Raw genomic sequence first — 72,089 nt, forward strand, 5'->3', positions numbered from 1 at the left:
TTTACAGTATCCTTCCCCTGCCATGCCCACCAAGCCATGCCCACAGAACTGTGGTAGTAATTTTTTTTGAATCTCTCCACTGCTTTACAGCTCTTTCTAAGTGGTTTACAGAGTCAGCCTCTTACCCCCAACAATCTGGGTCCTCATTTGACCCACCTTGGAAGGATGGAAGGCCGAGTCAACCTTGAGCCTGGTGAGATTCGAACTGCCAAATTGCAGGCAGCCGGCAGGCAGCAGAAGTAGCCTGCAGTACTGCACTCTAACCACTGTGCCACTGTGGCTCAGTGATAAATAGAGAAATACAGTTATGTAACTAAATGAACAGCAATCTTTAGAACATTGACAACTTTCAAAGTCATAAGAGATCGCAAAGATAATAAATGCAACTCTCCTTTTCTGGAAGCATGTGTTGTATCCAAGGTTGTCTTTAGCCATGGCCCTTTGAGTATCTTCAGTCCCAACCATACTACCTGTTTCCCAAAATAAATTTAAAATAGCTTTAAAAAGGTAAAAGGTAACTAATGTCAGAATTTTCATAGGATTGCCAGAATACATGAGATTTCAATGTTCTTGATTAAAATATTGAGGCTGGGGGGTGTTTGGGGTAGTTTTTCCAACTCCAGAAGTAAAGCTCTATTGGATTGGAGTTTAAGAACATACAGAAGTGGCCAAAATTGTGGAAACCTTTTGGGGGAAAAATGCATTTTTGAGTTTTGATGGCTAAAAAACCACTACTTTGTTTTGGAGTAGTACCATAAAATTATATATCAATGGAAAGATAATTTAAGCAAGAATGTAATGCAGTAACTTTTATGAAGGATTTGCTATTAGAATAGCAGTTACAAAGAAGAAAAGTGAAACACATAGAAAAAACGAGATATAAAAAAATTATATCTGGCAAATGTCCTCCTCTCAGCTTCAATACACCAATAACTGAATCCTACTGTGATCTGATTGGCTCATTGCCAAAACAAGATGATAGTTTCATAGAATACAGATAATTGAACAAACTTGGTTGCATTACATTCTTGATTAAATTATCTTTATATGTATGTATGTATGTATAATCTGTGTGTGTGTGTGTGTTACAACCCATGGTATGCCCAAATATGGGAGGGAACTCACTACTCCCCCTTTTTGTCTATCAGCTCACTGCAGGAGACCATCCAGGCAGAAAACCATATTTTTAATGTTGCCTTTTTATATTTGTGTTGTATTTGTGCTGATAAATAAAATAAAAATATGTACGTACATACATACATACATACATACATACATACATACATACATACATACATGTGTGTGTGTTGTATTTGTGCTGATAAATAAATAAAGAAAGACTAGTATAGATCTATTTCAAGCTATTTAGCTCTCATCAGCTAGCCATACCCTTACTGGGATTTGTAATATATATAAAAGGGGGTGTTATTAGCCATCAAACCTCAAAAATACTGTACACTTTTCCCAAAAGGTTTCCACAATTTTTGACCACTACTGTACGGTGGTCCTTGAACTTAATCAATGATGTTATTAATCAGTTGGAAACCTTTCAGGCTTTGAATCTGACTCATGTACCCTAGCATATGAGCTACAAATCTCCAAAATGCCCTGCTTCTCAATAGCCAATTCTAGTTCTCTAGGCTGAATGATTTCTAAGTGATTAACGATTCCACTGAATCATTTCTTTGTTGTAGGAAGAGGATTCATCCCCGGAGGAAACAGATCCCAAACTCAAGCTCCACAGGTCCCTGACCGGTAAGTTGGAATACCTCATTCTCATTTGAATCCCACTTTTAAAAAATGGGGAATATATCAAATGGGCATCAATGCTGCCTTTTTGCTTCTTTCCCCCTCCCCCAATGGCCAAGAATGGCTTGTTGTGGGGGAGAAACTCAGACAATGCTTTTTACCAGACAGAGGTGCTGAAATCCTGCTCTGCTTTCTTTTGCTCATGTTCTTTTACTGATATTAGCACAACTTTCTCACTGGATGCTTATCTTTCCTTTATTTCTACAGCCAAACATTCCAGAAAAGTATCGTTACCGAAATTGGAACGCTCAAAGTCAACTGGTTTTATTTCACTTGGGTGGTCAGATGCAATTCAGCCTGTGGGAGGAGAAACTGACCAACTAGTGATTTCTAAGGAGAAGTAGCACACAGTTGTACATTTTTCTTTTCATTCATTCTAATCAATCCCTTCTCTTCCCTATCATTTCCTAATTTCCTTCCTTCCTCTCACTTTTCTCCCTTCCCTTCCCATGTTCAAGGTAGTTGAAGAAGCTTTGTTTTCCATGAAGTCCAGTGTGTGTGAAAACTGCTTTGCAGTCAACTTAAATCCAATTGTTGATGAGGAGAAATGGCTGATCTTGGGGGGGGAGAGTACATTTCCAGTGTAGGGTTATCCAAGAATCTTCTTGTGTTAGATCAATAATTACACCTTGCTTGAGTGATTGTAAACAAGAAGCAAGCTTTAGAGCATTGTTTCTAAACTGTGGCAACTTGAAGATGTGTGGACTTCAACTCCCAGAATTCCCCAGCCTGCCATGCTCTTCTTGGCACACTCTAGACCAGGGGTCCCCAAACATGGCAAATTTAAGACTTGTGGACTTCAACTCCCAGAAGTCTCCAGCCAGCTGGCTGGAGAATTCTGCGAGTTGAAATCCACAAGTCTTAAAGTTGCCAGGTTTGAAGACCTTTGCTCTAGACAATGAACATCTCCAACGAGCATCATGCTATTCAAAAGACTTACCTTTCTTGACATAATATAGTAGGTTAAAGGTAAAGATTCCCCTCACAAATATGTGCTAGTCGGTCCCAATTCTAGGGAGCGGTGCTCATCTCCTTTTAAAGTCGAAGAGCCAGCGCTGTCCGAAGACATCTCCGTAGTCATGTGGCCGGCCTGACTAAACACCGAAGGCACATGAAATGCTGTTACCTTCCCACCAAAGGTGGTCCTTATTTTTCTACTTGCATTTTTTACCTGCTTTCGAACTTCTAGGTTGGCAGAAGCTGGGACAAGTCACGGGAGCTCACTCCGTGACACGGCGCTAGGGATTCGAACCTCTGAACTGCCGAGCGTTCTGATCAACTAGCTCAGCATCTTAGCCACTGAGCCACCACGTCCCTAGTGGGTTAGACTTCAACTTTCCTGATGCTGGATGTTAATTCTTGAGTTATCCATATTAGTCAGAACTGGGGAATCTCAGATTCACATTTGCCCTATGAGATTGTTCTAAGGGGCCCTGGAAAGTGTTGTTTATCTTAAGAGGTTGCTCCTTCTATCTTCATTGTGTCTCTTTGTGAATAAACGGGTCTCTTGTTGAAGCATATTATATCTTTCGTCATCTTTCTCTTTCAAGGGAAGCCAGCCCAGGTAAATGTTGTGATGCATCAGAATGTAGTTTGGAATTGCAGGAGGGAGGTGAGCTTTCCCAGAGAGCAAAGAAACAGTGTTGCTGGGAATGCCTGGTAGACAGAAAGAGGACAAAGATAGACCCTCCCTAGCAGTTCATAGAGGATATCTATAGTTATGCAGATAGTTCCTTTAATCTGGCAAGATTCTGTCTACAAGTGATTCTGACCTAGGTTTCCGAGAGCATGAAGGAAACTCCTTGTCCTGAAAAAATCCCCTTTTATTAATTGACTGTGAATTCTGCTCATTCACATCCAGCAAAGTCTTTCAAGGGAGGATTTACGGTCACAGACCTTATCTGGCTTGGAGAGCTGCCAGGCCGATATCTGCAAAACTTGGCAGGGAGTCTCGGAGAGTCACGAACCAATGAAGCAAACGAATTGTCTCCTGCAAACCCCACTCTCCTTTCATTCCTCCTTTATTTCCTCAGGGAGGGGCCATTCATCATCCACCTGTGACCTTATCCTCAAGTCGACCCCTGTTCTTTAGCTCTTCCCTTCATCTGGCAGCTCTGCGCATGTACACACTGGGAACAGGCTCCAGCTGTTTCTCTGCCTCACTGATGTCTGACTCTTGTTGAAGGCCATCTTGATATTGTGTTTGTGAAGAATTTTGCTGATTTTATCTGTGGTGCCTTTGATGTAAGGGAGATGTAAGGGAGGAGGACACAAGAACGCAATAAGAAAAAAAGAAAAAAACTTCCTCCCTTTTCCAGCACCTTAAAGCTACAGGACATGAAATTAATTTTGAAGGAACCAGTTAATCTCCAAAACTGAACACTTTAACAAGAGAATAATTATGGAAGCTATTGAAATAGAGAAACACCCCCACAACATTAATAAACGTGATGATACCTCCCGCCTACCAGACATCTGGAAACCAGCCCTAGTCAACAAACGAGCCGCACCCACCACCCAGGCCGTTACAACACGAAACAACAACAGACACACAGCCAGCACCAAACAATGGCCAAAACATCTTAGGGAGATATTTATGCGAGCGAGATTTGAATGAGTTGACACATTGGTCAGATATGGGATATTCCATTCTATATCCTACAATGAGCATCTCTGCATTTGCAGAGCAGCAGAGGTAGAAGACCTGGCTCACATCCTATTGGATTGTTGCTTGTATAAGGGGGTGAGAGACAGATACCTTGGTCCACATACCAAACGAAGGACCCATTGGGACCCCCATATCAAAACAACTTACCTTATGTGCAGCCAGAACCAGAAAATAACATTTAACACAGCACAGTACATAAACAAAAATGGTTCGGTTGAGATCTGCATACGTGGGACTGATTGGGGTAGATTGTAATATAATTTTATGTCATTTTATTCTATTTTATATATTTATGTATTAAATTATATTGTATCTTATCCTATAACTATTGTATTTTCCCTTACCCTTATTTTAACTTTGTATAAGATCTTATCGGTGATATGTGTTTGAACTTTTTTTGCCTTAGGTGCCAAAAGCACACTCGTGCGTGCCCACCCCATAATTTAATGCTCCATGGCACTGTGCCCCCTGTGCATGTGCGCATGGCTTTCTTGGAGCCTGGGAGGGCGAAAATGGCCTCTCCTGCCCCACCGGAGACCAGAAATGGCCTGTTTTCCAGCTTCCAGCTTGCCCGTTAGGGCGTTTTTCTCCTTCCGGAGGCTTCAGGAGGCTTCCTTGAAGCCTCCAGAGGGCCAAAAATGGGCCAGCATGCTGACAAGGAAACGCCTCACATGCCCTCAGAAATGGCACACATGCCATACGTTCGTCATCCTGAGCCTATAGGCTAATGTGTGTGTGTGTACATATATCTTCCAGGTGACAAACTAAACTAGACACATTTGCAAACACGGGAGGAGCCAAACTCAATGGATTCACCCATCCTAGGTGTCAACTTGCCAACCTCTCTGCATTTGGCAAAAGGGCCTTTGCATGCATGCCCATCCTAACCTGCTGGGCAGCAAGTAGCAGTGGTATCTGTCTATCCAGGCCAGTTGTGTTGTAACCTGAAATAGATTGTCTAGCTGGAGGCATGAAGCAGAAAACATGTTCTCTCTATGCGTTCTCTGGACTGGAGTGAAGCATTCTCGTTCCAGCCTTCACTCCTAATCCTGCTTGAAATGCCTCAGCTGTCTGGAAACTCAACCCAGAGCTCTCTCCTTGCTGCCTCGTGAAATGCATACACTCGTGAAACGCTGCCAGTCTCCATTCTTAAAATAGGTCTCCTTTCAGCTCCTACCACACTCAGCCCTTGCATGTTTTCTTTCTTAATTTTTTTTAAAAAAAGCCTCACCCTTCTAGGCTCCTTGGCTCAAGCCCCTCTTTCCCCTTCCTTTCCCCACCATGAAGATCAAAATAGCAGCTCTTTTAGCTGCAATTTTGGGTGTCCTCGGCGTCTTTCTTTTTCTAGTAGCCTTCGGGACAGATTACTGGCTGCTGGTGACGGAAAAGTGTGGAGGATTTGAAGCGGAGAACAACAATCACTCCTCCGAAGAGGTAAAGGGGGAAAAAAAAGTACCCCAAACTTTTGTAACTCCAGAATATCATTATTGGGAGTTTGGGGTCATGGTGGCGTGATTTGAAGGATATTGCTTAAAACAAGAGGAAAAGACAGAAGTTGGGAATATTATTCTCAGATCATTGGGGGACTGGAGGCTAAAACATGCAAACAACAGTTGCTGGAGTTGGGTATGGTTAGTTTGATGAAAAGAAGGACTAGGGGTGAGATGGTAGCAGTGTTTCAATGTCTCGGGGGCTGCCCCAAAGAAGAGGGGGTCAACCTATTCTCCAAAGCACCTAAAGGCAGGACAAGAAGCACTGGAGGGAAACTCATCAAGGAGAGAAGCAACCTAAAACTAAGGAGAAATTTCTTGAACAATTAATCAGTGGAATAACTTGCCTCCAGAAGTTGTAAATGCTCCAACACTGGAAGTTTTGTTTTTTTTTAAAGAAGGGATTGGACAGGCATTTGTCTGAAAGGTTATAGGGCTTCCTGCCTGAGCAGGGGGTTGGACTAGAAGACCTTCAAGGTCCCTTCCAACTCTGTTAATCTGTATTCTGTAAATAGAAAGTACATTCCACATACCCTTGAGATAGAATGCTTTCTTAAGCAGTTGGATCGCATTGTGTATCATCGGTAAATCTTACCTAGGAAATATTGCAGATTTAATCAATTGATCCTGGAAGGGTCAGTGGGTGATTCATCCATTGCTTTACTTAAAAAACTAGGAACATTCCTGTAGAAAACAAATGGCTAAATCGCTATTTGCCCTTTCAAACCTATACCTCTTCTTTGACTTCTTAACTATTTCCCCAGCGAAAGAGGAAGAGGGGGAACATTTTCGGTATACAATATTTCTGCCTAATAGGTTGGGAGGAAGAAACCATTTTATTCGCCTTCCGGGCTAATGAATCCAATCTTCCCCAAAAGAGAATGAAGCTTGATAGAAAATGTACGTTTACAATTTTACACGCTGAGATGCAAATTCAGAAGGGGTGACAATCATTTAAAGAGAAAGAGCAGAAGTGGAAACAATGTGATGGCTGCAGAGCTTGTGGTGGGGTGGCGGGGGATTTCAGTTCTCTGTTAAAATACTAAGGCAGGGCAGATGTGGTGTGGGCAACCGTAGGAAACTCTTTACCTAATCTCAAAACCTGACTGTAAGTGAACAGTTCAGATCTATTGAGGTGGTGAAGTGGTTAGAGTGCAGTACTGCAGGCTACTTCTACGGACTGCCGGCCACCTGCAATTTGACAGTTCAAATCTCACCTGCTCAAGGTTGACTCAGCCTTCCAGGTGGGTCAAATGAGGACCCAGATTGTTGGGGGCCATAGGCTGACTCTGTAAACTGCTCAGAGAGGGCTGTTAAAGCGCTGTGAAGCAGTATATAAGTCTAAGTGCTTATTGCTATTGTAAAACTCATCTGGAAAGAGGATCAGAGAAAATAGTAGAAAATAAGGTGATATCTAAAAAATCCCATCTCTCACGTGGTAAATAAGGTGATATCTAAAAAATCCCATCTCTCACGTGGTAACTTTAGGAGAATGGGCCCTCTTAGAGGACAAAATGTTAGGTGCAAAAACTGGACCACGCTTTAAGTTTCAACTAAGATAATTTATTATTCATACCTGTTCACAAGAATCTAGTCAACTAATGGTCAGCAGTAAATTGACACTGGATAACTATACTGTACAGCCTATTATTTAATCTGTTTTATGGGTATCTAAACATATTTAAATTTTTGTATACTGTTTTTATTTGTGGTCTGTACACCGCCCCGAGTCCCTTCGGGGAGAGGGGGCGGTCTATAAATTGAATAAAATTAAAATTAATAAGAATCAACAGACTCAAACTGGCAGTAGATAAGAATCTTTTGAAGACAGCAAAGTCCACATTTATCGTCATCTATGTCAAAATTGAACAGCCCTCTCTCAACAGAGGGGGAAGGATACGATGTCCTCTATCTCCAATCTACAACAGTCCTTTCAGCAGTTCCAAGAAGGCTCCACAAGCATCAGAACAGAACAGAATAGAACTAGACTAGAAAAAATAGAATAGAATAGAATAGCACAGCACAGCATAGCATAGAATAATAGAATAGAATATAATTCTTTATTGGCTAAGTGTGTGTCAGCGTTCCAAATATCATGCAGAATTAAATCAGAGTCCAAGGCAGAGCTATCCTTAAAGTTCCAATTTAATAAGACAGACATGTTGGCAACAAACTGTGGAAATCCCAAATCTAAAAGCTTCCTGGGATTCCACCCAGTTGAAAGTTCATGGTCTTATCCCCACCACGCCCATAAATCCATCACATGGTCCAATCTTCTTTGGCCACGCTGGCATCTCCACCCAGCTGGTTCCGGTCAGGTGCAGAGGTGCGGAGACAAAAGATGACCTTGGGCTTCTAGAAAGGAATGACAACAACACACTCCACAATTCTACTCCTTTCTATTCCTCCTCCCAATTACTACACTAATGAAACAGCATAATGAAATAATAGAGAGTGTGGCACGCCAAAGATCCTAAAAAGGAATATAACTGCGGGCCTGACAGTGTGATTAGATACACAAGGAATTTGTCTCCGGTGCATAAGCTCTCAGCATACATACAACAATAGTGATAGATCACTATCATAGTCATTATAAAAATACATTCCTCATAAACCATTAGATACAACACTTAATGATAGTTATGGATCCCAAATAAACAACCAGCGTAAATCATACTAAGTAAATTTGCATCACTTGGGTGACCCTGAGGACACAGGCAAACATCCAGGTGGCCTCAACGGCTCTCTAAAAGGATGCAAAGTACCAGCTGTCTGCAAGGAGTATAAATCCTTCCATTCCCCACCATCCAGTCAGAGCTGAAGAAGCTTCTGGGATGAGAAGCGAAACATCTTCAAAGAAAAACCAGAAAGTCCACCTGCCTCCTGAAAAAACCTGGTTGATTGAGAATCTCCATAAACATAAGAATTGACAGAATTCAGGAGGGGCTGGACTTAAGACTGTTTGTGAGAATGTAATTTCTCTAAGCCGAGTGAAACTCAACGGTTTGCACCATATTTCTAAATGGTTCTGGTTTGTTTTGAAAACAGGATGGGAAGCAAGACTGGAAAGAAAGTGGCAAAGGGATCCTGACTTTCCACCATGAGGGTTTCTTTTGGAGATGCTGGTTCTTTGGTGAAGGTTACGGAGAGACGATATGGAACTTCTGGTTTAGTGAGTACGAGAGGAAGCAACGTCAGAATGATCGTATATTCTCTCAAATGGAGGTCTTCTGTTTTGAGATTCTCGCTCATCTGTCCGGGTTTTGTCTTGTTTTAGGACTCCAAGTGTATGCCTTTTTTTCCCCTCAGTAGGTCATCTCGAAAATTTCCACCCATCCCACACTTCCCCAATTGGCATCCTGGGAAGACCAATGAAGTAAATTTCACTATACAGGTAGACCTTGTGTCAGGGTTCCAAGTAATACCCCCAGCGAGAGAATACTCCGAGGCCTGAGTTTCCTCTAAGTTCCATTTTATTAGAGATATCATATTGGCACATCTGGGAAACCCCAAATCTGAAAGTTTCCAGGGTTTTCCCACCCAAACGAAAGTTCAAGTCCCTGCCCAACAGCCATATGGTTGAATCAGGCACCACCCAAAATTGGAGACACCTCCCAGTCACCTCATGACAGCTGCAGGTCAAGGTGGCCTTGACTTTCTGAGAAAGAATGTTATTATGGCTACATATCACCCACACTCTGAATAATTCCCCCCCCCTTTTTTCCCACAGTAGAAAATGTGGCAGGACTGAAGGCCCAAAGCAAAAGATGGCTTCCAGGTCTGACACCCCGACTTACAACAGTTCATTTAGCGTCTGTTCAAAGTTACAACAGCACTGACCAAAGTGACTTAACGACCATTTTTCACACTTTTTGCAGCATCCTCAAGTGATCAAAATTCAGACGCTTGGCCACTGACTCATGTTTATGACGGTTGCAGTGTCCCAGGGTCATGCAATCACTTTTTGCCATGAGAAAAGGCAACGGGGAAGCCAGATTCACTTAAGAACTGCAGTGATTCACTTAAGAACTATGGCAATACAGGTTGCAAAAGGGGGCAAAATTCACCTAACAAATGTTTCGCTTGGCAACCAAAAACCTAGCGATGATTGCGGGTCGTAAGCCGAGGAGTTCCCCTACAAGCAGGAAAGGGTGGAATTTGCATTGTAATTGTAGCCAATTTCATTGTATTTAAGTACAATGACAATAAAGATTACACTTATAATGTCCCATGGTACTTTGCCATCATTTTGCCATCACTGTGGTTGAGAAGATGCCCATCTCCTCACCTTACTACTTTTAAAGTTCTTTAACATCTAAACACCTAAGACTTGAGGGAATGAAATCACTTTGACACCCCTGTCATAGACCCTCCCGACATAACTACCGTATTTTTCGGAGTATAAGACGCACCTTTTCCCCCACCTAAAAGAGCGTGGAAATGTTAGTGCGTCTTATACACCGGATACAGCCATTATTGGCCTCCCAAAGCCCCCACACACAAATCCCATTTTTGCAAAAAACAGGTAAAAAATGGAGCGTTTTTCACAAAAACAGAAGTGTTTTAGCCTTCACCCAGCACCCAGGAGCACTCTGCAGGCTTAAGCAGGATTGGGGGAAGGCAAAAATGCCTCCATTTTTGCAAAAAAAAAATAAAAAAAAATGGCCCATTTTCTGCCCGGGGAAGACAAAACCCTTTTTTTCTTACTTACCTCTTCGAAATCTTGGTGCGTCTTATACACCGGTGCATCTTATAGTCCAAAAAATATGGGTAAATGTGCAAAGCATAGCAACGGAGCCCAAGACGATCCCTTGCCTTGAACTTCCAGAGAGCGTTGATAAAGTGCAGATAAGTCTCGATTGCGCATTAATGTCACCCTTCTAAGCCTAATTATGAGAATGCATTGTTTAACAGGATATTACCTTAAGTCAAATGATCAAATTAAGCCTCACTTGAGACGCATTCCCATGGCTTGAGATAGACGAGATAACTAGGAGATCTTTTATTACTCTTGGTGTCTGTGTTAATGAGACCGATCAGAGCAAAATTCATTTGGCTGGACTTTTTTTCTGCCGTTGCAATAATTAATGCAGTAGAAATTTCATTAGTCACTTTGCACGAATGAATGTCCATTTATTATGAAGGGCTCTCGTTCGGTGGGAAACATTTTAAAGCAAAGTGGATAATCATTAATTTGTTCAACATTCATCCTATTACTCTTCGTCACGATAAGCTTTGGGGTCATTAATACCTGTGGGAAATCCTGTTCCTGGAAGGTTGTAGTAACTCTGAAGAAAACCCAATCCGTTTAATTTTAGTCCTCGATTTACGACACTTCACTTAGTGACCATTCAAAGTTATGGCGGCACTGAAAAAAGTGACTTGTGACAATTTTTCAGACTGATGACTGTTGCAGCATCCCCTGTGGTCCTGTGATCAAAATTTGGATGCTTGGCAACTGACTCACACTTATGACGGTTGCTGTGTCCTGTTGACTTTGCTTGTCAGAAGGTGGCAAAAGGGAGTTCCATGACCCTGAGACGCGGCAACCATCATAAATGCGAGTCAGTTGGCAAGCGTCTGAATTCGAGCCCCACCCACCACCCAGGCCGTTACAACACAAAACAACAATGGACCCACAGCCAGCACTAATCAGCACCAACCTACCAATCATGATACAACCACACAGCCAATCAATCCACCTACTGAAACAATGCCAGCACTCCACACACCCCCACCAAGATTTATAGAAAGATGGCAGCTCCGACCACGCTTTAAGCTGAAAATACCAGCCTGAAGATGGCGAGTGAGACCTCGCCGAAACGTTGCCAAGACAATCTCAATCTTACATGGGAAAAGACCCGAATACAAGACCAGCAGAAATATATACAAGCAGATATAGTTATAAAGCAATAAAGGATCTTTAGTTGTTGTACTAAACCTGTTATAAGTGGTAGCAATAAATGAGAATATTTATAGCTCAGAGTTGAAATGAGCTTGCAGACATTTCATTACCAAACTAGTTAACATCATTAGGGCTAGAAGGGAGTGGGGTTTGCTCTCTGCTTATATACAACAGTTCTCTGCATTAGAACTGTTTATATACAATAGGGGATGCGGTGGCTCAGTGGCTAAAATGCTGAGCTTGTTGGCAGAAAGGTTGGCAGTTTGGCGGTTCGAATCCCTAGCACCGCGTAATGGAATGAGCTCCCATTCCTTCTTCTTGCCAACCTAGCAGTTCGAAAGCACGTAATAATGCAAGTAGAAAAATAGGAACCACCTTGGTGGGAAGGTAACAGTGTTCATTGCACCTTTGGCGTTGAGTCATGCCAGCTACATGACCACGCAGACGTCTTCGGTCAGCGCTGGCTCTTTGGCTTTGAAACAGAGATGAGCACTGCCCCCTAGAGTCGGGAATGACTAGCACATATGTGCGAGGGGAACATTTACCTTATATATATTTATTTCCTCTTCAATTGATCACCATTCTGGGGCCAGGGTACACTGGCATATTTTTTTTTTCCTTTTGGAAGTTTTCTGAACATGCTGATAATCCAGTTCTGTTTTTTTGTGTCGGTTTCATGGTTAAGCTACATAAGGAGCCGCAATTAGAAAAGAGACAACGTGAGTATTTAATGTGGCAGGTTGTGCTGAGAAGTCAACTTTCTGCCAAATCCCATCTTAAGTTTCCCTATTGAAAAAAAGGGTTACATTTATTTTATTTTTATTTTTTTGCAATCTGTACAAAGTGTTTCATTAAGCAGGTTTCGGCTCTCTTCTTTATTTTGCTTCTCTTGGAAAAAATTAAGGCGTAGGTGACGCTTAATGCTTCACACATGCAAGGAAGAACGAAGTCATCAGTTCTGAATTAGGCCTGTAATTGCAAGCTTCCTTAGCAAATGTGCAGAAAGCAAGCATCTGTTCTCTCTTAGCCTGCAACATGGTATTAACGTGTGGTTGAGCTGCATGGATGTGCTATAGAAAATGATTCTCTGGAAACAAGAATGGCTTGGAAATTCAGTGCCATAGGCAACTGTAAGTAAGTTCCTAGACCATCATGTCTCATAGCAAGTTGGGTGAGTTATGGTTTGTAAACTATGCATTGTGGCTAAAGGATTTTCCTTATTCAACAAATAATGCAAGCAAGCAAACCATAGCTTAACATGGTATGTGAGCTCAGTTATAGTGAGGGGTCCTATGTGCTTTCTGAGCCTGATTGTTTTCTTGCAGACGTTTCATTACCAAACTAGGTAACATCATCAGGGTTAAAAGGGGTGGTGGAGGAGAAGGAGGAGTATGGGGTCCTTGGTGCTTTCTGAGCTTGGTTATTTTCTTGCAGACATTTCAGTACCAAACTAAGTATCATCATCAGGGCTAGAAGGGAGAGGTAAAGGTAAAGGTTCCCCTCGCACATATGTGCTAGTCATTCCCGACTCTCTTTCTCTTCCTATTCCTATTCCTATTCCCATTCCTTTCCTCTTACTATTTCTATTTCTATTATTTCTATTCCTATTCCTATTCCTATTCCTCTACTCATTTCTATTTCTATTTCTTCCCTTCCTTTTCCGTTTCCTTTTCCTCTTCCTCTTCCTATTTCTATTTCTATTCCCATTCTATTCCTCTACTCTACTATTTCTATTTCTTCTCTTTCTCTTTCTCTTCCTCTTCCTATTCCCATTCCTTTCCTCTTACTATTTCTATTATTCCTATTCCTATTCCTATTCCTATTCCTATTCCTCTACTCTACTATTTCTATTTCTATTTCTTCCCTTCCTCTTCCTCTTCCTATTTGTATTTCTACTTCTATTCCTATTCCATTCCTCTAATCTACTATTTCTATTTCTCCTATTCCTATTCCCATTCCTTTCCTCTTTATTTCTATTTCTATTCCTATTCCAATTCCTATTCCATTCCTCTACTATTTCTATTTCTATTTTCTATTCCTATTCCTATTCCCATTCCCATTCCTCTACTATTTCTATTCCTTCTCTTCTCTTCTCCTCTCCTCTCCCCTCCCCTCCTCCCCTCCCCTCCTCCCCTCCCCTCCCCTCCCCTCCTCTCCTCTCCTGGATAGGGTTGTGAGTGGGGCAAGAACCACTCGGATGAGGCAATCATCTCATAAGCTGCACCTGCCTGGGCTTCCCATCTGTTGAGTCCCAAGAAAAGCTGTTACTCCAACATACATGGATGGTACTTCAAATAGGACCTTTACAGAGGAGGAAGCCAGGAAGAGCAAGGCAGCTGCAGAGTATTAGAGAGGTAATATAACACATAAAGAGGTAACATCCATTGTTGCCATCAAAAGGTTTTGAAATCCCCAGGCAAAACAGTGGAAAAGAGAATGCCAGGAAACTGGAAGGAAGAATTGGAGCATGGCTGGCTGGGGAATTCTGGGAGTTGAAGTCCACAATTCTTAAAGTTCCCAAGTTTGGACACCCCTGCCTTACAGAATCAAGCCCAGTATTAACAGACAGTTACTCCTTGACTTACGACCACAATGGAACTCAACATTTCTGTTCTTAAGCAAGACAGTTGTGACTTTTGTCTCATTTTATGGCCTTTCCTGCTGCAGTCTTTAAGTGAACCCTTTATAGTTAAGTTAGTAACCTGGTGGTGAGCTGAAATCTGGCATCTCCATTGACTTTGCGTGTCCGAAGGTCGCCCAAGGGGATCACATGACGCTGGGACACAGCAACGGTCATAAATATGAACCGGTTGCTAAGCCTCTGAATTTTGAGCCTGGGACCATGAGGATGGGTTTTTTTTTTCCAGTGCTGCAAATGGTCACTAAATGAACAGATGTAAATGGAGAACGACCTGTATGTGTAGAATTGGAAATCTAGCTGTTCGGCGCTGTACAGAAACAGACTCAGAGAGATTTTTCATTTCTTTATTTTAAAGTCTTTTATTTATTTTTGTTACACAATAAAACTTCTTTTGTGAACAGAGTGTGGTCCGAATTCCCCCTTTAACATTCCCACCAAAAGACCCAATTCATTTTGTATTCTATTTCCATGATTTCCAGCTCTAGCCGTATTACTTTTCTTCCCCTGTTTTCCAATTTCTAGTTTTTTTAACATGTACAAACAATATAATTTTTTCTTTCTCTTTAAAAATAAACAAGTTATCATTTCTTTTCCATCCATTTTCCATTAACAATGTGAATCTTCAAGTTTCAAATGTCAAGTTTTAGATAACCAATGTAACATAATTATTTAACAGCTTTAAGGGACTTAATAATAGGGGACTAGAGACTAAAACATATGAAGAACGGTTGCAGGAACTAGGTATGTCTAGCTTAAGAGAAAGAAGGACTAAGGGAGACATGATAGCAGTGTTCCAATATCTCAGGGGTTGCCACAAAGAAGAGGGAGTCAAGCTATTTTCCAAGGCACCTGAGGACAGAACAAGAAGCAATGGGTGGAAACTAATCAAGGAGAGAAGCAACTTGGAACTGAGGAGAAACTTCCTGACAGTTAGAACAATTAATCAGTGGAACAGCTTGCCTCCAGAAGTTGTGAATGCCCCAACACTGGAAGTCTTTAAGAAGATGTTGGATAGCCATTTGTCTCGAACAGTATAGGGTTTCCTGCCTAGGCAGGGGGTTGGACTAGAAGACCTCCAAGGTCCCTTCCAACTCTACTATTGTATAATATAATTTCCACCCATTCTAATTAAAACATATTTTTACCTTGTTAGCAATATTTCTTTCTACTGGATCACATCATTCTGCTTTTCTCCTATTTCTAAATTTTCTTTTCTCTTTTTCTTCTTTTTATGTGTCTTATATCTTTTCTTCTGTATCTTCCCTCCCACTTTTCGATTGATTTTTTGAGTATCTCTCCCCCAAGTTCCTCTTTCCCATCTCCCTTTATTTCTCTCTTCATTTTTGACTCATTTCTTTTCCTGATGTCGTTTTCCTTTTTTTCCCTCTCTGCTCGCTTTGTGCCTTTACCCCATTGAGATTTCTCATTTCTTCTCCAGCCAGCCAAGCTCATCCTAAGCACTGTATGAATGCCTACCTGTTTCCGATGCCTATTGTCTTTGGGCCACATCCTCACCCCTCGTATGACGCAACTGCAGGTATGTTCTGAGGAAAGCTTGAATCCAACTTCATACCTAGGCCTTGTTAATGGTGCTAAGATGTACGATAAGATGTATGGTTCTGTAAGGTGCCAGCAGTTTCCCCGAGCCACTGAAATGCCAAAGAGAGTGAGACTCCAGATGAGGCTTGCAAAAAAATTAATAAATCAGCTTTTATTTATGGCCATAGCAAAAGCTGGGTGATAAATGATATTCAAAACATGCAAACAAAATGCATGTAAGGAATAACCGTACCCTGTATTCCTTACAGAGTATTATATACATTTTAGGCAGAGAGAAACAAAGTTTATCCAATCAGAGACAAAGATTTGTTACCAACGTGATCTTTAAAGCATTCTTTTGTTCAAGCTCCTGTCTCTGTCTACCTTATCTATGGAGTATTTCTATAGCCTTGTGTAGGGAGTGGCAGTCCCCCTTTGCCAAGTTGTTTTTTCAGCAGAACGCTTTAAGGATTTATGAGCCAGGAAAACTCCCTAGTTTGGTTTCTTTATCTATGGGGCCTGATATTCCCATGTAACAATTTCTTCTATGTTTTCAAGAATGTGCCTAGCTTTGAAGCCAAGAATAGAAGCGAGACGCAGCAGTGAGATAACAGTTGCAGCAATGCCATTAAGGTTACAATTTGCTAGGCTAGCAAACAACTAATTTCTGACAGTATACAGAAGCCAATAACAAAGCTTAATTCTTAATAAATGATTTCTAGCAGTATATCATATCAGAAGCAAACAGCAAATATTGGTTTAATCAGTAACGATTATATAGTAACACAAGCAATTCATAATAAAAGCAAGTAGCCAATATTGATTCTTATTGATTCATATACTCCTTCAGCTATATGCAAACTCTCTGTTGTGGCCGGTCAGCTGCCAGCAGAGCTAGCAGCAGTCAGACAAGGGGGAGGAGGATGAGGAGGGGGAACCTGGGCCAACTTCAAAACCTTTAGAAGGCTCTGATGAGGAAGCAGAATCAGAGGCAAAGCCTGGGGCCTTCTGTCCTCCCCCAATTGGAGAGGCAGCTGTCTTTGGAGCCTGAGCTGAGCGAAGGGGAGGAATAGATGGCGCCCATCCCAGATGCACTAATGCATAGAGAGGAGAGGAGAGCAATGGAAAGCAATTAGCCAGTTCTCAGGGAAAAGAAGATATAGATGATAACCAGCACCTTCCTGGCAGGGAAATAAACAGGAGGGATTTGGGAGTAGCTGGTTGTCACGGACAACCATTTATTTTCTAGTATACAGCAAACAATTTGGATTCCTTAGCCAGAATCAAGTTTCTTGGGACTAATTGCGCTTGATTTTTTGTTTATCCACATGAATAAAAGACTGTTACTGGACTGTTATAAAAAGGGGGTTGTTTTACTTGCAAGTAAATGACATCATTATTTGGAAATGCTGGGTCAGAATACTCCCATTATCCCTACTTGGGGGAGAGGGTCAAGAAGGAGACACAAGGAAAAAGCCCTCATGAGGTATAAGAGCTCCTGCTCAAGCAGGGGGTTGGACTAGAACACCTCCAAGGTCCCTTCCAACTCTCCGATTCTATGATCTGCCCAGCATTTGTAGCACTGTATCAACTACACTGTATATTCTGAACTATCTGGCTTAACTATGAGTACTAAAAGGTATAAGTGTGTCAAGCTCTCTACACCTTGGAGCTTCACATCCGACATAATGCAATCCCAAATTATTTATGAGAAAACTAGAATGCATGTGAGGGATCCGGCGGCTCAGTGGCTAAGACGCTGAGCTTGTCAATCAGAAAGTTTGGCGGTTTGGCGGTTCGAATCCCTAGTGCCGGGTAACGGAGTGAGCTTCCGTTACTTGTCCCAGCTTCTGCCAACCTAGCAGTTCGAAAACACGTACAAAATGCAAGTAGGAAAATAGGAACCACCTTTGGTGGGAAAGTAACAGCTCTCCGTGTGCTTTCGGCGTTTAGTCATGCCGGCCACATGACCACGGAGATGTCTTTGAACATCGTTGGCTCTTCGGCTTTGAAACGGAGATGAGCACTGCCCCCTAGAGTTGGGAACGACTAGCACATATGTGCGAGGGTAACCTTTAGCCTGTGTCTCTCTTTTCCTTTTCAACCATTTGTGGGTAAAATTAGATCTCCTTGCACTGACATTTTTTTCCCTTCATGTATTCTGATTGTGTAGCTGGACTCAATTTGTGGTGTGTCTCTCCTTCCGTGCACAGTGTACAGGGGATTCTGGACAGCGCTAATTGTCCTGGCCATCACTGCCAGCCTTGTAGGGGTGTTTTTGTTGGTGTGCGGTGTGCCCTTTGTCAATGCAAGATTCTATAAAGTTGGAGGTGGATTTCTTATGGCTGCTGGTAAGTAACCAGTGCAGAGTTCAGTGGAATGCTAAAATCCTGAGGACGCATGCGTAACAGAATGCAAGTGTGCCTAAGAAAGAGACTTGAAACAAAATGTGCACTTAATAACCAAGGCAGTTGCATGTTTTTTTATTAATCTTATTAATTTTATTAAGCATGCTTCAGAAGCGCTGGAATTAAAAGCTCTGGAACTCTAGGCTAGTTCTTGTGCTTTGGGCAGCTGCATTTCAAGGAAGCAGTCTTGGATCCTTCCATCGATGGCTTTGAATCTTAACTTAGTTGCCTAATAATGCATGCTTGCTACTAAAAGGGAATGCACTATCTTTAAAGCTTATTATCTGGCTTGTTATTCTTGCAGACAAGGGCAAAGCAGAAGAGCTTAGATTGTTTCTCTTCTCAAAATTCATAAGAAGCAGAGCTGGAGACAATCTAGCCTGCAGAGGCACAGAGAAAAGTGTCTGTCCTTTTGGAGGGCACCAACGTGATATCTGTGTTAGAACATGACTGGAGAACAGTGGAGCGGTGAGGTGGCCTAGAGGTGGAGCTCTCGCCTCACAATCAGGAGGCTGTGAGTTCGATCCTGACTAGAGGCGGATATTTCTCTCTCTGGGCACACTGAGAATATATCTGCTGAACAAAACTCTGTATCGGCGACAAGAAGGGCATCTGGCCATTAAAACACTCTGCTAGTTCCATTCAGTTGCTCAGACCCTGCCCAGAAAGGGATTATGGCAGTAGTGGGTTCCGGATCCCGTCGCAACTGGTACGCTGCGATGGGGCCGGATATCCACCTCGGGCACATGCGCTGCACACACAAGTGCACGCCACCGCTCTGCGACGCCCCAGCTGCTCGGTGAAGTCACGCAGGCACCGTGATTGCGCAATTGGCCCGTTTCCCTCAAACAGAGGTAAGGAACACAGGCGGGCAGGCGGGCGGGCAGGCGGGCGGGCGGGCGGACGGGCGGGCCCAACGAAACACTGTTCCGGTATGGTGGCTACTGCTCCCAGCCGCCACCGGTACACCTGTACCAGGCCGTATCACACAGAACCCACCACTGGATTATGGGGTCATTAAAATAAGGGGATTATTGGAGAACGGTGGAACGCAACGTTGTCTCTAATGTGTTAGATGGAATTCTCCTTTAGTTTGGTTTTGTTAGGCCAGGGTTCCTTACAAGAGAATTGGAATCGGAATAATTTGAAGCATCTTTCTATTTTGTCTTCTAATGCTGAGCATGTATCTTTCTGTGCTTTTCTTTGTGCCACGTCCTGTAAAGCAAATAAATAAATCAGAGACAGAAGGTAATATTTAGCAGACGGACTAAACGGCCCCACATTTTAGTCCTCTAGCGGTTGCTGTAGTTTTGCTAATTATTTTGTCTGTCTGTCTGCCTTTCTATTCTCATTCGGTACAGTAGTTGCAATGGGAGAGCCTTATTTGTCATCTGCTATGGATGGCAGATCGGCTGCAATTAACTTTTGTATCCCAGTAATTGTTCCTTGGAGAAAGGTGAAAGTGCTTATAATTCATCAAGGGGGAAATTTGTCTGGAGAGAAATTTCTGAGGGAAGGAAATCAAGAGGCTGTCCTTTGAAGTCCCGAAGCAAAGCTTTTGCACTGAAATAATATTCTGGAAAGTTCTTCCTATAATTTGGTGGCCTCATTATCAGACCGTTTTACAGGGATGGGGGGTTAAGCCTTCGGGGTAAAAACCAGATGTTACAAGGAAAATTTCGTGCAAATGTTTAAAATAATAAAGGCTGCTAATCTTTAAGCACTCTGGAGCTTCAACCTTACTAGTGGTCTTGTTTTGACCTAGGTTTCTCGAGAGCATGAAGCAAACTACTTGTCTCAACAAAAAAACCTTTTATTAATTGACTGTGAATTCTGCTCATCCACATCCAGCAAAGTCTTTCAAGGGGGGATTTACAGTCACAGACCTTCTCTAGCTTGGAAGGATTCACAGTCACAGATCTTATCTGGCTTGGAGAGCTGCCAGGCCAATACTTGCAAAACTTGGCAAGGAGTCTCGGAGAGTCACAAACCAATTAAGCGAAGTAATTGCCTCCTGCAAACTCCACTCCCCTTTCGCTCCTCTTTTATTTCCTCTGGGAGGGGCCATTCATCGTCCACCTGTGGAGTTCCTCCCAAGTCGATGCCTGTTCTTTAGCTGTTCCCTTTGTCTGGCAACTCTGCGCATGCGCACACTGGGAACAGGCTCCAGCTATTTCTCTGCCCCACTGCTGTCTGACGTAGACTGGAGATAAAGGTGAAGGTAAAGATTCCCCTCGTGCACATGTGCTAGTTGTTCCCGGCTCTAGGGGGCGGTGCTCATCTCCGTTTCAAAGCTGAAGAGCCAGCACTGTACGAAGATGTCTCTGTGGTCATGTGGCCAGCATGACTCAATGCAGAAGGAGCCCAGAACGCTGTTACCTTCCCATCAAAGGTGGTCCCTATTTTTCTACTTGCATTTTTACATGCTTTCGAACTGCTAGGTTGGCAGAAGCTGAGACAAGTAACGTGAGCTCACTCCGTTGCGCAGCGTTAGGGATTCGAAGTGCCGAACTGCCAACCTTTCTGATGGACAAGCTCACATCTTAGCCATTGAGCCACCATGTCTTTATTCCGCGACTTATTCTTGCCCCTCTGTTGAGGGAGCGGTGTTCAGTTGTAACATAGGTGGATCCTCCCCTTCCCTCTTTCAAACTCATGGTTTTCTCTGTCCAAAGTGTGGAGGGAGAAGGGGGAAAACGAGCTTTAAAACTTGTGGGACTTCATGTTCCAAGTGGCCAAATTGGATCAGTCAGTAAATAGAAAGCTTTTCCTTCCCTATTAAAATTGTGGCTTTTGGATGTCATCGCACTGGGCTCCTTCCTTTTAAGCAGTTTTGATTGCATTAGATTCTTTCTTGGTAAGAACGGACCACAATTATTTGGGCTATTTTAAGCACATCCATCTGGCAGTTGTCCAGCTACCTTAACACATCTCGCCAGGAGATTGTTTTGGAGAACTCTTTCAGGGTGAAAAAGAAGAAGAAGAAAAGTGAAGGGGGGAAAAATGATCATCTTGCTTGGAATAGTCAAAGAAAGTTATTCAGCCGAAAGAAGCTGTTTGATATTGATTGCTTCTGGTTCATTTCCCTCACCAAGTTCCTCGTTGCCTCTGTTGCCAACTTGCCTTGCAAAGCAGTGTAACTCGGCGACCCAGGAGTGGCTCTTCTCTTCTGCCAAATGTTCTTAACTATGTTTGGCATACAAAGCTCAACTTGTAAGGATTTCCCTTTGGCTTGTATATCCAGGAGGGGGATAAAAAAGCAGCCTCATTAAAGGCTAATTTCCACATGTCAAGGAGAGACGTCAAAGGCAGGGCCATGAACTATCTGAGGGGGGGCTTTCAAGAACTCAACAATATTCCATGGCATTTTTTCCAGTTTTTCCCCCTCTAAACTCTCACATTCTTTTTATCTCTATCTGTTGTGGCCTGCCTGCCAGCTGTCAGCAGAGCTGTCAGCAGATTCGGACAGTGAGGAGGTTGGGGAGGAAGATGGGCCAGTCCTGGAGTCTGGGGAAGGCTCTGATGAGGGCTCTGTGTCGGAGGCAGAGAGAGGGCCAGAGCCGTATGCCAATTATCAGCTGCCTTCAGAGTCAGACATCAGTGAGGCAGACGAACAGCTGGAGCCTGTTCCCAGTGTGGGCATGCGCAGAGTTGCCAGACGAAGGGAACAGCTAAAGAACAGGGGGCGACTTGGAAGGAAGGCTACAGGTGGACGATGAATGGTCCCTCCCAGAGGAAATAAAAGAGGAGCGAAAGGGGAGTGGAGTTTGCAGGATACAATTAGTTCACTTAATTGGTTCGTGCCTCCCCAAGACTCTTGCCAAGTTCTGCAGATATCGGCCTGTCAGCTCTCCAAGCCAGATAAGGTCTGTGACCGTAAATCCTCCCTTGAAAGACTTTGCTGGATGTGAATGAACAGAATTCACAGTCAAATAATAAAAGGGTTTTTTGCCGGGACCAGGTGTTTGCTTCAGGCTCTTGGGAAGCCACGGTCAAATCACCGTCTTTTTCTCTCTCACACTCATGTGCATGCACATATACAATGAGATCCGATGTTTGTTTGTGTCAGAAGCATCACAATTAAAATAAGGCATTTATGTGGCATTAAATCTAAAATGCAAAGTACAAATTTAAGATATATAATGAAAAGACCACACCTAGAATACTGCATCCAGTTTTGGTCACCACACCATAAAAAAGATGTTGAGACTCTAGAGAAAGTGCAGATAAAAGCAACCAAGATGGTTAGGGGACTGGAGGTTAAAACATTTTAATCTCTGATGAACTGGTTGTAGGCCAGAGAGTGGGTATTGTCTAGATATTGATGATTTAAGCCTCTTTCTGTATGCTGCTGTTTCTCTGTAAACAGGAAGTGTGGTGTAATCTATGTATGTATGTATGCCAGGGGTTACCAGGGTTGTAACACAAATACACACACACACACACACACACATATATTGTGCTGATAAATAAATAAATAAAGGGAGACTAGTATGGATCCATTTCAAGCTATTTGGGCATACCAGGGGTTGTAACACAAATACATACATACATACATACATACATACATACATACATACATACACACACACACACACTCACACACACACACACACACACACACACACACACATATATATATATATATATATGGCTGTGATTGTTTATGTTCCAGCATAACTCTAGAATGCCTCGAGGAATTTCAACCAAACTTGGTATACAGATGACTTACTCTCTGGAAACAAATACTGTGGGGGTAAGACACCCCTAACACCCCTCGGGGTGTGTGTTCTGTTAAGATACAGCCTGTTGTACCTTAAATGGCTTCTACTGTACTGCCGTAAAATGGCTTCTACTGTACAGCGCAGTAGTACATGGTGTACTATGAAGCCATGGTAACAGCTTACTCCACAAGGGGGCTCCCTCTGGTTAAAGGAAAAAAATCCAACATTAGAAATTACGTTTGGTCCGGACATTCCCCCCCTATAAATAAATACCCAGACAATGTTGGGTTATCAACTAGTGTCTAGATATAGACAGTCCTAGACTTACAACAGTTCACTTAATAACCGTTTGAAGTTACAACAGCACTGAAAAAAAGTGACTTATGACTGTTCTTCCTACATACAACCATTGCAGCATCTCCATAGTTACATGATTTACACTTGGTTGCTTGGCAACTGTCTCATATTTATGACGGTTGCAATGTCCTGGGGTCATGCGATTCCTTTTTGTAACCTCTGGATAAGCGAAGTCAATGGGAAAGCCAGATTCACTTAACAACTGTGTTACTCACTTAATAATTGCAGTGGTTCACTTAACAACTCTGGCAAGAAAGGTCATAAAAGGTTGCAAAGCCCAAAGTCTCGCTTAGCAACATTTTGGGCTCAATTGTGGTCATAAGTCAAGGACTCCCTGTAGGCCATATTTAAGCCCCATCATGAAAGTTGGGATATAGAAATCCATTGTCTCAATTAACAAAATATTGAAGATAGACTGTCAGGGTTCCCAATAGCTTCCATAAGTAAATCAGAGTCCGAGGCAAAATATTGCTCAAAGTTCCAATTTATTAAGAGAGCCACGTTGGCACATCTGGGAAAACCCGAATCGGGGTTTTCCCCACCCAGCTGAAAGTTCAATATCCTTCCCCCACACCCACAAGTCCATCACATGGTCCAATCTCCCACTGTCATGCTGGCAGTTCCACCCATCTAGTTCCGGTCAGGTGCAGAGGTGCAGAGAAAAAGGATGACCTTGGCTTTCTAGAAAGAATTTTGTTATGGCTACCTATCATCCAATTCCGCACAATCCCCCACCCCCTTTCCCACAATAGAAAATGCATAGCAGAATAATAGAAAGTGTGGCAAGCCAAAGACACAAAAGAAAAGATGGCTGCAGGCCTGACATAGACTTTCTGGAAATTTGTGATAGATTCTTGCACATTCCAAGAATCTGCCTCGAACAACAGTAACAATCCCAATGGAAAATAGTTTGCGCTGATGATAAGGTAGCCTTCTCAGTAGGCTGAATGGTAATGACTAACCCAGTCTTCAATTATTCTTTCCAGCTCATGAATAGAGGTTGTTTAAATGGAATCAGCAGAAAAATACAGACCTACCCTTTTAATTCAAAGCTTTTTCTGTACACGTTAAAAGTTCCATACTGTGACAGCTGTAAACTCTATGCATTTCACGTGCTTTTGCGCTCTTGAAATTTGCTAAGAAAGATCTCAACATCTCATTATTTTTTATTAGAGTTTTGAAGTTTCTGCTAGGCGCGGAGGTGGGAAGAAAGGGGACCGAGGTTCATTTCCCTATAATTAGCAAATTATAGATAAATTCCGTGAGTTCTAAAGCAAGCCAGGAGTTCACCCATTTCCCACTACAATTAGCCAATGGGGTTTTGCGAGGCTGTGAACCGCAAAAGGAAGGCGAGGAAGGTTGAGTGGTACGATTTACACAAAATGAAGGTGCCTGCTTCCCTGGAAGTTAGAAAGCCTCCTGGTTAGCCCCTTGACAATTGCTATGAGAATAGAAAGGAGAAAAGTTTCATATCATGGTTCAATTCTCCCACCATTAAGTTCTCCCCAGAAGAAGGCGATTAACCTGAAGATACAACTGAGATACAAATAATAGAGTTTAATCTTGTGCGTTTCGTTCCATACATACAAGTAGAAGAGGGTTGGTTGGAAAAAAAGGAACAAGAATCAAATCTGTTTGTTTCAAGTATTTATTTTATTTTATTATTTTATTTTACTTTACTTTACTTCATTATGTATCGATGCGTGAAGAGTGTGGCACCTGGGTGTCATACATTCTAATACAAATAAAACTAGTAGAAGTAGCATCTATCTTGCAAATGACAAAAGAGAGGAAAAATTGGGAGTTACCCAATATAACAAATTGCAATACAGATTTTTAGAGAAAAATATGTATGTATGTATGTACCCCGTTTCCCCGAAAACAAGACTGGGTCTTATATTAATGTTTACTCCAAAAGATGCATTAGAGCTTATTTTCTGGTGAGGTCTTATTTTCAGGGAAATAATGCATCCATCTGGCTGAAATGTCTTAATGGGGGGTTTATTTTGGGGGGTAGGGCTTATGACCACCCTGAAAAATGATGGAAGGACTTATTTCCCAGTTAGGTCTTATTTGGGGGGAAACTGTATGTATGTATGAAAATCTCAGAAATCAGAAAGCTACCAAGATATCAATATAAGAAATGTAAAAACAGGAGTTTATGCAGGTTGTGGGATCAGGGATTTGGGCAATGAAAAAGAATCAAGATTTAAGATAATATAAGCATATTTCTTAGAATGATCCTGATCGCTTCACAACAACAACAAGAAACGTGGTTCAAATGAGAGAAAAAAAACAAGGACAAGCAAAGGTGTAGAAACATGAATTTATATGGCTCATATTTATAAGCTCATTTTATAATCTCTGTGGACTTTTCTTCATTTGATCATTTGGCTACTCAGCTGAAATTCTGAAGGAAGCTTTTATTTGTTAAGTGCGGAAGATTAGCTGACAATTACTTTAGATCACGAGAAAAAAACAACAACCTTGCTTTGACCACCTGTTTCTTCTGCTACTTTTGTGTGCTTTGGCATTTTATTTGTTCAAATTTTTTTAATGAGAGGTCATTTGTGCATCTATAGCTTTGCAGCAAATATAAAGTTGTGTGACATTAACCATCCTGATTGGATTTATCTACCCTTCCAGTATAGGTTCAAGAGGGTGCCTACAGTTTCCTTCATTTTACCCTTTCAGCAATGACTCTCTAAGCGAGGTTAAGCTAAAAGCTAGTGACTATAGAACGTTCAGCAGTGACTAGCACTGATTATGTTACCTAGTTTGGTAGTGAAATGTCTGCAAGAAAACAACCAAGCTCAGAGAGCACCAAGAAACCCAAAGTCCTCCTCCTCCTCCTCCTCCTCCTCCTCCTCCTCCTCCTCCTCCTCCTCCTCCTCCTCCTCCTCCTCCTCCTCCTCCTCCTCCTCCTCCTCCTCCTCCTCCTCCTCCTCCTCCTCCTCCTCCTCTTCTTCTTCCCTTTCCTCTCCCACTCCTTGAACTTTTTCTCTTGCTAGGAAGTTTTACGCTGTCACTATCGAATCAGATTTTTCTTCTCTCTCATTTTTCATTCTCTCTCTCTCTCTCTCTCTCTCATTCTGTCCAACAGGATGTTTATTTACCCTGCTCATATTTATGTTTGTGGTGTGGAAAGAATTTGCTGCTGATCTCCGGAAATACATACTCCTTGAAAGAAGTGAAAGGTGCCCAGATGACACCCCTCTATCTGTTTATTACGGCTGGTCTTTCATGTTTGCGACTGCTGGGATCCCATTAGCGCTCCTGTCCGGTCTTCTCTTCTATCTGGTTGGACACAGCATCCTGAAGGAGCTTGAGTAAAGAGAAGGAGGCTGCACCTTAGCTGCCACCTAGGAAGGAGAACTGTCTTCTTACTTATTTATTTCTAGAACGAGTGATATTGTGCCAGGGGTGTTAAGTAATGCTGTGGAATCTCCCAAGTGGCAAATAGTAGATTAGACACAGAGATTCTAATATTTACCTTGTTTCACTGGGTTTTTTTTTAATGGTCGATTTCCAAGACTCTATGTTTTTGAGAGGAGATATGTAAGCAAGCAATTTTCTAAGCTGCTTTCTATGTCAAATTTTTCTCTAAAGCACTAGAGGGCAGGACAAGAAACAATGGTTGGAAACAAAAGGAGAAGCAACCTGAAATTAAGAAGAAACTTCCTAACAGTGAGGACGATTAACCAGCGGAAAGGTTAATCACTGAAGGTTTTTAAGAAGAGACTAGACAGTCACTTACCTGAAATGGTATAGGGTCCCCTGCTTGAACAGGGAGCTAGATTAGAAGACCTCCAAGGTCCCTTCCAATTTCTCTTCTCTTCTCTTCTCTTCCCTTCCCTGTTCTATTCTATATTCTATATTCTATATTCTATATTCTATATTCTATATTCTATATTCTATATTCTATATTCTATATTCTATATTCTATATTCTATATTCTATTCTATATTCTATATTCTATATTCTATATTCTATATTCTATATTCTATATTCTATATTCTATATTCTATATTCTATATTCTATATTCTATATCCTGTCCTATCCTGTCCTATCCTATCCTGTCCTGTCCTATCCTATCCTATCCTATCCTATCCTATCCTATCCTATCCTATCCTATCCTATCCTATCCTATCCTATCCTATCCTGTGGATTTGGAATTTCCAACTAGGAACTGTCAAGACCCATTGAACTGATAGGTTCCTGGACTTCTTGGCTGGGCACTGGAAGCTTGGATTATTGTCGCTCCATCACTTTGCCTTCAAAAACAAGATTCTGTCCTTTAGATGTAAGCAAATAAAAGGATTAAACCCTACTGGATTTTGTGGTGTTGTCTCTGGGCTTGGCTGACATCAATCTTGCCAAACTGAAGCTACAACCATCTTATCATCATCATCAGCCATTCAGTTGTGTCCGCCCTTTGGCCACTCTGTGGATCAACATCTCCATGCCCCTTTGTCTCACATTGCCTCCTTCAAATCCTCCATAGTCATCCTGGTGTCTTCCTTTATAGGGTTCAGCCAGTGGGAACTAGGGTAGCCCCCTTCCCCTTTTTCTGATGATCACTCCCAGCATGATTGACTTTTTGAGTGAGCTAGCTCTCATGACATGGCCAAAGCATGCTAGCTTTTGTCTAACCAACTAGATATATCCTGAGAGATACTAGATAGGTATCCAAGAGTTCTATCACATTTCCTGGGTCCTTGCCCTGTGATCCCAATTGCTATCCCTCTTTAGAATATGAAAGTGATCTGTCTACTTTTCCATGTTACTCTTACTGCTTAGATGAGAGTAGATGAGAGCAGGGGTGGGACTGAAAAATGCAACTGATTCTCTGCCCGGTTGCTGGGTGGGCATGGCCATGGTAGACGTGACCTATTTGGAGTGCATTTTTGCCCTCCCCAGGCTCCGGAGGTTTTCCTCGAGCCTCCAGAAGGTCAAAAATGGCCTCTCCCAGGCTCTGGAGGCCAGAAACGGGCCCTTTTTCAGACTTCTGTTACTTCTGGTAGGTCTGTTGTTTGCCTCCCCAGGCTCCAGAGGCTTTCTTTGAGTCTCCAGGAGGGCTAAAACGGCCTCCTTCGAGCTCCAGAGGCTGGAAATGGGCTCGTTTCTGGACTTCCATTTTCTGGAAGGCTCATTTTTTGCCCTCCCAGAACTTCTGCGTGGGCCCTGCACTTACCTGGCATCATGAACGGGCCATGTAGAGACTCATGGGAGGTCCGGGTTGGGGTGGACGGGGCCAGCCAGTCCTTGCAACTACTGGTTCACTGAACCAGATGTAAAATTAACATCTGGTTTGCCCCGAACCAGAGCGAACTGGCTGAATCCCACCCTGGATAAGAGTAGATGAACCTGTGTAAGCAATGAGACAAGAAACAAAGATTGTGACAATTGATGAGTTCCTAATGATGTCTATGGAGATTCTCAGTCACCCAGCTCATGGTTGTCCCAAAGGTGGCCTTTTTTCAAGAGGCAGCTGGACTTTCTGGTTTTTCTTTGAAGACGTTTCTCTTCTCATCGAAGAAGGTTCTACAGCTCTGACTGGATTCCCTTCCCCATCATCCAGTCAGAGCTGAAGAAGCTTCTTGGATGAGAAGAGAAACGTCTTCAAAGAAAAACAAAAAAAAATCCAGTTGCCTCTTGAAAACAGCACCTTTGGGTTCCTAATGCCAATCTATGCACTGACTCAGTTCTCCTCTCTCTGAGTAATCCATATCCATGAGAAGATTATATACAGCCTCTTTTGAAGGATCCTTGGTGGTCTCTGAGCTTAGTGGCTTTCTTGCAGACCTTTCCCTGATGATGGTTCACTGATGATATTACCTTGTTGGGTAATGAAACGTTTGCAAAAAAACAAAAAACAGCCAAGCTCAGAGAAAACCAAGGGCCCCTCATTTCAACCCTGAGCTACAAATATTCCCCTTTTGTGTCTTCTCTTCACAACAGTATTTATGTTCTCTTGCCTTTCAGACTAGCCAAAATCTCATAGAAATGAAATAGCTAAGGGTAGGTGGGGGGAGGCATAATAGATAATAATACAATACAATAGTAGAGTTGGAAGGGACCTTGGAGGTCTTCTAGTCCAACCCCCTGCCTAAGCAGGAAATCCTATACCGTTTCAGACAAATAGCGATCCAACATCTTTTTAAAGACTTCCAGTGTTGGGGCATTCACAACTTCTGGAGGCAAGATGTTCCACTGATTAATTGTTCTAACTGTCAGGAAATTTCTCCTCAGTTCTAAGTTGCTTCTCTCCTTGATTAATTTCCACCCATTGCTTCTTGTTCTACCCTCAGGTGCCTTGGAGAATAGTTTGACTCCCTCTTCTTTGTGGCAACCCCTGAGATATTGGAACAATGGTATCATGTCTCCCCTAATCCTTCTTTCTCTTAAGCTAAACATACCCAGTTCCTGCAACCGTTCTTCATATGTTTTAGTCTTTAGTCTCTATGCTTATAATAATTGGCCTGATTGAAACTGAACTAAAGTACAGGTACAAGTGTGAATGTGAAATGACTTGATGGCAGATTGGTGAAAAGTTGGTTTTGTTTTCAACATTTCTTTCAAGCATAGTGATCAGTATTCAATTTTAAGTCTCATCTTGGGTTGGTTTTTTTTTTTGTTTTGTTAAGTGCAATCAGATCTGGCTGGGATGATGTATGCTATTAACACTACAGTATTTGTAAATGCTAATTGATTTTTTAAAAAAGCCATTCTTAATATAAAAGGATAGTTTTAGCATATCTCTTAAATATTTTACGCATCGGGTTATGTCGGGAAGATAAAGAAGAAGGAAGTCTTGCTTGTGTGAACAGAGGTTCTCTTTGCAAGGCAAAAATAATATAAGGGATAATATAATATAAGGGATAATATAAGGACCCCTGCTTTAGGCAGGGTGTTGGATTAGAAGACCCCCAAGGTCTCTTCCAGCCCCATGACTGTATGATTTTATCAATACTTTTCTGAATCGGGTCTTTTGGCTACTGTAAACATTGCATTTTATACTTCTCTCATACAAAACCCAAGATTTTTAATGAAGAAAATGACAGTTGGAATTCCAAAGATTGTAATTTCAACACCCTGGAGGACATCCTGCTGGGGAATTTTGGATAAAATTGATAGCTTTCATGTTTTTGCAGTTTAATTTCACTTTGTAAGTTCTTTTCTTTGGATAAATTTTAACATTTCCAATCTGACTTCAAGAGATGCAAGGTGTAAAATATGAGATTCCAGAAACCCAATAAGATTTGCAGCACTTTATAGTTCATTCATTCCACCCATCAACCTGAACGTAAAGAAATATTTTGCCAGCTGTCACCTGGGTTGTGTTCCACAAGAAGTTGACATAAAAACCATCAGCCTTATCAATATATTTGAAGCTGCTGAATTTCTGATATTAAGAATATGAAAATGAACGTTATATTTGAAAGTTATTATTTCCTTCTCCTTGAAATAATACATTTCATGTCAAAATGCCATTTATGGAATGCATTTAATTGAATAACGTGTACATTCCTTGGAGGAAAAAAAAGTTCCTTTGAGACTCTAACAATTACTTAAAGAAGTAGCAAGCACAGGAAAATAAAATGGATATGTTTAAAAATTTTTCCTATTTCTCCTTTGAGCACATGAAGGTGTCGTGAAAATGGATCTTTGATACACATCAGAAGATGGTCAAGACTTAAGACTAAATATCAGGGGGACAAGAAACAATTTGGAGTAACTTTTTTTTGGCAATTTGGAATAAATTGATTCATTTTTCAGAATATACTTTTGAAGCATACAGTCAAATTGTTTGGACACATACAAAACATTCTTAAAATACACACAATTTTTAAAACTGTTTTAATTCCGGCTCATGGAATTGAATTTTTCCGTTTTAGCCTATGGCTTTCATATCGATGTGGGACACGGTGGCTCAATGGCTAAGACGCTGAGCTTGTGATCAGAAAGGTTGGCAGTTCAGCGGTTCGAATCCCTAGTGCCATGTAACGGAGTGAGCTCCCATTACTTGTCCCAGCTTCTGCCAACTTAGCAGTTCAAAAGCATGTAAAAATGCAAGTAGAAAAATAGGGACGATCTTTGGTGGGAAGGGAACAGCGTTCCATGTGCCTTCGGTGTTTAGTCATGCCTGCCACATGACCATGGAGACGTCTTCAGTCAGCGCTGGCTCTTCGGCTTTGAAACGGAGATCAGTACCGCCCCCTAGAGTCGGGAATGAGTAGTACATATGTGCGAGGGGAACCTTTACCTTTTAAGTTTGAGTAGATCCAACTACTGTGACTTAAAATTTATGAAGCACAATAAAAAGAATTTACAGTATGAACATCAATGTTATTGCAAGTGATTAAAAACTTCTTATGAGATGAAGCAACCTGGTATAAAAAAGTGAATAATTTGTGGATGAAGGGGGAAAAAGTGTTTTATCAGCTGATTCGAAGTCAACATCCTCTTTAGAAACAGAGAAAATTCAGTAGCCTAATGCTATATCAGAAAAAAATAATAATAATTTCAGTTCTTATCTAAACGTGCTTTTGAAAATAAGGAATTTCACAGCAGTTGAGATGATGGCTGACTGAAGTACAATTATAATATGAGCTAAAATGTTATCCAATTTGAATAAAAAAAATTCACCTCTGTGTTAATTGATGCATAAGTTTTAGTATGAGATCTGTTCACTGAATCAATAAAATGGTCAATTAATTCTGTTAAGAAACGTCTCATTCCCTCCTAAGGGGATAATTTGTGCTGAATTTCACAGTGATCCAAGCATCCTTTATCACACATTTTATGCGTTCCTTTTTATCCAACACAACCACTGGAAGAAGCCAGAAGTATCAGTTTGCAGGTTGAGACTCAATGTAACATTTTTTCCACTATACAGTATCATTTAATTCAGATTTAATATTTTTAAAATAAAATATGTCAACATTTTTTTTTTAAAAAAAATCAGGAATTCAACAAACTGGAATGGATAATGTATCTGTCCCTTCCTATGAAGGTTCAGAGTGAAATTTCCCTTTTTCTCTGGAATATTGGCAAAATGTACAATATATTGTTGGTACCAATAGAAATGTCTAAATCCACAATCTATCTCCACTTCCCTTTGAGACAGAACATATGAGGGGGGAGAAGAAATAAATAGACTTCCATGTGCATTGTGGGTTTCCCCCCCAATAAGAGTGATTTATATTGAAAGAATCATTGTATAAAAACAAGCTACATGTTGGTATGTAAAGAACTTCCCATTGTTCTGATTGTCTGAAGTGATATATTGGAGTGGGCCTGTCTGTCTTTCTGTCTGTCTGTCTGTCTGCCTACCTATCTATCTACCATCTATTCATCTATCCATCCATCTATCTATCCATCCATCCACCCACCCACCCACCCACCCATCCATCCATCCATCCATCCATCCATCATCTACCATCTACCATATCTATCCCATATCTATCTATCTATCTATCTATCTATCTATCTATCTATCTATCTATCATCTATCTATCTATCTATCATCTATCTATCTATCTATTCATCTGTCATCTATCTATCATCTATCATCTATCTATCTATCTATCTATCTATCATCTATCTATCTATCATCTATCTATCATCTATCTATCATCTATCTATCTATCTATCTATCTATCTATCTATCTATCTATCTATCTATCACTTCATCTCTCTCTATCTGTCTCCATCAATTCGTCCATCCACCTACACCTCTCTCTCTCTTTTCTCTCTCCCCTTTTCCACCAGTCTCTCTGTCTTTCTATCTCACTCTTTGTATCTATCCATCTATCTCTCCATCTCCTTCCTATCTCTGAGAAAGATAATGGTTTAAGTCTCCAACCTTGGAAACTTTAAGACCTGTGGAATTCAATTTCCAGAATGCTGGCTGGGGAATTCTAGGAGTTGAAGTCCATGAGTCTTAAAATTTATTTATTTTTTAAATATTTATTTATTTATTTTTAATTTTCAAAACAAACACAACACATCCTTCTTTACATATTGTAGAAAGTGTATCAGTTGGTTACAAAAAGGCTTTCCTGCATCTCTTTCACAATCAACAAACATAATTCATATTAACTCAAGTATTTTAACTCAGATATTTATACATGTTACCATCATCATACCTCCATTTTCATTTGACTATAATTGTTTAAACGTCCTTCATCATAAAATATACCAAGATTTAATACATAACTACATACTGGCATTTCATTTACTATTTCTAAAATCCTCCAATAACACTAAATCCTTATGTCCTATTCTAGCTAAACATCCATAATATTTAAAAGGCTTGCATAAATTCCATCCATGAAGATAGCATTTTAAAAGTAAGATAACCCACTGTCCAAAACCATTCCAAATTTAATTCCGCCGCTTATTTCTTCTGTTCTCTAATTTAAATTAATGTAAAGTTTTTTATAGGCAGTCTCTGTTAAAACGGTAACAATTCCTCACCAGCTGGAAACACTTTCTCTTTCCGTATCCTTCCATTTTGGAGCCGCCATGACTTCATCAGCCTAATGGCTGGATTTTTTGTCGCCAGCTTGAAGAACTTCTCTTGGATCGATCAGGGACTTTGCAATGTCCCTGAGATCAGCAAGATGTATTCTTCCTGTTCATCGTCTCTGCGGGACGGTTTAGGTCCGTTTGGACCACCCAGCGGCAAAAATATCGATGGCGATCTCAGAGCCTTAAGATTGCATGTTGTCTCGTTGCGGCATTGGCTCCTCCTCTTTGAGTCTTAAAATTTCTAAGGTTAGAGAGCCCTGGTTTAGAATATTCTAAACCAGGGTTCTCAGACATGGAAGTGTTTTGCAAGTTGACAATCTCATCTGCAGCAATTTCTCAGACCTTGGTGATGAAGTCCCCTTTGAATTTGATATGTTTCAATTGGTCTACACCCTGTTGACTTTGTCATAGCTCAATGCTTGAAGGAACATCTGGGGAAATTACATCCGCTGATTTAGCTTCCAACTCGGCACACATCTAGGTGAACTAACGTCACTTTGTCATAGTCTGGGCCTTCATATGTAGCAAAGGGGCTGGAGAATTAGATTTCTGGATTGGGAGCGGGCCCAAAGGTTGCTGCAAAGGGGTGAGATAAGAGTATCACAAGTTTGGATTTTGCTCTCCGCATGTTGAAATCAACCCTGTCAAAGTGGGAGGCATCCCTGGCATATCAAAAGCTTGAAGAGGTCAGGCTGGAATTGATTCTAATAAGTGCAGTTTTTCAAAACTGCATAATTAAAACTGATGTGATCTCCTTCTAATGAATTGAAGTCAAGGTTCTCTTCAAGGATACTTTTCTCCCATTAGCATTTGATTCTAGTTAGCAATGAATAATTCCACTTTTTCTTGGCAACCCCCCCTGCTTGATTTGCTATCCACTCAATAGCCTGCAAGGAATCTTTACAAGACCCAAGTGCAACACACACACACACACACACACACACACACGTAGTAGCTTAAGTGTTAGACTAGAAATGAGGAGACCCAGATTCTAAGCCATCTTCAGCCACAGAAGCTCAGTGGGTAATTTTTGAGTCAGTCACTTTTCTTGTCCCACTCTTTGAGTTATCCCAAGTTGAATTGCCCCATAGCAAGTTGTCCCATGGTGAGTGGCCCATAGCGAGTTGGCCCATTCTGTGCAAAGGTGTTGTTATGGGGAGAAAGGAGACGACAGAGTGTCATGTATATTGTCTTGAATTCCATACAGAAAGTGTGTCTAAATCAAATAAATAAACACATACATATTTGTTTATAGACAGGAGACACACACACACACACACACACACACACACTCATGCACCAAATGAAAATATGTTTACTTTCAGATGAGAACAATGTGGATTTCCCCACTTTCTTACATCTTGCACCAGCATATTCGATTTCTTCAGGAAGGCAATTGGTAGGGGAAAAGTGATAATACGTTTACCCCCAAAACTCAAGGATGAAAAAGAAACTTAACCGGTCTAAATGACACTTGAAAGCAGAGTACATAGAATTGATTTATATACATGTAGCCTTCCATTGCCCAAACTGCAGTTTGGCAGACCGAATCTCACCAGGCTCAAGGTTGACTCACCCTTCCATCCTTTCAAGGTGGGTAAAATGAGGACCCAAATTGTTTGGGGGCAATATGCTAACTTTGTAAACCGCTTAGAGAGGGCTGTGAAAGCACCGTGAAGCGGTGTATAAGTGTAACTGCTAAGTGGTACTGCTAAAATGCACGAATAGGACATTAAAAACAATGGAAATGCATCTGAACATATTGAGTATTTCTTAGACCGTGTTGGAAACAGAGAGAAACATGGATGATACAGTCATCCGTAGGCAAACCAGTTACATATGCAAATTTAACCCCAAGAAATTCTATTGACTTCTTTGGAATGAAATCAAATACTATCAAAGCATTCAGACTTAAATGGGTTTGTAGATCAGATGGGAAATCAGCAATTAGATGCTAATTCCACTGCCAGTTGATTTCACATCTGATTACGGCTTTTTACCCCAAATGCTTTTAGTTTGTTTGAGGTTCTCCCCCTTCACAGGGCGAGCACTTTGCTTCTGGTTATGTGACCTGATTAAAATGCTTTCTCCTGGCAAGTGGCTATAGAAATAAATCTTCTGGAAAGCAGTGGTGATCTCCTGCTTTAGCATTTGTATTACTTATTGGGATTTTTAATCATATATTTTTTTTCGCAAAGCAAGGATGACTGTGGAAAACTGGGACAGTTTTCAGATCGTTATCATCTTTTCTAAATGTTGTCAGAGGCATTATCGCTCCTTTTAAGCATCATTGGAAGGGTAACATAAACATTAAAATGGCACCTCTTTTTTCTCACTTGTCATTATTGCCAAGCTTTGCCTTACTCCTAGCCGTTACCCCTAAAACGTACGTGTTAAAAACATGTGTTTACACGCACAGAGGCAGAGCGTATGGAAAAATCCAACGAGACAGAATTAATTGTTCGAAAGAAACTGAATGGAGCATTTTAAAGGCACCTTTGCATAATTTATACAGGAATTTATAAGGAAATTTGGGTTGTGTACATTTTGGTTGTGTAGAATAGTGGAATGCGGGCATCTTGGCTCTTAACTTGAATAAGTTTTCAAGGAGCTAAGAAACAATACGTAGCGTTGAGTTTGTGATTAGCATTGGGTATAGAAATCTGTCCTGGCAGTTATTTGTCCTTGCTGTGCTGACTTCTGTTTTCCCATCTCTTTTCCTTTGGAATTTCTTTACCATTTCTTTGGAAAGGGTATTTGAGGGTAATTTATTGTGGCATGGTGGCGGTGGCATCATCAGTATAATTATTAGATAAAGGAAAGCAATAGGAATCTCATAGTTTGATATAGATCGGTGAGGGTGAACCTTTTCAGCACCGAGTGCCCAAACTGGAATGTGTGTGCATGCGTGTATGGCTGGAGCACCCCAAACCTGAAAACCAGCTGTCCGGTGTGCATGCCTGTTTTGGGCCGTTTTCCAGGCCATTTTCAGATCGTTGTTTGGGCTGTGTTTAGCCCTAAATTAGCTGAAAAATGGCCTGAAAATGGCCTGTTTTGGGCCATGTTTCAGGGTGTGTTTTGGGGGCATTTGGGGGGAATTTTTAGGGCATTTTTCAGACTGTTTTCAGACTGGTTTTGGCCATTTTGGAATCAAAAACACCCTGAAACCATGCTGAAAAATGGCCTAAAATGACCCTGCAAACAACCCTGAAAATGGCCTAACGCAGCCTGGAAAATGTTCCAAAAATGCCTTGAAAAAGGGCTGGACAAATGGGCCGGAAAACAGATGTGCATGCTGGAAACCAGAAGAGCAGCTGGTGACTGCACGCATGCCCACAGAGAGGGCTCTGCGTGCCACTTCTGGCACATGTGCCATAGGTTTGCCATCACGGATATAGACCTTACATGCAAATACTTTTAAAGTAAAGCCATTTGGAAAGGAGGATTTCTAAACTCTTAGGCTCAGATTTTGCCATAGTGGTGAATCTTGAGCCCGCTTCGTTACAGGGAAGTACAGTGGATCCATGAAGATAATTAGAAACCAATTTCCCACATTGTAGGAAGTGGTGTCCATGATAACCGTAAGGCGCAGGCTCCCTTCTTGGTTTAGGAGAAATAACAACGACAACCTGTTTCTCCAATTTAAATCTGGCTGAGTTGTCTTCCATGGAAGAAGCTCAAGTATTGCAGATAATGTTCAGCAAAATCTTACACTGCCAGGTTATGTAAAGCAGCTCCCCCTGACTATAAACTGACTGGTACCCTCTAATTATTGCATTGCAATTCCCCTCCCTCCCAGCCTATTTGGTCATCAGTTTTATGGTTTGGAAGTGATGGGAACTGTAATGTCGCATGGCTAAGAGACATCAAGTTGGAAAAAAGCCATCAACACGCTCCAGTTTAATGCTGGCAAACTGCTCTCTAGTTCTGTATGGAACTCTCCATGGTACTGGATTTCAATTACTCTCTTTTTGTTACTTTCCTGAAAAGGAAGATTTCCTAAATTAAAATTTACACAACAGACAGAAAGACCGCAAAGGAAAAAAATGGTAAGGAAGGGGAAAAAAATAACCAGTCTCACTATTATAGTCTCAGCAAATCTTGGATTTGCTTCCTCTTTATTAGGGGAAAAACATAGTCTTTCTTTCAGGAAAATATGCTAGGTTGAATGCTCCGAGAGAACCTCGGACATCTAAATGTTATTACCATATCATGGTTTGTAAGATGTGATCTGTAATGGGAATCCAGTGACAGTGGAGGGAGCCAAGCTATTCTCCAAAGCACCTGAGGGTAGGACAAGAAGCAATGAGTGGAAACTAATCAAGGAGAGAAGCAATTTAGAACTAAGGAGAAATTTCCTGGCTGTGAGAACAATTAACCAGTGGAAAAACTTGCATCCAGAAGCTGTAAATGCTCTGGAAGTTTTTAAGAAGATGTTGGATAACCATTTGTCTGAAGTGGTGTAGGTTTTACTGCCCAAGCAGGAGGTTGGACTAGAAGATCTCCAAGGTCCCTTCCAACTCTGTTATTCTATTCTATTCTATTCTATTCTATTCTATTCTATTCTATTCTATTCTATTCTATTCTATTCTATTCTACTCTACTCTACTCTACTCTACTCTACTCTACTCTACTCTACTCTACTCTTATTTGAAAACTATAGTTTATAGTTCCTTGTGATGGGTGAACCCATTCGGTCATAGTTTGATCAATAAACCATATAACATGGTTTCTTGTGATCTGTAATCCTATGCAAATAGTCATGATGAATCTAGAATATTTCCATCCATTTTAGTCCTTTTTCCTTCTTGAATTGGGTGGGATTACTCTGTACTTTCTCGGAAGTTATAGCCATGGTTCTGGCATTCTTAAAGTACACAGCACATTTCTTGCATTTATGAAACCAGCATCTTTGCCCATCCTGAGGCTATATGCTCATCTGTAGAAAAACCACTCACTTTTTAGTCCCTAGTGTCTTAGACTTTGCCATGAAACTTCAGAAGACATCAAAGGGAAGAGTTGTCATGTTGTTGTTAGTTATGAAATCATGTCCAACCCATCACGACCCCATGGACAACGTTCCTCCAGGCCTTCCTGTCCTCTACCATCCTCTGGAGTCCATTTAAGCTCATGCCTACTGCTTCAGTGACTCCATCCAGCCACCTTACTCTCTGCCGCCCCCTTCTTCTTTTGCTCTCCATCGTTCCCAGCATGAGGCTCTTCTCCAGGGAGTCCTTCCTTCTCATTAGGTGGCCAAAGTATTTGAGTTTCCTCTTCAGGATCTAGCCTTCTAAAGAGCAGTCCGGGTTGATCTCCTCTAGGTCTGATTGGTTTGATCACCTTGCAGTCCAAGGGACTTGCAGGAGTCTTCTCCAGCACCAGAGTTCAAAGGCCTCCATTCTTTGGTGTTCAGCCTTTCTTATGGTCCAAACGTCACAGCCATACATTGCAACTGGGAAAATCATAACCATGGCGAAGGGGCTTGCATAGCTCAGTGCAGCTATGAGCTATGCCTTGCAGGACCACCCAAGATGGACAGGTCATAGCAGAGAGCTCTGACAAACATGTGATCCACTGGAGAAGGAAATGGCAATCCACTCCAGTATCTTTGCCATGAAAACCTGATGGACAGTACTAAAAGGCAAAAGGAGTTGTCATAGCACCTGCAAAAGAGAAGGCTCTGAGAATGTTGGTGTGTCACACCAACTGGATGCTGGTGGTTTCAGGATCTTAGAGCATGAATCACTTCTCTGTCATTTAAAACTAATTAAAAGGGGGGGGGGAGGTAAAAACTGTGGAAGAAATAGAAAAAGATTTCTCACACTCTCTTCTGAAGTTCTTTTTGAGAAAGGCTAATTAAAAAACCTGCTTAAATAATTGCTTTAGAAACCAAGATGAAACTTGTACAGCAAGGGAAAGAAATCACAAGTTAAAACATAAAGCGTTATAAGATGAAAAGGAAAGGAGGGGGATTGGATTTACCTGCTTTGAAATGACACTTTTTGCGGCTTCTTGTTTGGTTCAGATGAAAGAATGGATGTTGGGGAGAAACAAAAAAAACCCCACCTTTGAGAGTTGGAAGGCCACAACCATGGCACGGGATAAGGTTAAAGTCAACGTGGATTCTAAAAACCATTTTATTAGAAGTTTGATATGGAGAATATGGAATAGATATAAACCCAAACTTTGCTTGAAAAGGATCTCAGTACAAGAAGCACTTTATAAAAGAGAAACAAAAGGCAAAGACAGATGATTAAGATACCAGGAATTATTGGAAAAATCATTAAGGGGAGCATAAAATTAAATCAAGAGAATAACTACAGGTGGAAGAATATATTTGTCAATGGTTTTCCCAGGGTTCAGAAGTATTCTTATACACACACACACACACACACACACACACACACAAACACTATCTTTTTTTTAAATGTATAAGAATATTTCTAAACCATCCTTGGACTGCAGAAGCAACCTTAGAAAATAAAATTGAGGGGATCTGGATTGGAAACAAGTCCATCTGCTGAGAAAACAAGAGTAACTCATACTAAGCAGGTGAAAAACACTTTAGGAAGGGCGAAAGCTGGTTTGCTTTCCAATAAATACCATATTTTTTGGAGTGTAAGACGCACCTGAGTATAAGACGCACCAGAGTATAAGACGCAGCAAGGTTTTGAAGAGGAAAATTAAAAAAAAAAGTTTTAGCAGTCTGCAAACCTCCCAAAAACAGACTGTTTTTTTTTTCAAAAAAAGGGCTTGAATAGCCTTTAGGAGACTTGTAAAGTGCTCCTGGGGAGGGGCAAAAACAAGCAAAAAATGGCCGTTTTTCACGAAAACGGCCCCATTTTTTGTAAAAAAAAAAAGGGGGCAAGTATAATCTTTAGGAGGCTTATAGAGTGCTCCTGGGGGCTGGGGGGGGGACACAAAATTGAGCAAAAAACCAGCCTGTTTTTTGCTCATTTCTACCCTCCGCAGTCCCCAGGAGCTCTCTGAAAGCCTCCCACAAGCTATGCACGGCCATTTTGGTGAAGGGGGCGGGGTTTGGGGAGGCCAAAAATGCTGCATTCCATGTATAAGTTGCACCCAGCTTTTCAGCTTCTTTTTTGAGGAAAAAAGGTGCGTTTTATACTCCAAAAAATACGGTAGGTGCTTTCTTAGCTTGTGTGAATCAGGCAGAATCCAATTTGAACCATTCAGAAAATGCAGCCATTTGAATTGAATCAGTTAATTGAATCAAAGTAATTTTTTTTTAAAAAAGTCTGTTTCTGCACGTGCGCAGAAGCCTTTAAACTGACTGGACCGATTAGGAGGGGGGAATCAATTTTCCATGTTAAAGATTTGCACAGCCCTGTGAATGAAGTTTCCTGAAAAGGAGATTTGCATTTTGCTTTTCAGGGGATGCGGTGGCTAAGACGTTGAGCTTGTCGATCATAAGGTTGGCAGTTCAGCGGTTCGAATCCCTAGCGCCACATAACGGAATGAGCTCCCATTACTTCTCCCGGCTTCTGCCAACCTAGCAATTCTAAAGCATGTAAAAATGCAAGTAGAAAAATAGGAACCACCTTTGGTAGGAAGGTAACAGCGTTCCGTGCGCCTCTGGCGTTGAGTCATGCCAGCCAAGGACTAGGGGAGACATTATAGCAGTGTTCCAATATATCAGGGGCTGCCACAATGAAGAGGGAGTCAAGCTATTCTCCAAAGCACCTGAGGGTAGAACAAGAAGCAATGGGTGGAAACTAATCAAGGAGAGAAGCAACTTAGAAACTGAGGAGAAATTTCCTGACAGAGAGAAAAATTAACCAGTGCAATGGCTTGCCTTCAGAAATTGTGGGTGCTTCAACACTGGAGATTTTAAAGAAGAGATTGGACTGAAATGGTATACCGGGATTCCTTCTGAGCAGAAGGTTGGATCAGAAGGCCTCCAAGATCCATTCCAAGTCTGTTATTCGGCTAGTGGCTTTTTTTAAATCTTGTTCTACATACTGTACTCCCAGCAGACATCTGATGAATATATACAACCAACAGTAACCGATTCCTCTGTTTTTTGTATTCATGAATTAACTTATTGCATAGCTGAGCTGGTCCTACATGTAAATTTCTTAGGCTGTAATTACTGCTTTGCCCTGTTCTGCTGTATTTACAGCCATCCCTTGCCTCAATTAAATGCATAAATAAAGCTGGGCACGAAAGCTGACTCACGCTTCTCCCCTTGTCAGGGCTGTGCGCGACATCAGAAGCAAAACATGCCAGCCCCAACTGAAAGATGGTGTGATTTCTAATTAAGGATAATATAGCTAATCAGGATCAATCAACACGCTACGATCTTGACTTAATATTTTATCATAATGTTAATTATAATTGCATTCATCACAAATTGTGCAAAATGCTGGCTGTAGTTTCATATTCCTACCATACTTTGGGTTCCTTCTTCTTTCTCTCCCTCTCCCTCCTGTGTGTAGTCAATATTTTATCCTAATGTTAACTGCATTCCTCACAAATTCTGCAAAATATCATTTTTCTTCCTCCCTCCCTCCCTCCTTCCTTCCTTCTTTCCTTCCTTCCCTTTCTTTGTAATATTTTACTATAAAGTTAATTGTAAGTGCATGCACCAGAAATTGTGCGAAGTGCAGACTGTGGTTTCTTGTCCCTACTATACTTAAGGAGCCTTCCTTGATAAGTGAAATTCTGTAAGTTTAAGAGTCAGATTGCATGTTGTGCTTTTTATATTATACTTGTTTGTAGTATACAGTAAGTTTCTTATGAGACTAAGCCTGTCTGAGCTCTGAGCTCTTTTGATTCTTCCTTTTGGAAGCTGTTCTTATAAAAGACAGGACAGGCTTATTAAAATAGCATTGCATTATAAACCAGCATCTTCTGGCTATAAACAAGGAGAGACATTCATGTGTGTGTGTGTGTGTGTGTGTGTGTGTGTGTGTGTCTGTGTCTGTGTAAAGTTCTGGAGCCTGTTCCCAGTGTGGCATGCGCAGAGCTGCCAGAAGAAAAGAACAGCTAAGAAATCAGGGCCAACTTGGGAGTAAAGCCACAGGTGGAAGGTGAATGGCCCCTCCCATAGGTAATAAAAGAGGAGTGAAAGGGGAGGGGGCTTTTGCAGGAAACACTTCATTTGTTCATTTCAGGAGTGTGAAGATCTGTCCGTGAATTTCAGAGACTCTGTGCCAAGTCTTTCCTTGCATAGCATTGCGTTTGGAAAGTATTTACATGGCAGCTTTCCATGCTAGATAAGGTCTGTGGTCACCAATTCACCTTTGAAAGACCGTTTACCAGGCCTTTGCTGAAAGTGAATGAGAGGAATTCACGTTCATGTAACAAAAGGGGTTTTATCAGGACCAGGACTCTGCCTCGTGCTTTTTGGGGAAGCCTAGGTCAGCATCGTTAAGCAAACCAAGATTTTAAGTGATGGGTGAATTCAGTCATTGGTTATTATGAGCCGGTGTTCGGGATGCATCCCCCAATAAGCCCAGGACTGTTGATGGGGAAGCAAATTCTGCAGCTCCACTTATTATGGATGACTTAGATAGGGTATAAACAGAGCTTTTAATCCACCAATTACAACAAGAGAAGTAAACATGTGTTGGATAGAATTGCAAAGAGCTGAGTTTGGACTGCACTGATCCAAGGCTATATCTCTAGCTGCTTCCCATCGTCAGTGACACGTCGTAACAAAAGGAGGGAGGGGGGGAAGAAGAAAGATGTTTCCAGATCTAAACTGGTAGTTTTACAGAGCAGCCCTTCCCTCGTTCTGCCTCTCCCTTCCCACAAAACATGTCAGCTGCGCCATAAAAGTAACCGTGCAATAAATTAAAAACCTTAAAGATCAACAGGCGGAGGAGAAAAGCAGAGAGGGAGAGATAAAAACCCGTTTCTCATAAACAGGCGCTGCCTAGAATCACTGAGCAAATTCGTACATAAAAATTCAGCTTGTGTTGCATTTCTCCGGCGCTAGGGGTGAGGCATGTGACTGGTGATTCATAGCCTTGAGGAGCGTGCTAAATCACAGATGCCTTTTGCGAGTGGAAATGTGAGGGTTGGGCCCAGAAGGGTGAGAAAGAAACCTTAGCGGCATAGAATGAGCAAAGGAAGAAAAAAAGGCAATGAATTTTTTGGAGGTTGCATATGGGTATTGTGTGTGTGTGTGTGCGCGCGCATCTGAAAGAGAAAGATGACAAGAGTAAAAAAGCAAATGTCAGGCCTGCAGCCCTCTTTTCGTTTGGATCTTTGGCCTGCCACACTTGCTATTATTCTACTATGCATTTTCTATTGTGGGAAAATGGGAGGGGGGATTGTAAGAAGTTAGATGTGATGCAGCCATAACAAAATTCTTTCTAGAAAGCCAAGGTCATTCTTTTTCTCTGCACCTCTGCACCTGAGCGGAATTGGATGGGTGGAATTGCCAGCATGGCAGTGGGAGATTGGACCATGTGATGGATTGGTGGGTATGGGGGCAAGATCTTGAACTTTCAACTGGGTGGGGAAAACCGGGAAGCTTTCAGATTTGGGTTTTTGCCAACATGGCTCTCTTAATAAATTGGAACTTTGAGCAATACTTTGCCTTGGACTCTGATTTACTTTTGGATGCTATTTGGAACCTTGACAACACACCTGTGACCTCATCAAAATGTATATCATAGATAAAGGTATGCAGGTTGAGAATGACATGCTATTCTAACTTTAGCAGCTTTCCATCTAATAAACCTGTACAGGTATGCAACTCTGCACCTCTCCTTAAAGCAAAGTTGCACAACCTGCGACTCCAGTGTCTCTCCTCCTCCCTCCCTTAAAATCTGCATGACCTTCCCTAGAGGCTGGTGCAGAATTGTCCTCTTTAATGAGGGAACCTATTGAACACAGGGGCACGGTGGCTCAGTAGCTAAGATGCTGAGCTTGTCGATCAGAAAGGTCGGCAGTTTGGTGGTTTGAACCCCTAGTGCCGCATAATGGAGTGAGCTCCCATTAGTCGTCCCAGCTTCTGCCAACTTAGCAGTTCTAAAGCACGTAAAAATGCAAGTAGAAAAATAGGAACCACCTTTGGTGGGGAGGTAACAGCGCTCCATGTGCCTTCGGCATTTAGTCATGCCAGCCACATGACCATGGAGACGTCTTCGGACAGCGCTGTCTCTTCGGCTTTGAAATGGAGATGAGCACCACCCCCTAGAGTCAGGAACAACTAGCACATATGTGCAAAGGGAACCTTTACCTTTACTGAACACAGGGGCATCATTTTATATAGTGCTTAATTCATCTAAGCTTCATTCAAAATTAAATGACATTGCGCATGGGTCTTGTGCTGATTCCATACAAAGTAGCACATCTTGACATCAAGATGAACCTTGCTTAGTTCAATGGTGCTTACTCACAAATTACATCTGTAGAGGATTGTAGATTAATCCAGGGTTTCTCAACCTTAGCAATTCAAAGATAGGTGGACTTTGACTCCCAGAAATCCTGAGCCAGCAAGCATTGGGAGTGGCATTCCGACAGTAGCATCACGATTCCCCAGGAAAGAGACAGCCCATTTCAGAAAAGGGGCTGAAAACAAAAGATTGAGGAGTTCTGAAGTGAATGTAGAGGAAAAGATTCAGGGTATCATACCTTAGAATCTCCTAGTGTAAATCTGTTAGGTTAGGAGGTCATAACTTTAATCTGGCAAGATTCTATTAGGTGTAAGCAAATGAAGAACTGACCTCTATTGGATCTCTATTTAATCTGGTAAGATTCTGTCCATTAGGTGTAAGTAAATGAAGAACTGGCCTTTATTGGATCTCTATTTAATCTGGCAAGATTCTGTCTATTAGGTGTAAGTAAATGAAGAACTGGCCTTTATTGGATCTCTATTTAATCTGGCAAGATTCTGTCTATTAGGTGTAAGTAAATGAAGAACTGGCCTTTATTGGATCTCTATTTAATCTGGCAAAATTCTGTCTATTGGGTGTAAGTAAATGAAGAACTGACCTCTATTGGATCTCTATTTAATCTGGCAAGATTCTGTCTATTAGGTGTAAGCAAATAAAGAACTGGCCTCTATTGGATCTCACTTGTTTTCAGGCTTAGACCCAATCGTCATTGGTGTTTAGGTAAAGAAAAACTCATTTAAGATGAAATGATGCTAGGTTTGACAACAGCAGTGACAAATAACTGCAGATATTTTATTTCTTAAGCACTCAAGGGGGAAAGACAGTTGATATATCATTACTCCAAGTTGAACGGGGCTGGGTAACTGAAAATTCTCTCTCCTCTTTCTTGTTGACTATCAGCCTGACTGTGCTGAAGGGAAGAGATGCAAGGCCCATCTTTGATGTGACTGTCTACACGCAGAAAGCAGCACATCGGAGGCTAATTAGATGCTAAACACAGGGAACTTGTTTCCACAGACTTCACTTTTGTGTAATCTGGTAGTTGAGTTTTCAGAGGTATGCAAAGAAGATGGGTTTAGAGCAACACGCACAGCTTAAAGCAGAGGCAATGTTATAGATTTTTTTTTTCTCCTGGAGATTCCATCGAGTGTCTATCAGTCCACTGTGGTTGCGTTTCATCCATCTTTCTCTTTGACAGTGTGAATTGCCTCGGGGGAACAACTTCACTGGAAAAAAAAAAAAAAGGAGCAGAGATGGAGGCAGAAAGTGGTATTGAAATGAAGAGTGAGCCAGACTCTACTCTGTATTTTCTTAGAAGTAAAAATTTCCCTGCGAGAGAAATGTCTGTTTCGCTACCCTATTCTACGGGTGCCTGAGAGTTTCTTTGAACTGTATTTCTGAAGTGTCTTGATCATCAAAGGTAGCATCAGTCACTGCTTCTGCTGCTGGAGAATTTTTAAAAAAACCATATCTTTCATCACTCTTCAGCCTCCCAGGCTGGGTGCCTTTTACAGTCTGAAAAAAAAAGGTATTCCCTCTTTCCCATGGAAACTTCACTGAAAATGGTGTTCTGGAGAAATTTAGGGAAATGTTCTGATTTCTCTGCCTATAAATGTGGAGGAAAATTTGGAAATGTTGTTTGCACCCATCTTATTTTACGAGTGGACCTACTCTTGTTGCAAACGATCCCCCTTCTTTTAAATATTATTGCCGTCTCTCTACTAATTGCAAGTTATGCCATAACTGAGGTGGTGGCTCAGTGTTTAAGATGCTGAGCTTTTCAATCAGAAAGGTTGGCAGTTTGGTGGTTTGAATCCCTAGCACTGCGTAATGGAGTGAGCTCCTGTAACTTGTCCCAGCTTCTGCCAACCTAGCAGTTCAAAAGCACATAAAAATGCAAATAGAAAAATAGGAACCACTTTGGTGGGAAGGTAACAGCATTCCATGTGCCTTTGGCATTTAGTCATGGCAACCACATGACCACGGAGATGTCTTTGGACAACTGGCTCTTCGGCTTTGAAATGGAAATGAGCACCACCCCCTAGAGTCGGGAATGACTAGTACATATGTGCGAGGGGAACCTTTACCTTTTTACTAATTGCAGGTTATAGATTGGATTGACAGTTCAGGAGCTAAAGAGATTTAAAAGTGAACTTGTCAATGTCAAAGTTGAAATGGTACAAATTCCAGAAATCCAGGAAACCAATTCCAAAAAAGGGTGGATTCCAGAAAACATAAATGAAACAGTATGTGTGTGTGTGTGTGTGTGTGTGTGTGAGTGTGTGTGTGTGTATGACCTCCAACCTTCTGGCTCTCACTTCCAAAAGAAAGGACATGATATGATTCATAAGACATCTTCCATACTGTTTGGCAGAGTTTAAGATCTCATATTGTGAAATATCTATGGATATTCTCAGTCACCCAGGTCATGTCTATCTCAAAGGTGCTTTTTCAAGAGGCAACTGGGATTTCCTGGTTTTCCTTAAAGATGTTTCGCTTCTCAACCAGGAAGTCAGAAATGAAGAAGCTTCTTGGACGAGAAGCGAAACATCTTCATGGAAAAAAAAAAAGAAAGTCCAACTGCCTCTTGAAAAAGTACCTTTGGGACATGATGTGAAATAGGATCAACCTCCTTCTGAATTCTCAATGCAATATGTAAACTTCATTTTTACAGATGAAAGGAAAATAAACTCTTTGGTTAAGGACATTTTCAGGGAAGTTTGCCAGTTTGAAATTTTCACTCTGAGCCATCAACAATATCTGTCATCAAGCCCTTTCTGTCAGCCAGGTACAAAGGTGTTCCAAAGCTTGGAGATTTTTGGTCAAATAAATCAAAATAACATGTTCAATCTGCTATTCTATTTTTTTTTTAAAAAGATCTGGCTTTATATTGCTGAAAATCTAGTCAGCTAACCAAACACAAATCAAGAAATATAATTCTCTTCCTTTCTAAGAAAAACAAAAACAAAAATGAAATACAACTCCTAGAATATGTGACTATATAAAAAATAATATATCCAAGGCAAATATTCTTTTAGCGGAGAAAAGCAGAGTGCCACTAATATAATGATTTATATTAAATACCTTATAATTAACTTTTACAACATGTCAAAGATTCAGGGCTTGCTTTGAGACACGCTGTTAAATGTTCTTACCAGACTCTGATCAGATCTGGGCTTGAATCTAAATTACTACGGTTATTACATTTTTTTTAAAAAAAATCATTATTATTTTTGAAAATGGAATCAGGAATCAAGCGTATGCAGGAATGCAGTATTGCAGGCTAATTTTGCCAACCGCCAATAGTTTGATTCTTACCGGCTCAAGGTTGATCCTTCCGAGGTCAATAAAATCAGGAGCCAGATTATTAGGGGCAATATGTAAACTGCTTAGAGAGAGCTATTGCTATCAAGTCAATTGGAGTGGAGTCACATTTCATAGACCTAGTGGTCAGACTGGGCAATTTCTAGACCACTGAAAGATGACAATACAGTGGAAATCAGGACACTTCTATCCATCCCTTGCCTACCTTGTCACTAAATAAATGTAAGAACATCAGACGCTACCTACCACAATTCTTTGAAGTTTTCTCCTTTGATTGAAGTTCTAAAGCCATTTCCCCCTATAAACTTGAGTGTGACTATAAGGAAAATGCAGAAAAAAAATGTCTTTCCTGGCACTAATCTGAAATATCCCAGTTCTTTATTTTCAAATCTCGAATACATAAAAGAAAGCTCAACGTTTGCATGTGGAACAACATTTTCTCTCTTTGATTCCTCCTTACTTTTCCAGTTTCCTGTCCCAGCAAAAACTCAATATCCTGGCATTCAAAGCAGTGGTATTCAGCAGGTCCTGGCCAGTTCTGGAGAACCAGTAGCGGAAATTTTGAGTAGTTCGGAGAACCAGTAAATACCACCTCTGGCTGGCCATCTATTCTCTGCCTCCCGGGTCCCAGCTGATTGGAAGGGAATGGGAATTTTGCAGTATCCCACCCTGGAGTGGGTTGGGAATGGAGATTTTACAGTATTGTTCCCCTGGAGTAGAGAGGGAATGGAAATTTTACAGTATCCTTCCCCTGGAGTGGGGAGGGAATGGAGATTTTGCAATATCCTTCCCCTGTCATGCCCACCAAGCCACGCCCACAGAACTGGTAGTAAAAAAAGTTTGAATCCCACCATTGTCTGTGACCTAACATTTAGTGCTCTACATGTTTTAGTCTTTTTTTATTTGCATATGGACAGTGGATTCTGGAAAGTCTTAGTACTGGAGAGAAATTGTAGCCCCAAGACTATCAAATACATTGGAGCTCAACTGTCTTGTGGTTGAAACAAGAAACTAGTGCAATTTACACTTGAGTTTGAGTTTTATTGGATTTATATGCCGCCCTTCTCCCAAAGGACTCAGGGCGACGTACAACATTAAAAAACACACATCACGAAAGTTAAAAAGAAATTAGATACATATCCAAAAAACAAACCCAATTAATAGGACAATAACATTTTAAAAAATGAGATAAAATTAACAGGCCAGGCCAGCTTGCTGGAAAAGCCAACTTTTTAGGGCGCGTCGGAAGGACCGGAGATCAGGGATTATGCGAAGCTCTGGGGGCAGCTCATTCCAGAGGGAAGGCGCTCCCACAGAGAAGGCTCTTTCCTCCACCCCCCAAAAGAATCAGCGAATATTTTGGAGGGTTAGAACAGACCACATTCAAAATAATTTTTCCCAGAGAGTTTGCAGCTATGCAAGTATAAGAGGCAGCAGTTAGTAATTCCTGATATATTAAAAAAGAGACTCTTACTCTAGCTGGAAATAAGCTTCTTAGTTTCACTCCGGTTAATTTTATTCCTAGTCCTTGTTAACATGGCATTATTGTTATGTTTTGGGTTTTCCCCTCTTTTATTGCAATGCTTTAATATCACTTTTGATTTCTATTCTAATTTGATGTAACACTGTTGGTGAAACTCCCCCCCCTTCTGAGTTATGTCCTAGAAGAACTAGGGATTAACCCAATAAAATTACAAATAAGATACAGCATGCAAAGAGTTGTTTTACACTAAATGAATAAATGAGGAATGGTTGCAGAAACTGGACATGGCTAGTCTAGTGAAGAGAAGGACCAGGGGAGACATGATGGCAGCATTCCAATATTTGAGGGGCTGCCGCAGAGTAGAAGGGGGTCAAGCTGTTTTCAAAAGGCCCTGAATGCCAGACAAAGAATAATGGATGGAAACTGAACAAGGAGAGATTCAACGTAGAGGAGAAATAAGGAGAAATTTTCTGACAGTGAGAACAATCAACCAATGGAACAAAAGTTGCCTTCAGAAGTTGTGGGAGCTTCATCCCTGAAGGTTTTCAAGAAGAGACTGGACTGCCATCTGTCAGAAGTGGTGTAGGGTCCCTTGGGTGGGGAGTTGGACTAGATGACCTGCAAGGTCCCTTCCAACTCTGTTAATCTGTAAATGGATCCAGAACATTTGGAATTTCTCAAGGCCTCACAGGTGTATCAGTAGAGGTTCAACCCACTGAATGATTTCACAAAAGTTAGTACTGCAGTAAGAAAACCCCTGTAGTGGAATGTAGCCTGGATTCCCAGGAGGGAGGGAGGGCTACATTCTGGAAGACCAAGAGACAGCCAAGTTTAGAAGGTTTAGTTGAGAGAAAGAGGGTCAAGACAGCCTCTCCTTAAAGGTTCTCAGGGTATATCTTTAAGGATGCAAGTAAAGGTAAAGGTTATCCTCGCACATATGTACTAGTTGTTCCTGACTCTAGGGGGTGGCGCTCATCTCTGTTTCAAAGCCGAAGAGCCAGCACTGTCCAAAGACGTCTCCGTGGTCATGTGGCTGGCATGACTCAATGCCAAAAGCACACAGAACGCTGTTACCTTCCCACCAAAGGTGTCCCCTATTTTTCTACTTGCATTTTTATGTGCTTTTGAACTTAGGTTGGCAGAAGCTGAGACAAGTAACGGGAGCTCACTCTGTTATGTGGGTGGCACTAGGGATTCGAATCGCCAAACTGCTGAATTTTCTGATCAACAAGCTCAGCATCTTAGCCACTGAGCCACCACATCCCTTGCAAAGATGTAAATAGTTTGGTTTAATTTGGCAAGATTTCTGTCTATGGGTGAGGAACAATTGAGAGATTATAGGTGAGGCATTGGGAGGGGACATTTGCAGGAAACAACCGTTCAAATTAGTAGTTAAGAAAATCTATCTGTGTATTCTAGCCGTGTCTGTTCGTTTGGACTATCTGCGTTGCTTCATTTGAATTATCTGGGTTGCTGCAGAGCTACTCTATTGAACGTAAGTTGTTTGGGCCCTCAGCCAATTGTATGTATGTATGTATGTATGTATGTATGTATGTATGTATGTATGTATGTATTAAGTGTTATGTCAAAGCACCTGGTATGCCCAAATATGGGAGGAAGCATAGGGCTTCCCTTTTGCCTTTCAGCTCTAAGCTTGTGGCTTAGAGGCTAATACAACTGCCTAACATGTAAAACAGCCCAGGTTCAAATCCCACTAAGGGCATGGCTAGCTGATGAGAGCTAAATAGCTTGAAATAGATCTATACTAGTCTCCCTTTATTTATTTATCACACAAATGCAATATATATGTATGTATGTATGTATGTATGTATGTATGTATGTATATGTACTGTATATGTATATGCATGTGTGTGTATACTTACATATATGTGTATATATATATGTGTGTGTGTGTGTATACTTACACACACATATGTGTATGTATGTGCATGTGTCTGTGTATATATACAGTACCTGCCATATTTTCTTAGTGCATGGTTGCGAAGCTAATGTGCAGCACATGTGATAAACAGCCGCCAAGCGTCTTGCCATCCTCCGTTCCTAAAAGCACATGAAACTGGCATAAATAATTGTGCTGTAGAAAGCTGTTCTGTTGAATCTTGCCTATCACTGACAATTTACATATCTTAGGGAAACCTTTTGTCAGCTTCTGCCATTTCGGCGCTATTATGTGCCTTTCTGGATAATTACCAGTTAATGTGAAAAAGCAGATGGGGGGGCTAGGAGGGGGGGTAGGAAGGAAAAACCTTGAAATTTCTGATAGAGAATCCTTAAACCTTCCCTCTTATCTGTGCGAAGCAGCTTCCTGATTTCAAAAGAAGTTTGAAAACCTTTGTTCGAAATGTCCCTGATTCCCAGTTTGAATGAACTGAATGACATTCAGCTCAAATTATAAGGCTTCTCTCTCTCTCTCTCTCTCAACTCCCCACCCCCCCCACCCCAAACCATTAAATTCCATCACCACAAACTGTCAGCGTAAGGATGGGAGGCCTCTTAAGTAACGTATCAGTTGTTTCGCTTTGCTTTTGCCAATTGAGCATCACTTCCATGGTGGGCACCGAACAAATCCATCCTGCTAGGGAAAATCATGGCCATTTTGCATCCAGGCAAACGGGGCCTTTTCTAGAGGCCCTGTTGTGTACAAGACAACACCTCTTGAAAAAAGTAAGGATCTACATTTAGGCAAGAAAAACAGAATGCACAGGGACAGTATATGTGGTACCTTGCTCAATAGTAGTATGGGAGAGGGATCTTGGAGTCCTAGTGGACAACCATTTCAATATGAGCCAGCCGTGTGCAGCAGCTGCCAAAAAAGCCAACACAGTTCTAGGCTAGATAAACAGCGGGATAGAATCAAGATCACGTGAAGTGTTAATATCACTTTATAAGGCCTTGGTAAGGCCACACTTGGAATACTGCATCCAGTTTTGGTCACCACCATGTAAAAAAGATGTTTTGAGATTCTAGGAATGGTGCAGAGAAGAGCAACAAAGATGATTAGGGGACTGGAAGCTAAAACATATGAAGAACGGTTGCAGGAACTGGGTATGTCTATTTTAATGAAAAGAAGGACTAGGGGAGACATGATAGCAATGTTCCGATATCTCAGGGGCTGCCACAAAGAAGAGGGAGTCAAGCTATTTTCCAAAGCACCTGAGGGTAGGACAAGAAGCAATGAGTGGAAACCAATCAAGGAGAGAAGCAACTTAGAAATGAGGAGAAATTTCCTGACAGTTAGAACAATTAATCAGTGGAAGAGAAGTTGCCTCCAGAAGTTGTGAATGCTCCAACACTGGAAGTCTTTAAGAAGATGTTGGATAGCTATTTGTCTGAAGTGGTGTAGGGTTTCCTGCCTAGGCAGGGGGTTGGACTAGAAGACCTCCAAGGTCCCTTCCAACTCTGTTATTCTATTCTATTCTATTCTATTCTATTCTATTCTATTCTATTCTATTCTATTCTATTCCATTCCATTCCATTCCATTCCATTCCATTCCATTCTTCATCTTCTGCTCTCCAGAGGTTCTCAGAACCATTTGAAAGCAGGAAGCATTTATGGGTGCAGAAACACGGTGAGATTCACTTTGAGTTTGGAAGAACGTTCTGAGTCTAGGCAGTTTTGGAATTGCCACAGTTTATTGAGTGACCGTTCAAAGTTATAGCGGCACCGCAAAAAGTGACTTATGACCGTTTTTCACGCTCATGACGGTTGCAGCATCTCCGTGATCACGCGATCAAAATTCGGACATTTTGCAAGTGACTCATGTTTATGATGGTTGTGGTGTCCCAGGGTCCTGTGGTCTCCTTTTGCGACCATCTGTCAAGCAGAGTCAATGGGGAAGCCAGATTCACTTAAGAACGGTGTGGCTAACTTATCAACCACAGCGACCATGGCAAGAAAGGTCATCAAATGGCTTGAAACTCACTTAATAACTCTTTCAGTTAGCCACAGAAACCTTGGGCTCCATTGTGGCCGTAAATTGAGGATTACCTTTAGAGGACATTGTTGTGGCCCGCCAGCGGTCAACGGTGCTGGCAGTAGACTCAGACAGTGAGGAGGCTGGGGAGGAACATGGGCGAGTCCTGGACTCTGGGGAAGGCTGTGATTAGGGAGGCAGAGAGAATGCCAGAGCCGTCCAACAGTTATCGCCTGCGTTTGGAGTCAGACATCAGTGAGGCAGAAGAACAACTGGAGCCTGTTCCCAGTGTGCGCATGCGTAGAGTTTCCAGACGAAGGGAACAGCTAAAGAACAGGGGTCGACTTGGGAGTAAGGTTACAGGTAGACGGTGAATGGCCCCTCCCAGAGAAAATAAAAGAGGAGCAAAAGGGAAGTGGAGTTTGCAGGAAACAATTAATTCACTTAATTAATGTGAAGATTTGTTCCTGACTCTCAGAGACTCCTTGCCACGTATTTTATTGTACAGTGTTTGGAAGATATCAGCCTGGCAGCCCTCCAAGCCTGATAAGGTCTGTGGTTGTGAATTCACCCTTGAAAGACTGTTTGCTGGGACTTTGCTGGATGCGAACGAGAGAAATTCACACTAGCTTACTAAAAAGGTTTTTTTTTTTCGGGACAAGGAGTCTGCTTCGTGATTTGTTGAAGCCTAGGTCAGGACACAATGGAAATATGTTGAACTGAAAGCAACGCCATGCTCTTTGGCTCTTTCAACCATAAACAAGAGGAATTTGAATGGAATTGCAAAGCTTTGTAGAACCAAGTAGAAACACTGAGGCTATTTTGCACAAAGGATGAAAACTTTGGACAAATTGCAAGGCAGATTTTAGCCCGGGTCTTGACTGTTATGTGTAACTTTTTATCACATTCAACCAATGCCTTGGTTCATGCTCTTTAGCATCATGACATATTCATTAATTTCCCCACAAATAATGAATTAATTGTAATGCTACTGGGAAAAAGTGCCGGCAAAATAATATTGGAAGCCAATTTGAAATCTTCTTCTTTAACTTACTCCTTATTTTATTTGTGAAGGGTCTCCTTCCTCCACTCCCTCAACGGTTATTGGTATGTGCACGACTAAGTCATGTTTTTCTCTGCGCATCTGTTGGTGGCAAAGCAAATTTATTCAAAGAAGCTGGAAAAAAGCACCTTGACTTCAAAATAAATTAAAGCAATGTTTCTCCCTCTGGCCAAAGAGACCAGTGCCTGGCTGTCATCTGTGCACAAATGCGAAATCTGATGGCATGGCAAGGTGTGGAAATGTTAAGAACATGTTTCTTGACTTCACCATAAAGATCGTTAAGGATTCTACCTCATTTCCTCTCTGGCTGATAGAACTTTACGCTATTGGAAGAAATGAAAGATAATTAAAAAGTTAAAGTCAGGAGGCAAAATGCATACACAGAAAATGCCAGCTATGGAATCGGTTTGTCCCAGAAATGTGTTTCATCCATTAAATTTCATAGCATTCGCTCCATGTTTCATATCCTGTTCAGCCAGTGCCAACAAAGCTGAGCTAAATTTAAAATACCTCTTTTCCAAAAAAAAAAACCCCAAAACCCCATCTGAAGAACTTCGAGCCTAAGGATGTTTTTAACATATTCCTTTTTAATTGCAGTTTGCTTAGCGGGGAATAAAATACAAGCTTGCGATTGGGAGGCTGACAAAGTCCTAATTTATTGGAAAGACATTTGAATCCTTGATTAATTGTTCTAACTGTCAGGAAATTTCTCCTCAGTTTCTAAGTTGCTTCTCTCCTTGATTAGTTTCCACCCATTGCTTCTTGTTCTACCCTCAGGTGCCTTGGAGAATAGTTTGACTTCTTCTTCTTTGTGGCAACCCCTGAGATATTGGAAGAGTGCTATCATGTCTCCCCTAGTCCTTCTTTTCATTAAACTAGACATACCCAGTTCCTGCAACCTCCTTCATATGTTTTAGCCTTCAGTCCCCTAATCCTCTTTGTTGCTCTTCTCTGCACTCTTTCTAAAGTCTCCACATCTTTTCTACATCGTGGTGACCAAAACTGGATGCAGTATTCCAAGTGTGGCCTTACCAAGGCATTATAAAGTGGTATCAACACTTCATGTGATCTTGATTCTATCCCTCTGTTTGTGCAGCCTAGAACTGTGTTGGCTTTTTTTGGCAGCTGCTGCACACGGCTGGCTCCTATTTAAATGGTTGTCCACTAGGATTCCAAGATCCCTTCAGTTGCTGGAAAGCAACCACGCCATCAACAGACACATTGACTTACAACCAGACTTCAGAATCTAGAAGGATACTGCAAAATCCCCATTCCCTCCTGATCAGCTGGGACTCGGGAGGCAGAGAATAGATGGGGGCGGGGCCAGCCAGAGGTGGTATTTGCTGGTTCTCCGAACTATTCAAAATTTCTGCTACTGGTTCTCCAGAACTGGCCAGAACCTGCTGAATACCACCTCTGCTTCACCCTCATCCTTCACCCGAGCTACAGATAGTTGCCACTATTGCAAGCAAGCATACCATTTGGGGACCAGCAGTTAGCAATCTATTACAGTGTAATTAAGCTTGGTCATGTTTACATTGCTTGATGATAAAACGTAAAGATTAATTTACCTTTCTGTCTCGTTGCACCATCGTCGTCCTCTGCCATTAAAACGCAGTGGTCGCAAGCTGTGAGTGAAGCCCTCCAATTATTTTACGCTGGCCCTAAAGTCTGCCCCTTAATCTGTCATTTTATATGTGGTTATCGTCATTTATTGCTTTGCCATGTAGTTATGGAAAGGCAATTATAGCAAAATTATGTCGTGTTTGGGTTTTTTAAACGAGATTTGGGAGACTTTGCCACCGAGGAAATGACCCCTTCCCCATTCTTTCTCTTTGCATTCGCCCCTCTTGAAGAGACGGGAGGGGAGAAAGGTCTGATGATTCCTTCGCAGAAGCTGCCACCCCAGGGAAGCCCTGTGAACAATGCTGCATCATTGGTTTTGACTTCAAAGGATTGCACCCTTGATGCAATTTAAATTGGATCTTCGCAGTGGCAGCCCAATTGAAAATTAAAGCAAAGGGCTGCCCCTCCCTCCCTTGTTCTCACTGTCATTACCGGTAGAAAAGCAATGGGGTTTCTCAGTGGCAAACACAGAAGCTGATCTATTTGAGCCCAAGTTTGCATTTTATCCCCCCAGAGGGACGGTGAGATTTGCACATTTGGAGCAGGTGAAGAGTGCCCCTTTCTTTTCTTTTCTTTTTTGTTTATACTTTGCTTTTCCAGCTACAGTAAGACTTGGTTCTATGGGAGAATGTTCACACATTATACTGGAATAATGTATTACTCCATAGATAGATAGATTATACTGATCTATCTATCTATCTATCTATCTATCTATCTATCTATCTATCTATCTATCTGTCTATCATCTATCTATCTATCTATCTATCTATCTATCTATCTATCTATCTATCTATCATCTATCATCATCTATCATCTATCTATCTATCATCATCTATCTATCATCTATCTATCTATCTATCTATCTATCTATCTATCTATCATCTATCTATCTATCTATCTATCTATCTATCTATCTATCTATCTATCTATCATCTATCTATCTATCTATCATCTATCTATCTATCTATCTATCTATCTATCTATCTATCTATCATCTATCTATCTATCTATCTATCTATCATCTATCTATCATCTATCTATCTATCTATCTATCTATCTATCATCTATCTATCTATCTATCTATCTATCTATCTATCTATCTATCATCTATCTATCTATCATCTATCTATCTATCTATCATCTATCTATCTATCTATCTATCTATCTATCATCTATCTATCTATCTATCTATCTATCTATCTATCTATCTATCTATCATCTATCTATCTATCATCTATCTATCTATCTATCTATCTATCTATCTATCTATCTATCATCTATCTATCTATCTATCTATCTATCTATCTATCTATCTATCTATCTATCTATCTATCTATCTATCTATCTATCATCTATCTAAAAGCAAAATACAACTCAAGTATCATCTTGAAATCTCCAAAACCGTAAAGCCTACAAACTTGAAATTTGGCACATATGTTCTTCTTGGCTTCTAGGTGCTCGCTAAGAAAGGATTTTTTGTAATGACTACCAGATCATTAGTATTTCTTATATTATTATTATTAACACACTCTGATGCTAAGGAGTTAGATGTTCTACTCCCCCTCCCCACCTGAAAAGAACTCTGTTCCAACTGCCACTTGGGCATGGACATGGCCAGCATGTCCATGTGGGCATCTCATCTGGCCTGCGGGCTGGGAGTTTAGACATTCTACTCTCCCTCTACACCTGAAATATGCTCTGATGCTAAGGAGTTAGACTGAGGGAGAGAAGGGGATAGAAGAGGATCGATGGGGCCAGCCTGAGGGAGAGAACTGAAGAAGCTTCTTAGGTGAGAAGAGAAAAGTCTTCAATAAAAAACAAAGAAAGTCCAGTTGCCTCTTGAAAAAGCACCTTTGGGGCCTGCACATAACTCTTTCAGCTTTTACCTGGATGCATGGAAGCAGAAGCACAATTTAGAAATCCAGGTATATCAGAAAACAACCTGCATATTTATGACTGGGGAAGGCTCCAATGGATCCTGTGTTGGACACAGAGATAGAGCCAGGACAGTGCGACATTTCCCAGCCACCAGAGAGGCAGCTGCCTTTGGAGGCTGAGATGAGTGAGGAGGAAGAACAGCTGCGACCTGTTCCAGATGCACGTATGCACAAAGCAGTTAGGAGAGGTGAACAACAGAGGACAAGGAGTCGACTTGGGAAGCAAAGGATACATGGATGCTGACTGGCCCATCCAATACCACTGATTATTTTATGCACTAATTGTTGGAAAACTATGCAGACCTGCAGAGAAGTGGATGGGCAGAAGCAACCTTCTCCTGAACATGCCAGAAAGTTCTTAAATTAAGAGTCAAGAGACAAAGTGGGTCAGAAGCAATCGAGTAAGTCGTTGATGATAAATAGTGTGTGTTTCCTAGAACTGTAAAGCTAAGACTTGGATCAAGATGGTAATTGTGTATTTCTGGGCTGTCTTTAGGAAGGTGTCTGAAATCATTTCATCAAATTCAAATCAAAGAAGTTGATTAAGTTATGTAAAGGCAAGCATCTACCATTTTTTTCTCTAAATCATCTTGAAAAATTGAAGTGGGATATTTTCCTAGTCTTTGTCATTGAGATTTGTGAAGGGTTTAAGGAACGGAATGCTCTCCAATAAAAGAGAAGTGCCAGAAACATTGGAAGAATCTTTGCAAATTTCTGCATTCAACCATCTGAACATCATTATTCCAGTTTTCTGAAAGTTAATCAAGCTGTAAACATCTTAATGGGAGAATTACAAGTGTAATGCAGAAATGGTACAGAGCTACAGGTAAGAGTGAACATTGATACACATTACATTGGCTCATCAAAATGGGCACTTGCACATTTTTTGGCTCCAGGTTTCATCCCTGCTGAGAGCAGATTTTCAGTCTGACCCGTGAGTTAGCACATCACAGGCAATTCTCCTTGTTGGACCATCAGCTCATTGTCAACTCTCAAATACCACATCGTGTGGATCCAATGACAGAGCATTCGCAATTTATGGAGGCCAGCTCTCCACTGGTTAATTGTCCTCACTGTTAGGAAGTTTCTCCTCAATTCCAGGTTGCTTCTCTCTTTAGTTTCCATCCATTGTTTCTTGTCCTGCCTTCTGGTGCTATGGAAAAATAAGTTGACACCCCCCCCCCCCACTTAAGAAAGTGACTATTCTTAAAATCAAAACTTTGACTCACCAAAGAATATCCATTGCATTTTAGAAAGAGGGCTTCTGTTGTTGCTGGTGATAGCCGAGTAGCAGAGAGAGTTAATGTTTTGCCAGAGTCACTGACAAGCTGATCGGTGTCAAATCAGGTACCCATGAGATAGAATAGATTGAACTTGACAGCACTGGATAATTTACAACTTTCACCTTCAGTGTCCCATAATTTACTTCACAGCCACCGAAGAGAATCTGGAGCCTAAGAGAATTGATGGGATTGGAATGCAGATGTGACATCCCATCAAACTTCAAGGCTGAAATCCTGGATTCTCTTACCAACCGTAAAGCCCATTGGGCTCAATTGGTCCTAGGAGATGTACCTGTGTGTGTGTGTGTGTGTGTGTGTGTGTGTGTCTCCCTTCTCTCTCCCCCTCCATCCATATATCTCTCTCTTTCCTCCCCTATCTATTTATCTATCTATCTATCTATCTATCTATCTATCTATCTATCTATCTATCTATCATCCATCCATCCATCCATCCATCCATCCATCTACCTCTTTCTATCTGTCTCCATCCATCTCTCTCTCTCTCTCCATCCAGCTACCTCTTTCTATCTGTCTCCATCCATCTCTCTCTCTCTCTCTCTCCATCCATATCTATCTATCTATCTATCTATCTATCTATCTATCTATCTACCTATCTACCTACTTACCTACCTACCTATCTACCTATCATCCATCCATCCATCCATCCATCCATCCATCCATCCATCCATCTATCATCCATCCATCCATCCATCCATCCATCCATCCATCCATCCAGCTACCTCTTTCTATCTGTCTCCATCCATCTCTCTCTCTCTCTCCATCCATATCTATCTATCTATCTATCTATCTATCTATCTATCTATCTATCTATCTATCTATCTATCTATCTATCTATCTACAGTATCTATCTATCTAAAAGCACTCAGGCCCACATATCTACCCTACAAAAACATGCTGGATTAAACTGTTCTCTTATCCGCAGAGGGATGATTACTTAAATGCTCTTTTATCACCCCATTGAATTTTGCAGGGCTTCTTTGTCCATCTCTGTGATTTTCTGTGGTAGGTTTTGAGTTGGAATGTAGGCATCTTTCAGTGGTGCGATCCCACCAGTTCCACAACCAGTTCACGTTTGATGGTGCGTGTGGCTGACACCAAGCCTCTGAACAGATTTGCCATAATTTATGACGTACTCTGACATTTTCACTCAGCCAACAGCAGCTACATTAGGAGCTCATTCCATCCAGGAATAAAGTGTACTTTATTCCTGTCAGCATTACTACCGGTTCGGTGCCCGAACAATTTTGCGTGCACCAGATGTGCGCGTTTGCACTTAAAAAGATCTTCACATGCGCACACCATTAAAAACAGAAAAGAAGTTACATTTTTTCAATGAAGATTGTTCTGCATTCTGAGAGAAAATAAAGATGGCGGCACCCAGGATAGAAATGATATGGTCACATGTCCCCTCGAGTTACTACCTATTTGGCTGAATAGTCCGAACCGCTATGAACCCACCTCTGGAGCGTACCTATTTAGTTCCATAAAAGGGACATGGTGGCTCAGTGGATAAGATGCTGAGCTTGTCGATCAGAAAGGTCGGCACTTCGGTGGTTCGAATCCCTAGCGTCGTGTGAGGGAGTGAGCTCCCATTCACTTGTCCCATCTTCTGCCAACCTAGCAGTTCGAAAGGACATAAAAATGCAAGTAGAAAAATAGGAACCACCTTTGGTGGGAAGGGAACAGCATTTTGTGCACCTTGAGTGTTGAGTCATGCCGGCCACATGACCACAGAGACGCCTTCGGACAGCGCTGGCTCTTTGGCTTAGAAATGGAGATGAGAAAACATGAAAATACCACCACAGGAGGAAGTTATTCAGAAAATAATGGAATGTGCCGAAGTGAGCAAATTGACATTTGAAATTAGAGAACAAGAAGATAAACCATTTTATAAGCGATGGGATTTATTTTATCAACGGTTAGGGAAAAAAAGTATGGAAATGAAATATGCTAGAGAATTTTACCATATAAGGATAATGGAATGATACAGAATATAATATAAAGATATACTACTATTGGATGGATTTAGAAAGATGTTGAAATGTCATAATATAAATTAATTCAAAATTCAGGATATCTCACATAAAATGAAGTAATAATAGTTATAGTCAAATAAATGATTAATAATGATACTAACCTATGCATATATACTAGATTGATAACATGAGATTCTATATAAATTGTGAGGACTATGGAGAGGATGCACAAAGGTTGCGTAACCAGCCGACACGCTGTAGGTAACTGGAAGATGGTTTTATGTTTTATGTTTTGTTTGTGTTTGTTTGTCTAAAAATTAAAATTTCTTTTAAAAAAAGAAAAGAAACGGAGATGAGCCCTGCCCCCTAGAGTTGGGAACGACTAGCACATATGTCCGAGGGGAACCTTTACCTTTTAATTAGTTCCATTAATGGAAAATATATATATACAGATTTGTTTAAAGAAGCTAAACTGTTTTCCTTTCTGTGTATTCTGGTGCTGTGAATGCCAACAAGCTGGGCTACCAGCAACGAATTGATTCTTTGGTTAAAGGACATTTCCAACATACTTAGGTAGAACTAGGTTCACTTATTGTACAAAGCCATATATGGTTTAACTCTGGTTTATTGGCTAAACTAAAATGTTTGCTTTTCAACAACCCACAAAGTCAACAGTAATAGTCTTCAAACCTTAGTCATTTGATTCATGCACCATGCTAAGCCAAGACCAGCCAACACATTATGATTCAGTTATGAGGTCTGAACCCAACATCTGAGAGCCTCTGTATGTGACCCTTTTCCATCTCATCATGCCTGTCAGTTCATTGGTTTTAGCTTTTCCGTGCTCCTTCCTAGCTATTTCCAAAGAAGACTTTGATGGTCTGCGTTCTGTTTTTGATTCACTAACTGAGCTCTGTTGACTGCAGACAAAACAACTGGCAAAATCCAATATATACACAAATAAAAACCCTTGGCAAATTATTCTTTGGGGGGGGGGGAATTTCCTGAAAACAAGACCTATGAAATGCACATACAGATGTTTTGCTGCTTTGTCAAAAACAGGGAGGGGGAGAGAGAGAGACAGAGACAGACAGAGACAGACAGAGAAAGACAGACAGAGAGATACATAGACAGAGAGAAAGACAGAGAGATAGAGACAGACACACAGAGAGAGACAGAGAGAAAGAGAGACAGAGAGTGAGAGACAGAGACACAGAGAGAAAGTCAGACAGACAGAGAGAGACAGAGAGAGGCATAGACAGAGAGAGACAGAGAGACAGACAGACAGAGAGACAGAGAGAGAGAGAGAGAGAGAGAAAGAGACATAGAGAGAAAGACACACAGAGAGAGACATAGACAGACACACACACACACACACACACACAGAGTCAGAGAGACAGAGACAGAGTGAGACAGAGAGAGAGAACGAGATAGAGAGAAAAACAGAGAGAAAGAGAGAGAAAGACACAGAGACACACACAGAGAGAAAGACACAGAGAGAGAGAGAGAGAGGCAGAGAGAAAGACACAGAGAGACAGACAGACAGAGACACACAGAGAAAAAGGCAGAGAGAGAGAGAGAGAGACAGAAAGACAGAGAGAGAGAGACAGAAAGAGACAGAGGAGAGACAGACAGACAGACACAGACACACAGAGCAAGAGAGACGAGACAGAGAGAGAGAGAGAGAGAGAGAGAGAGAGAGAGAAAGAAAGAGAGAGAGAGAGAGAGAGAAGCCCTTTGAGCTAAAATTAAAATTGATCTGCAAGATGGGGTACGCTGAAGGATATGAGTGGATCATCATAATTAGATCAACATGGTTGGCAAACTCCAAACGACTTTGACTTTATTTTATTTTTTTTGAACTGACAGATTCCTTCTGAAATGGAATGTTTTGCAAGCGAAATGCAAATAGGTTGGCTGCAATAATTTGGGGATGACTGGACCAGCTTCCTCTCTACAGTCCTCTCCCTCTGCAGGGATGGTGGTGGTGATATTTGATGACAGTTGTCAAATTTAGAACATCTATCCTAAAATACAGACTCAGCCAGAATAGATTTTGGGTGCTTCTTTTGATGGAATGGCAGAGAGCGTTTTGCTCTTTTTGTTAGGTTTTGTTAAGTGGCACCAGTGAAGCAAAAAGAGGTTAGAGGGTGGACTGGACTGGAATGTCATTTTATTAAAAAGGAGATTTGGAAGACGCAGAGATTTTACCCGCTAATCCCACCAAACAAATTACCTGGGGAAATTTAACAAAAAGCTATTTGGTATTCTCCTCTGACTTCACAAGAGCAATGAAGACACATTTTCAATCATTCAGTGTTTTCAGAGGTGAAAATGGTTGTACTGGAAGCTCTGCCCCCTTGGGATGTTTGTGTGTTTGTGTGATGCACCAACACATGTAGAAAGGGGGCTCTAGTGTGAATCACAATGGCACAGTCTTGGTTTTCTCATTTCTAACCCCCTAACCCCTGATTGCCCCTGCATCTAAGGGGGCTCCCAATATGTCCTGGGCAGTGGTGAAATTAATTACTACTGGTTCTATAAGTCTAAGTGCTATTGCTATTGCTATGGCTTGGTCCATACCTTGCATTGGGCCTTATTGTGATGCCCTTGTTTGTGACTGTGTCTGGTGCAAACTACACCCCTTTAATTTATAAATCATAGGTTATGTCTTGAAGTCAACCCTCCCAGTTGGCTTGTTCATCAAACGGTGGCTCAAATAACAGCTTAGTGCATTGCCTGATGGCACCCCTTCCGTAAATCCATGATATTTATATGCGACATATCAGTGTATTTGTCCCTTTAGCATCATTGGCAGCTTCTTCCCAAATATCCTTGCCAGAGACTGGCATGCTGAACTGCTCAACCACTGGGTTGTTGTGTCTCTTGTAGAAAAATAGTTAGGGCTTGCCCATCAGCCAAGAGGGCTGTTGGCAAGCCTCTTCATCTTCAACAAAGGTATGATGCGCCAGAATTATCTGCCAAAGCTTTTTGTGGCATGGAGCTCTCAGCATGATTGCCTGAGTAGTTGCAATAGATCCAACTGCAGCTTAAAAAAAAGGAGGTAACGTTACAAGGTTTGCCACTGTAAATTAGACTTCAGTGCCAGGAGTCTTCCAGGAGATAAGTCATCCCCTTATCGGTGGGACTTCATTCTCTACTGATATGCAAGCTGTTTGCTTCTCTTGTTTCTTCTATGACCAGAAGGTTCCTTAAACAAGGACAGTGTCAACACAGCTACCAAAATCCTGGGTCAAAAGAGAAGACCCGAATCTGACAACAAGAACTATCTCAGAAACTTGAAGCAGAAAAGCTTGGGAAGTGGCCATCTAATGAAATGCCTCCCTTGGCAATCATTGCCACAAGAGTTACTAATTCATTTGGGGCCTCAGAAGGACTGGGGATGAGTTCCGTCATTTGACATGCACAGAGACCTTCTAGAACAAAGGGCCAAGCGCAGCTCTTGGATACATTAGAAGCAAGGCGACTGGTGACATTTGGGTTGACCATGGAATCTGTAATAAGTTGGGGATCAGATGCTAATGGATATAGCCATTTTCTTCTCCTGCTCTTCTTTTCTCTCTCCTCCTTTCTTTCTCCTCCTCCTCCCTATCTTTTTCTCTCTCCTCCTCCTTCTCCTCCTCTCTCTTTTCTCTCTCCTTCTCCTCCTCATCCTCCTTTCTTTCTCCTCCTCCCTCTCTCTTTTCTCTCTCCTCCTCCCCTCTTCTTCTTCTTCCCCCCTCTCTTTTTCTCTCTCCTCCTTCTCCTCCTTTCTTTCTCCTCTTCCTCCCTCTCTCTTTTCTCTCTCCTCCTCCTCCTCTTCTCCCTCCTGCTCCTCCTCTTTTCTCTCCTTCTCTTCTTCCTCCTCCTCCTCCTCTTTTCTCTCTTCTCCTCTCTCCCTTTCCCTCCTTCTCTTTCTTTCTCTTTTTCTCTTTCCCTCTCCATCTCCCATGCTCCCTCTTCTTTTCTCTCCCTCCCAGAAGCAGGAAGAGGCTAATAAAACTTAGCGAAGCCTTTGATTCCATGAATTGCAAAGGGTTTTAAAAGCCTGCAGAGCCTCCTCATCTCTTTGGAGTTAAGTGTGAACATTGCACTGTCAGCTGACTACCTTTGCTATAGCATCCTTCCCTTGCAGGCTACTCTGGAGACCCTCAGTGCTTTCTAAAGCAGTTTACAGTGGACCGGGGAAGGAAGAACTGAGAGGAGGAAGAGAACTGATGCTGTCTGAGAAATGCAATTCGAAGGCCGCGTGGGGAAGGAGAAGGCCTTGGCTTGGCCTTCTGGACTGTGGCCCATCTCATCCATTTAACAATAATTAGCTAATGCGATTAAGACAGTAGAAAAAACCAAAATGATTGCTCTGCTTCATGCTGAGCCTAAGGAAAGATGCTGGGGTTGCAAGTGAAGCTTTGCATCATTTTGAAGTTTTAAGATCCTTATCGCAATCTGGGGGAAGAGGGATTTTCTCTCTCTCTTCATTCTACCCTAATCAGGAAAACATGCTGCTTCCTCTGTGCGACTCTAAAACAATGCCAGATATATTGCCATAGAGTGCAGGCTAGAACTGGGGGGTGGGTGGGTCTGAGATTTGGCTTCAGTTCCTTATGAGAGCTAAATGGAATCCTATTTTTTTATTATTATTTAAAGAGGCATTTGGTTCCTCTTGGCAGCCACAGATAAAAGACCACAATAAAAGCAGCCTCCTTTGAATTAACTGGGTTTAGGAAGATGGCCCAATATAGTCTGCTGGTTAAGACAAAGGATAATCAGATATCTTGCTCCAGGGGTGAGTTGCAGGCGGTACACACCGGTACGGGTGTACCGGAGCCTACCCGCAGCACCGGGTACCGTTCTGGAACTGTGCTCCTCAGAGCCCACCCACCCACCTGAGCTCCTTACCTGTCCTTTAAGTCTTTGGCACTTCCGTGCATGCGCATGGCACATACGGCGCCTGAGGGATGCTCCGCTGAGCAGCTGGAGTGTCACGGAGGCTTGCGGAAGGGTCGCAGGCAAGTATGACACATGTGTACGCCACGCACATCCACGTGGGTGATGCCGGGACCGCTCCAACTGTATCGGTTAGAACGGAATCCGGAACCCATCACTGCCTTGCTCTTATAAAGAAGGCAACTGGGATGGGAGTTGAAGTTGACTTTCCTGCTGATCATGGCATAGGATCTCCCCCAAGGCCAGAGGGCAGCAGGTTATTTTAGGGCAGGGCTGTCAAAGTCAATTTCATTGAGGGTTGTGTTTGACCTCCAGGGGTGGGTGTGTCCAGGGTGGGCGTGTCCAGCTCGACATCACTTATGTCAGGGGTGCCTGTGGTGGCCTGAGTGCTCTGTCAGTGAAAACAGGCTCCTGAGCAGGGGTGAAATTCAGCAGGTTCTGATAGGTTCTAGACAATCAGGAGCGGAAATTTTGAGTAATTTGGAGAACTGGCAAATACCAACTGGCCTCGCCCCCATCTATTCTCTGACTCTCGAGTCCCAGCTGTTTGGAAAGGAATGGGGATTTTATAGTATCCTTCCCCTGGAGTGGGGAAGGAATGGGGATTTTGCAGTATCCTTCCCTGGAGTGGGGAGGGAATGGAGATTTTGCAGTATCCTTCCCCTGGAGTGGGGAAGGAATGGAGATTTTGCAGTATCCTTCCCCTGGAGTGGGGAGGGAATGGAGATTTTGCAGTATCCTTCTCCTGGAGTGGGGAAGGAATGGGGATTTTGCAGTATCCTTCCCTGGAGTGGGGAGGGAATGGAGATTTTGCAGTATCCTTCCCCTGGAGTGGGGAAGGAATGGGGATTTTGCAGTATCCTTCCCTGGAGTGGGGAGGGAATGGAGATTTTGCAGTATCCTTCCCCTGGAGTGGGGAAGGAATGGGGATTTTGCAGTATCCTTCCCTGGAGTGGGGAGGGAATGGGGATTTTGCAGTATCCTTCCCTGGAGTGGTGTGGGAATGGAGATATTTCAGTATCCTTCTCTTGTCACACCCCGGAACTGGTAGTAAATTTTTTTGAATTTCACCACTGTTCCTGAGCTCCATTTTTTGCTGCCACGGCCACAATTGGGCCTTCAGGAATGCCACCATGTGCATCTGAACATGAGACCCAGAGTGATGGAGAAAATTGCTGCTGAAGGAACAGCAGCCTATCCACCACTTTGGAACAACTAAGAAAGCTTAAAAGCAGGAGTAGTCCAACTTTGCAAGGCTGCCCGGGGAATTCTGGGGACTTGAAGTCCACACATCTTAGAGTTGCCAAGGTCTGGCACCCCCACCTGAGAAATTCCAAAATATCCCAAGAAGGATATAGAACACCAGGAGGCACTTTGACATTTTGAAAAATGGGAAGGAAGCTAGGCAGAGTTATTTCTGATCAATATGCACTCTGCTGCATGCATGTCTTGTTAATATTTGGGTTTTGTGGTTGGAGAAGCACGCTCTAAAACTCTGAGAATTTGAATTAGAAAGGAAATATGTATTTTGGCTGGTACTTTGCTTGAAGCGGCAAACTCAGATAAGTTGGCAGTAAAATGCACGCTGAATAAATAAGCACGGGGGGGATTTTACTCCAACTATTTCTTGAAATTAGTTATTGTGATGACATTTGCTGATTCAGGTGTAATTAATTACTCTTTTAAACTAATGGTAGGAATGACCAAATCTTTGCTGGACTTATTTTTAGTTCTAAATACATGGAAGGGTTTGATTATGAGACACAGAATTTTGAGCGTTTTCAGCATCTGGATTTGCAGCAGATTTTTCTAAAATATAGAATTAGTAAAAGTAAGGTTCTGCATTTAGGCAAGAAAAACATAATGTGCAGTACAGTATATGCGGTACCTCGTTCAATAGTAGTAACTATGAGAGAGTCCTAGTGGACAACTATTTAGATAGGAGCCAGCCGTGTGCAGCAGCTGCCAAAAAAGCCAACACAGTTTTAGGCTGTATAAACAGAGGAATAGAATCAAGATCACGTGAAGTATTAATACCACTTTATAATGCCTTGGTAAGGCCACACTTGGAATACTGCATTCAATTTTGGTCGCCATGATGTAAAAAAATGTTGAGACTCTAGAAAGAGTGCAGAGAAGAGCAACAAAGATGATTAGGGGACTGGTGACTAAAATATATGAAGAGCGGTTGCAGGAACTGGGTATGTCTAGTTTAATGAAGAGAAGGACTAGGGGAGACATGATAGCAGTGTTCCAGTATCTCAGGGCCTGCCACAAAGAAGAGAGAGTCAAACTATTCTCCAAGGCACCTGAATGTAGAACACGAAGCAATAGGTGGAAACTAAGCAAGGAGAGAAGCAACTTAGAACTACAGATAAATTTTCGGACAGTTAGAACAATTAATCAGTGGAACAACTTTCCTCCAGAAGTTGTGAATGCTCCGACACTGGCAGTTTTTAAGAACAGATTGGATAACCATTTGTCTGAAGTGGTGTAGAGTTTCCTGCCTAAGCGGGGGGTTGGACTAGAAGACCTCCAAGGTACCTTCCAACTCTGTTATTCTATTAGTATTCTATTCTGTTAGATTATCAAGCTCAATAATACATAGAATAGAGTAGAGTAGAGTAGAGTAGATTAGAATAGAATAGAATAGAATAGAATAGAATAGAATGGAATAAAAAATTTTATTGGCCAAGTGTGACTGTTTAAAAATTATAATCCATTTACCATGCATATTATTTCCTATTACTGTATATTAACATTATAAATAGGATATCCATAGTCTAATGATGTGTTTGCATTGTGACTTCTATTAGAGCAGTTTATCCTGAAGAATCAGAAAACATTTCAGTAAAAAGAATCTCCTTAAAAAACGGTTGGTCCAAGAATAAAATGTTCTTGATGGAATTGGGAGTCATCTAACCAGAAGAGGGCAGTTTTGACTCTAAATTGGCTGTCACAGTTTATGTAGGCAAAACGGCCGATCAGATTAAGATTACGAGACGGGAGTGGTATTGTTTTAATTGGAAATTCAAGCAATTCTTCACCAACCATGTGGTTGAAGTCAGAACATTTTCACCAAGAATGGTTCCTGGTGAAAACTTACCTACTTTCTTTAAAGCCATTCTTGGTGAAAATATTCCCAGCTCAATGCTCGACTGAGGATCATTATTTGAATTTCTGTGAATGAATGAGGGCAATGCGATCCGTCTTAATGTAAGAGGGAATTCTGGAAATCCAGGCTTGTTTGGGTATAAAGGACTGGTTGCAAAATTTCCTCCCTTCTACTTTGCCCAGTCTGAAAACTGCATTAAAAGAATTAATGCTCTCTGTAAAGTAACACAAAAGAAGCACCCATAAGCATGTTTCTCATTATTTCATAGGGCATACCATTTTCCATTAACAAATTAACAGAGTTGGAAGGGACCTTGTAGGTCATCTAGTCCAACCCTCTGCCCAAGCAGGAGAGCCTGCACAATTTCTGACAGATGGCAGTCCAATCTCTTCTTGAAAGCCTCCAGTGATGAAGCTCCCACAACTTCTGAAGGCAACTTCTGTTCCATTGGTTGATTCCATCCATTATTCCTTGTCTGGCCTTCACGTTCTTTGGAAAATAGTTTGACCCCTTCCTCTTTTTTATGGCAACATGCAAGATATTGGAACACTCCTATCATGTCACTCTTCACTAGACTAGCCATGCCCAGTTCCTGTAACCGTTCATCGTATGTTTTAGTCTCCAGCCTCCTAACAATCTTGATTGCTCTTCTTGGCACACTTTTTAGAGTCTCAACATCATTTTTATAGTGTAGTGACCAAAACTGGATGCAGTATTCTAAGTGTGGTCTTACTAAGGCTTTATAGAGTGGTATCAGTATCTCACTTGATGTTGATTAAATCCTTCTGTTAATGCAATTTAGGATTGCATTGGCTTTTTTTAGCTGCCACTGCACATGGCTGGCTCATATTTAGCTGGTTGTCCACTGAGACTCCAAGATCTCTCTCACAGTTATTGCTATTAAGCCTGGTTTCACCCAGTCTATATGTGTACTTTTGGCTTTTCTCGCCTAAGTTTAATGAATTAAATCCAACAGTAAATGGCAAGGTGGAGTGATGACCCACAAAGGTAAAATAACAACTTTGCAGATGGAGTGTGTACATCTTTCAGGGCAGTACAGCAGACTGAAAGCTTCAGCGGAAGTTGTTTCCATGCGCAGCCTCCAGGCAATTGGGTGACTTTACACATCGCACTAAGCGAGGCTAAAGAAGAGAGATGGAAAGCTTGCAATTCAGCATAACTTATGCCAGTGTGTTGTGTGCATTAGGCCGTGGAATTAAATCATACACAGGGTGTTTGGGCATAGGATTTTTGCTGCATGCAACCGCTGCGTTTTGTCAATTCAGCTATAGTTTGAGTGTGTTGTGCAAACATAGTCAACTAAATGGTACATGTACTTATGCGTTGGTGAATGTGGGAACCTGCCACAAAACCTGCTCTGTGGAAATTCTGCTATTTGGAACTGAGAAGGCATCGCTTACCATTGTGTGATTTTTGTGGGGAAAGCAAAATAGACAGACTAGGCCAGGATGAGGGGGGTTGGCTAGACAGCATCTTCTATTTGACGTAACTAGGATAGATATCACACATTCTTGGAGTCTGTGCATTAGCCTTAATGGGAATGGGATGGTATGGGATGGGATGGCATAGCATAGCATAGCATAGCATAGCATAGAATAGAATAGAATAGAATAGAATAAACATGACTGTAAAAAGTATGATTTCTGTAATAGAGTTGTCGACGTCTGGAATACCCTACCTGATTCAGCTGTCTCAGCTACAAATTTTCACAGCTTCAGTCACAATTTGACTTCCGTGGACCTTACTTCATACTTAAGTGGTCGGTAGAGGGGGTGTGCATAAGTGCACTAACGTGCCTAGTCTCCCTGTTATTGTATTTTTTCCCCTTTTATTCTTGTTCTCATTTCTTGTTCGACAAACCCCAATAAATAACTGAATAGAATAGAACCTTCTTTGTTAGCCAAGTGTGAT

At 41.6% G+C, this 72,089-nt stretch overlaps 2 protein-coding genes across 2 annotated transcripts in view; both read left to right on the forward strand.

Moving 5' to 3' along the window:
* The window catches only part of LOC309397948 (sodium/hydrogen exchanger 2-like), a gene marked incomplete at both ends in the record, with an annotated part of 29,950 nt that extends 27,797 nt beyond the window's left edge, over positions 1-2,153 (forward strand). The window contains 2 exons of the mRNA XM_081964397.1: positions 1,695-1,755; positions 2,017-2,153. Coding sequence (XP_081820523.1) covers positions 1,695-1,755; positions 2,017-2,153 — 198 coding nt within the window. The remainder of the gene's footprint in view (positions 1-1,694; positions 1,756-2,016) is intronic.
* A 3,363-nt stretch (positions 2,154-5,516) lies between these two features.
* Positions 5,517-32,246, forward strand: LOC309397653 (transmembrane protein 182-like). The gene is made up of 5 exons (XM_081963865.1): positions 5,517-5,911; positions 9,016-9,139; positions 15,952-16,050; positions 18,266-18,403; positions 26,645-32,246. Exons 1-5 carry the CDS (start codon positions 5,759-5,761, stop codon positions 26,872-26,874), a joined length of 744 nt encoding a protein of 247 aa, XP_081819991.1. The 5' UTR covers positions 5,517-5,758; the 3' UTR covers positions 26,875-32,246.
* The last annotated feature ends 39,843 nt before the right edge of the window (positions 32,247-72,089 follow it).

Source organism: Natrix helvetica (genome assembly GCF_964273705.1).
Source record: "Natrix helvetica genome assembly, chromosome: 11".
NCBI lineage: Eukaryota > Metazoa > Chordata > Lepidosauria > Squamata > Natricidae > Natrix > Natrix helvetica.

What these genes read in the sequence shown, in the direction of transcription:
- LOC309397653 (XM_081963865.1), top strand. Translation starts at nt 5,759, where the DNA reads ATGAAGATCAAAATAGCAGCTCTTTTAGCTGCAATTTTGGGTGTCCTC. An exon ending in GATATGGAACTTCTGGTTTA is followed by an intron (nt 9,140 to 15,951) that starts GTGAGTACGAGA and finishes TTTCTTCTCCAG; the next exon opens with CCAGCCAAGCTCATCCTAAG. An exon ending in TGGATTTCTTATGGCTGCTG is followed by an intron (nt 18,404 to 26,644) that starts GTAAGTAACCAG and finishes TCTGTCCAACAG; the next exon opens with GATGTTTATTTACCCTGCTC.